The sequence below is a fragment of the Protobothrops mucrosquamatus genome, unplaced genomic scaffold, assembly GCF_001527695.2.
Source record: "Protobothrops mucrosquamatus isolate PMUCROS unplaced genomic scaffold, P.Mucros_1.0 scaffold_65, whole genome shotgun sequence".
NCBI classification, from domain to species: domain Eukaryota; kingdom Metazoa; phylum Chordata; class Lepidosauria; order Squamata; family Viperidae; genus Protobothrops; species Protobothrops mucrosquamatus.
The window spans coordinates 110,822-182,910 of NW_015386141.1; the positions used below are offsets into that span (position 1 = coordinate 110,822).

At 37.0% G+C, this 72,089-nt stretch overlaps 3 protein-coding genes across 3 annotated transcripts in view; all 3 read left to right on the forward strand.

Annotated features, from left to right (window-relative positions):
- The first annotated feature begins 3,930 nt into the window (after positions 1-3,930).
- NR2C1 (nuclear receptor subfamily 2 group C member 1) lies at positions 3,931-39,426 on the forward strand. The gene is made up of 16 exons (XM_015812761.1): positions 3,931-4,056; positions 15,674-15,729; positions 17,592-17,667; positions 17,865-17,972; positions 18,974-19,201; positions 19,780-19,861; positions 20,376-20,555; positions 24,192-24,339; positions 24,428-24,518; positions 26,690-26,874; positions 28,890-29,055; positions 29,710-29,831; positions 31,040-31,179; positions 34,441-34,578; positions 35,568-35,673; positions 37,294-39,426. Exons 3-16 carry the CDS (start codon positions 17,614-17,616, stop codon positions 37,466-37,468), a joined length of 1,923 nt encoding a protein of 640 aa, XP_015668247.1. The 5' UTR covers positions 3,931-4,056; positions 15,674-15,729; positions 17,592-17,613; the 3' UTR covers positions 37,469-39,426.
- A 572-nt stretch (positions 39,427-39,998) lies between these two features.
- On the forward strand, positions 39,999-46,032 carry NDUFA12 (NADH:ubiquinone oxidoreductase subunit A12). The gene is made up of 4 exons (XM_015812772.1): positions 39,999-40,122; positions 41,313-41,395; positions 42,607-42,694; positions 44,604-46,032. Exons 1-4 carry the CDS (start codon positions 40,034-40,036, stop codon positions 44,782-44,784), a joined length of 441 nt encoding a protein of 146 aa, XP_015668258.1. The 5' UTR covers positions 39,999-40,033; the 3' UTR covers positions 44,785-46,032.
- A 23,076-nt stretch (positions 46,033-69,108) lies between these two features.
- The window catches only part of TMCC3 (transmembrane and coiled-coil domain family 3), a 106,463-nt gene continuing 103,482 nt past the window's right edge, over positions 69,109-72,089 (forward strand). Inside the window, exon 1 of the mRNA XM_015812783.1 lies at positions 69,109-69,249. Coding sequence (XP_015668269.1) covers positions 69,109-69,249 — 141 coding nt within the window. The remainder of the gene's footprint in view (positions 69,250-72,089) is intronic.

Here is a 72,089-nt window from a genome sequence, read left to right on the forward strand (position 1 = left end):
CACTGTTTTACATTTGGTAATGGTCAGAATCATTCTGAAACTCAAGCTGAATTTTAAAGTTTCCTTCATTGCAGAATCTTATAAATCACAGTATCATTTGACAGAAAAAGGTATTTCTCTGGTCTGTTCCAAGGACAATTTTCACATATGCAAAATGCAAGACTTTTCAGTAGGCTTTTAGGATTTCTTGTTTTAATTTTTGGTAAATCTACTGAACTATTGTGCATTCTACCATACATATACATTTCATATTTGAAACAACTATGTTTAAGTTTATTAATTGGCCTAGATGAGGCAATGTACAAGTCACTTTATAATGATCAGTTGCACATTAACCTCTTACAATGTTGTTCATCTTTTTAATATTCCATAATGCTGCATCTGATCAATCTCTGGTGCTATACATGGAAGATTTTGTGTGAAACGTTTTTTACTAAAGCCTGAGCTTGACTCTTTCCTGGAAAATTAATGAAATATCTTAGCAGGAAAAGCCTAATATTTAGAATGGAAGGGTAAGAATATACCAATCTTTCTAGATCTATCCCTTTGGATAGTCAAGCAACATTAGCTATTCAGTTGGGTAACAAGCCCTAAGATGATGATTTTTTTTTATTCAGATATTTTATCTACATGCCTGATTCAGGCATAAATATTTTTTATCCAGAAATCACAGCAAAATTTATAATTAGAATCAAAAGAAAAAATGAAATAACTGCCCATTGTGTTTCTAAAAACTAGAAGCTGAAGATAGTCCTTCCAGGTTCACAGAAGTTTCTTCACTATCACATGACTTTTGCAGGAGTTCATGTGGGTTCAGTTCTTTTCTTTGTATTTTTGTTTTATCCTCAGTACATTACAATAATTACAAAAACTATTAGGACATGAGACACAGAAACTAGCTTAGTAGGGCTGAAGCTAGCAATCAAAACTAGCCACCTGCTTTCCTGGCCACCAAGGCCACTGTAATTTCCAGGGATAGAAAAGAACCCTTGAGCTATGCACAGTGGGAGTGCTATGTTGTCTAATACTGGCTACCACTTTATTTCCAGACTTGGAAATAATCTAACCATCATCTGGAGTGAACTTCAGATTTTTAGCCATTATCCACTTCATCACAACTTCAAAACATCTGTCAAGCACCAGCTTTCCTGATGAAAATTTTACATTTCTGAGTCACTACTCTTAACAGGCCACCACTTTGTGTTCCAGAAGAACAGAAACTTCTGGAGCCTCATAATTCAAATGCCATGGGGACAAATAAATCTCCAGTTGCAACTTTCTAGCAAATACTCAACCCATTCCAGCAATATCCCAAGATCAGTTCGTTAGTATTATTAAAAGTGGCTTAGAGATACAAGAATATGAGCACAGTGGTATGGATTTTCTGTGCTATATCTGGTTGAAGCCAAGAGTATAAAAGATCTGAATAATCTTTCAATCATACTTGTAGTTGAATGGCTGAAATCTTACCCAAGACATTATTTTTGGTTGCTTGTTGTTTAGAATCTATGGGCTTAGTTTTTTCAAGGCAGTAAATAATGTCCTCAATAAAGAGGCACTGACCATTAACTGGATTTACCTTTTAGTTTCTACCTGAAAACTACTATACCTGCTCCATAATATGGCTGTACAGGCAGTAATGGCGATATGTGCCTATGTAATAACTGCTATATGAATTGTACCAGTTGTCAGTGAGTTTCCAGATAACAATAAAGTGCTGATTATGACCTGTAAAGCCTGTGTTTACAAAGGCCTGGCTTTTTGAGACTCTCTGTCCATTCAATAAGATGTGACACAACTAGAATGCTTCAGATTTCAATTTTAAAACATTGCCAGTTGATAAGATGTAGGCTGTGAGTCTTCTCTCTTAAAGCACCTGGTTTCTGGAATAGTACATCCCAAAGTTCAACAGGCCTTTAAGACTTGGTTCTTTCACCAGCTGCTGGGTGAGAACTATGCACTTTTGGGGAATTTTTGTTATATTCTTGGTTTATTGCCCCTTTCGTTTGCATACTGTATTGGAGATATGATTGTACACCCTCCACCATCACTCTATCAAGGTGCTTATAAATATGATTTATAATTTTTTTATGATCCTATAGTCCCTTACTTAGGGGTAGAGTTGGGGCAACTGAGTGGAGCTGGCCGGATGCCCTTCCTGACACCTATGTGGAGTTTGCAGCAGATATTTTTTCTTTGTGCCCTAAGAAAGAAACATCTGCCGCTACCTAGGATTGAACTCTTAACCTTCCAAGTGTGAGGCAAGTATCTTCACCACTAGGTCACCATGCCACTCAAATGTGATTTATAAATAAGTACATAAAAATATGGATATGAATAGCCATCATGAAATGAGTTCCATATCTTGTTGAACTCTAGATCACAATAATTGAAGCTGACCTCTTAAATTCTGATCAGATGGCAATCTCTTAAACTCAGTAAAGTTGGCAAAAACTGTGGCACGTAATTTGCAGCAGGTGTATCCTCCAACATATTGCAACCTTTTGCAAGGGTTACAGAGTCAGATTAGCCTTGAACAGTCCAGCCACCATCTGAATTTTTTTTACAGAGCATTTCACTAAGAGGATATTGAGAAGTAAGTTCTCTGTGCAATCATTTGGAGTGGTACTTTGCCAGGTAGAGAGAGATACATGAGATCTGAGTCCTTGCTAGGTCAGAGTGATATAAAACCAGATAGCCTTTTTCCTCAGTGATGAGGTCTGTTCATGTTCCAAATTAAACTGCACTGATTCACTCAAAAGTGGAGAGGGGGAGATCTCTAAGCTCTCCAAGGCCATTGGGAAACCAGCATAGAGCATGAGCAGTCAGTAGTCATATTCTGACTTTCCGATCTCTTCACCTTTCCTTCCTACTAATGATTGCTGATGACATTGATCTTTATTTCCCTTTACCCAAGCACATATGGTCCTTAAAACCAACAACCTAACAAAACAAAACAAATCATATTCTTAACCCAGTAATTTTTCATCTCTTTCCCTCCTTCCAATTAAAGGAAGGGTGGGTTCAAGCCTTTTCACAAAACAAAGGGGTGAGCAAAAAGAAGCAGCCCCCTTTAGTGATAATGTGCTACCAATAGTAAGCTCTGATAGCTTCTAACTTTGACAGCAAACAGATTTTCAGGAGATATCTGGAAAATTTGCCTGCAGTTCCTTCGATTCTGATATCTCAGGTTTAAACGTAAGTAAAAAGGGATCACTCATAAAGGACAAAAACAACTTTCTAAACTAAAGCATGCTAAATAACGTGCTAGATAAAGATGCTTTCCAATCTTGACCGCAAGGATTTATACGGGTTTAAGTGTACAGTTTCTTGGCAACAAAGGAAAGTGCTTCCTCGATTTCCCAGTAAAACCTACAGTAATGGTGGCCTTCCATCCGAGTACTAACTATATCAGTGTTTCTCAACCTTGACAATTTTAAGGCATGTGGACTTCAACTCCCAGAATTCCACAGCCAGCATTGCTGGCTGTGGAATTCTGGGAGTTGAAGTCCACATGCCTTAAAATTGTCAAGGTTGAGAAACACTGATATAGATCAAACCCTTCTTAGTGTCCAAGCCTAGACTAAGTCCTCCAGGGGCTTCCAAGTGATAAAAACGTCTTCCTAATATGCGTCTCTGAAAAATGCACGGAATACTGAATGGACATTCCAATAGCTCCCTCCACTTGCCTCCTTAATAAACACGATCGACAGGAAAACCCGCGAGAAAATGCTTAGCTAGTTCTCATACTGTTTCTCCGCCCCCCTCCCCTCATTGTTACGGCTACCAAAGGCAAAACGCTTCCTTCCTTCCTTCCCTTTCCTCGCCGGCACGGTGACGTTCGTTCGTCCCTCGCCACGGGCTTGCTTTGCGCATGCGCAGCCGTTCTGCGGGTGGCGGAGGCTACTGCGGAGGGGGAGGGGAAACAGAACGTTACGCCACGCCACACGACGGGACAGGACCGAACGTAGAAGGCGGGGTCACGAACTCTGACCTCCCAGATCCGGAGCCGCCACCGACAAATAAACCCTAAAGAGCTGCAGCTGCGCCTGACAGGTAAGAGGGGGAGAGGGCGGGGATAGAGAAGTGGAGCGCCGCTGGTGGTATCCCAGTTCAGAGAGGCCTTCCCTTCCTTCGGAGGTTTGGCTGGCCAGGCGGCTTCGTCGCGTTTCCTAATTGCGGCCTCTTCCGTGCCCTGTAGTGGCAGGATGCCGTTATGCATGTGCTGGGCGGTAGAAGTAGTAGTAGTAGTAGTTCCTCCTGGTGCCGCCGCCGCCCCTCTGACCTTTCACCCACAGGAAAGGCTTGTATCTCCCCTCCCCGGATCCTAGCCGCGCCCCGGGGCCTTTTCTTGTGGACCTCGCCCTCTGGTTTATGGGAATTTGAACGCGATGGAGTTCGAGTCGGCCCGGTCGTTACTTAGGCTGCCGCTTTGCTGTGTGGAAAGGCTTCGGAGCGTTGCGGTCTTGCCCCGCAGCAGCCATTTTGTGTCCGCGAGTGACAGCGGGCTGGTGCCTCCCTCCGACGGGTCTCCTACTGGGCTAAATACTTGAGGCCTGTTACTCAAAACTGCAGAGGAAGTGGGCTGACTGGGCTAATTCCTTCCTGTATCATTGAACAACAGCAACAACACCCACCAACAACGTGCCTTCAGTGACAACGTTAGATGTTACTGAAGGGGATTCCTTTCATAATTTTCCCTGATAACGTTGATTTTACACGCAGTTATGTAGCTCTCCGTGAGTGCATTCAAATGCAAGAATTAATCTTAGTCTGTAGGGGTGTGGTAATCTCTGTTCTTAATTTTAAAAGATTAAGCTCAATTTTCTAGTCCTTTTGTCCCATACTTGTGAATAATAGTGTGAAAGATTACTTTCTGATTCATTCCTCCTGTGCATCTATTTTTATGCACAGTGTGGGTCGTAATTACAGCAAAACGCTTTCAGTATGATTTAATTAAATTCTCAGGCAGATGAGAATTTACTGTGGGCAAATCTTTGGTAAGCATTTTAAGCTGTCATCAATAACTGATCTAGCAACGTTGCCTGTTTCTGCTCTAGAAAATACTGTACTGTCTAATTATTTTACATTTCTTTTTAGCATGGTATATACAGTCCACTTTTTCTTAAGTTTCAGACCAGAGACACATGCAGAAGTTACATTATATCATGCCCTCTAATGACTACATATCCCTTCCTGCAATAGCATTGACCACTGGGACTGAATATCTCCTAAACTAAAGCTAATGAATAGTACAACTTGTGAAAGAGAAAGGATCATATTGATAAATTAAAAAAAGGATCATATTAATAAATTAAAAAAAAAACTAGTTGCAAAGCAATACCTGGCATGCTGGTCAGCTGTTTGGAGCTAGCAGAGTGCCAGCAGAACTGGAGTTGATGGGCCTGGAGATGTTGGAGGCATTAGAGAATATATTTTTGGAGGCAGTAATAATAGTAATGGGGCATTTATTTTGTTTTTTAAAATGCTGCTGAACTGCTGTTTTGCTGACTTCATTTTGAGGAAGTATATAATCTTATAAATGCAATTGCCCACAAATTCAATTCCTGATAAACCCAATGGAAAAGATATGTAATTAGATATACCTGATGAGTCCCAACCATGATGAAACCAGACACATAATGCCTCCTGGTGCTCAGAATACTTTTCATTAATGACATCTAAAAGTATCTGGATTTGAAGTCTGGGATTTAGCATTTTGATTCAATAAAAGGGATAGATGTAGAGTTTTCTTCAAAAATGATATTAAAAGTGTTCCCTTGCCCATTCCCTTACTTATTCTTAACATGCATTTATTAGATTGGATTGGTTGACTGGAACTATTTCTCATCCTTGCCCTGTATAAAACTCTTTGTTTCTGCTTCTGATAGTGTGTATTAAAGCAGCCATTGAGTTTTCTTGAAAATTGTGATCTAGAAAATTGTTCACATATTTCAAATGGTATAGTAATTAGAATTCGAATATTTTCACTATGTAATGTGCCTACAATTGTATATCGTTCAGATTACTCAGAGATAACCTTTCTGTTCTGTTCTTTCTGAAATTGGCTTTCCGGTGTTTGATAATAATTGCCATGTATTTAAAAACTATTATTAGAAATCAGAAACAATACTTACTGCTCTTTTCTATTTTCCCAGAATTTAGTTTCAATATTTGAAAAATAATGTAGATTCTTAAAATGTACAAGATACAAGTACATTTGGTAATTCTGTATGTAAGCAAGCATTGCTATATAGAATCTTTTAATCCAGTTTGATAGTTCTGTTACTTTAAATCCATCATGGGGAAGTGTGCAAAATGATACACAAATATCTCTTTGATAATCTGAAATCTACTTATTTAACATATGGTTAGACTAAAATTATAGCCATTTTTCCAATACTGTAATACATACTGCTGTAATTTGTTATTTACTGTACAGCAGTACATAAATTGTTGCAAGATGTATGTAACTTAAAATCTTAAAAAATATTTTTATTGTAATGAAGTAAACCGTAAAGTTACTATTTAAAATAATTCATCCAGTTTGTGGTCTTTCTAGGATAGCATTTGCAACAGGTTAGAGCAGTGGCCCCCAACCTCTTGGGAACCAGTGACCAGTTCCATGGAGAGAGGTTTTTCTACGGATCAGAGGGGGTGTGGTTTTGTCTGCTGCCTAAATCCCACAAATGGGTCTTCACTTGTTTGAGTGGACCGGTTTCTGGCATGCTGTGGACCGGAGGTTGAGGACACCTGGGTTAGAGTCTGTCTTCTGCAGTTACATCTGAGTCATGGATAAGTAACTTACAGTGAGGGGGAAAATGTTTGATCCCCTGCTGATTTTGTACGTTTGCCCACTGACAAAGAAATGATCAGTCTATAATTTTAATGGTAGGTTTATTTTAACAGTGAGAGACAGAATAACAACAACAAAAATCCAGAAAAACGCATTTCAAAAAAGTTATAAATTGATTTGCATTTTAATGAGTAAAATAAGTATTTGATCCCCTATCAATCAGCAAGATTTCTGGCTCCCAGGTATCTTTTATACAGGTAATGAGTCGAGATTAGGATCACTCTCTTAAAGGGAGTGCTCCTAATCTCAGTTTGTTACCCGTCTAAAAGACACCTGTACACAGAAACAATCAATCAGATTCCAAACTCTCCACCATGGCCAGGACCAAAGAGCTGTCCAAGGAGGTCAGAGACAAGATTGTAGACCTACACAAGGCTGGAATGGGCTACAAGACTATCACCAAGCAGCTTGGTGAGAAGGTGACAACAGTTGGTGCGATTATTCGCAAATGGAAGACACACAAAATAACTGTCAATCTCCTTCGGTCTGGGGCTCCATGCAAGATCTCACTTTGTGGAGTTTCAGTGATCATGAGAACGGTGAGGAATCAGCCCAGAATTACACAGGAGGATCTTGTCAATAATCTCAAGGCAGCTGGGACCATAGTCACCAAGAAAACAATTGGTAACACACTATGCCATGAAGGACTGAAATCCTGCAGCGCCCGCAAGGTCCCCCTGCTCAAAAAAGCACATGTAAAGGCCCATCTGAAGTTTGCCAGTGAACAACCAAATGATTCAGAGGAGAACTGGGTGAAAGTGTTGTGGTCAGATGAGACCAAAAGTGAGCTCTTTGGCATCAACTCAACTCACTGTGTTTGGAGGAGGAGAAATGTTGCCTATGACCCCAAGAACAACCCCCCCACCCCATCAAACATGGAGGTGGAAACATGATTTGGGGGTATTTTTCTGCTAAGGGGACAGGACAACTTCACCGCATCAAAGGGACAATGGATGGGGCCATGTACCGTCAAATCTTGGGTGAGAATCTCCTTCTCTCAGTCAGGACATTGAAAATAGATTGTGGATGGGCATTCCAGCATGGCCAAGGCAACAAAGGAGTGGCTCAAGAAGAAGCACATTAAGGTCCTGAGTGGCCTAGCCAGTCTCCAGACCTTAATCCCATGGAAAATCTGTGGAGGGAGCTGAAGGTTCAAGCTGGCAAACGTCAGCCTCGAAACCTTCAATGACTTGGAGAGGATCTGCAAAGATCCTGAGATGTGTGCAAACCTGCTGGCCAACTACAAGAAACGTCTGACCTCTGTGATTGCCAACAAGGCTTTTGCCACCAAGTACTAAGTCATATTTTGCAGAAGGTGTCAAATACTTATTTCAGTCCTTAAAATGCAAATCAATTTATAACCTTTTTGAAATGCATTTTTCTGCATTTTTTTGTTGTTATTCTGTCTCTCACTGTTAAAATAAACCTACCATTAAAATTATAGACCAGTGATGGCAAACCTTTTAGAGACCGAGTGCCCAAACCGCAACCCAAAATCACTTATTTATTGCAAAGTGCCAGGGCCGCATCAGCATTGTGGTTCTCTCAGGGAGGACGGGGTGTGTGGCCCACTGGGTGGGCATGGCCAGAGTGGTCACAGGAGACTGGGTGGATACGACCAGGTAGGCGTGGCCACCTCGATGTTCTAACACCTCTACTCGAGCTTTCTAGCCGGCCGTTTTGCCTGCTTTGTGCTCGGTGGGGCTGCTGCTCTGGGCATCTGCAGCCTAATGGACCTGTGCGAGCTGCTAGTGGCCGCAGTGTGCATGCCCACAGACAGGGCTCTGAGTACCGCCTTTGGCACGCATGCCATAGGTTCGCCACCACTGTTATAGACTGATCATTTCTTTGTCAGTGGGCAAATGTGCAAAATCAGCAGGGGATCAACTATTTTTTCCCTCATTGTATGGTTCACCATATGTTGTATAATTCCAAATCCTGTCAGGCATAGGCTGTATGAATAGCCAAAAAAAATCACAACTGTACTTAAACACTTCTTGATAAGTATAGATTCCCTTTTTTCTGATATAAATTAATTACTCTGATACTTTCTGTAGATTTATCTGGGAATAAACAATCCAGATTTACAAGTGCTTACAAGTAATTTTTAGATGTGATTTGTACACTTGCCAAAAATAGAAACATAAGAAGCTATAACAGGATTAAGGTGTCTGTGATGCTTAGGGTGTTACGGAATAACTATTAGCAACTTTAGTCCGCATAGCTAATGGTGAAAAAATAATTACAACAAAATTTCAGTATCTGAAGATTTTGTAATACAATATGACTAGGCTATTTTTTGTAATGACAGTGGGTACCCGTTTCCCATAATAAAATGAAGATACTGTCATGCCAGATTGTTAATGTGCAAAGGTCTGCCTTTTAAGACCACCAAGAAGCTGCAATTAATGCTGACTACTGTGGGCCTGGTTTTCCATAGATCTCCAAGTGCAATTCAGAGTACTGGTTTTCACCTTAAAATCCTATGTGATTTGGCTTCTAGCTCTTTTTTAAGATTGCCTTCTGTGTGTGAAACTGATATATGCATTCCAACACATCTCTCAATGGTGTTTCATTACCAACATCTCACTGTCAGATCAGTGCTCATACTAATGATCCTCTGAAAAATAGTAAAAATAACTTTTTTAGGAATCATTTGGAGGATGATGAGTGTTAGCTACCTATACTATTATAATGTATTATTACTGTATTACTGTTACATTAGTTTTTGGACCATGAAAAAAACTATTAAAGGAGGAAAATCAACTTGTTTGAGCTGTGGAGTTGGAGAATGCTCCTGTGTGTTCCTTGGACAGCAAAGATGGCAAGTACAAGAGTGTATACAACCAGACATTTCACTGGAAGGCAAAAATCATAAAATTCTGCCTTACTTATTTTGGCCATGTCATGTGATTAAACTAACTGGAGAAGGCAGATATACTCAGAATGGTCAGTGATAAAAGAAAGTGAGGCTGCCAAAAAGATGTTGGCTAAGCCAACCCCAGCCAGAGCATAAAACAACTGAAAGAAACCATACAAGATAGGAAAATATGGAGAGAGGTCCATACAGTCATTGAGAATCTGACACAATTGAACAGATAGCATCATCATCTTAGTTTTAATATTTATTTCCAGTATTTATATTCTCCCTCGGTCCTAAAGGATTCTGGGCATATAATAGCATGATAAAACATACAATACAAAAATCCAAGCATAACGGAAACAAACAACAAGGTACTGTAAAACACTAAGGTGCTCAAGAAGATGGTTTTGGTTGGGGTCTGGTTTTCTCCTTGGTAATTCCTTGATTAATGTATTTGTTTGCCTGCTTCATTGTTAGCTTGCTTTCTCTTCTATTGGAATTTTTATACTTCCGTTTTTTTCCAAATAATTTTATTGAAGAATATAAGTAGAAGAAAATGTATACAAACTACAAAATATAAAAAAGAAAAATGTGAAGAAAAACAAGTAACTTATTTACTTACATATCAAATTTGTATGGCCATCCATCTCACAGTTGTGACTTTTCATTCCTACTCCCCTCTTCATCCCAACAAGTGCAAACAATTTAAGTAACTTATCACCTTACTTAAGAAGTTCCAAGAAGGTTCTGCATCCATTTGCGCTATTCAGGTGACCTTGAGGACACAGACAAATCTCCAAGTGGCCTCAACGGCTCCCCAAAAGAATGCAAATAACCAGCTGTCTGCAAGGAATATAAATCCTTCCATTCCCCACCATCCAGTCAGAGCTGAAGCAGCTTTTGGATGAGAAGCAAAACGTCTTCAAAGAAAAACAAGAAAGACCAATTGCCTCTTGAAAATGCACCTTTGGGACAACCATGACCTGGATGATTGAGAATCTCTATATACACCTCTCTTAAGATACAGGGTGCATTCTGTTCACCTCTTATCTATGTTTCTTCCTTATCAGCAAAAGTCCACTGAGGGATGCCAGATATAACTCATTATATTTCTTAACCGTGATTGAATAAGCCAACTTTATATTCCTTCCCTATAATTTTAACATTCTTAATTCTTAACTCCTTGCACTAGAGTCCCAGAGCTTAATTTCTTGTCATCTTTTTTGTCCTTTCCAAAAAATCTTCCAAAACTTTTGTAGGTTTTTTTTTGTGCATCCAGTAAGAGGACATTTTTTGGGTCACTTTTCAAAAAATCGTGCAAGACTTTAACAGATCATCTCTTTTCTGGATTATTGCTTGGATGAAGCATCATCCTGTTTCATTTGTACGTCAACTACATTCTTTTCTGTATTCTGTTTGCTTGCTACATTTATATCTACACTCAAGATTAATTTCAAATTTATCCAGAGTAATTTGTCTGAAAATTTCAAGACCATTTTTCATAAGTTTTCATCAGAACACTGTTAAAATATTTTTCCATTCTTTATTCAATTGTCCTCTTTCTAATCCTCCAGCTACCTCTAGTGTCCGTTATCTTGTTTGACCTAAGAAAACACAAGAAGTCCCATGGGGTTATTCTAAAAATTTAAAATTACAATTCCATCTGAATCCTAAATCTGTTGCTAATTTTCCACAATCAATACTCTGAGCATTCTTTTTGCTTTTGTTTTATCCAAAAACTTACATTTTAAAAAGTTTAAAATTGAATTTAAAAATTATTTCTAAGGAAAAGGCAATTCAACTAAATAAAGTGTAACTTGCTGTTCCAAAAGGTCTCAAACATCCCGGGTTATGTGATAACCACTTGTGGCTTTTCCACTCAACTTCCAGTTATCTTTAGTGAAGCGTGCAAACCAGGGTCTGCATTTCCTGCCTCGGATGAGGAGAGCAATCTTTCTTCTTCTGTCCTGGCCACTTTTTATAGAGGCACAATTGAAAGCATTTTAACAAATTGCATCAGTATTTGGTTTGGTGGTAGCAGAGCCTCAGATAGAAGGTGCATACAGAGAGTGGTAAGGACAGTTGAGAAGAGTATAGGAAGCTCGCTTCCCGTTATTCAGGATACTGCCTATAAGTGCTATGTGCTTAGAGCTCGAAGCATTGTTAGAGACCCCACACACCCACTTCACAGTCTATTTCTGTTACTCCCCTCTGAGAGGAGATTTTGAAGTATTTCTAGCGGGACTACTAGATTCTGCAACAGCTTTGTTCCTTATGCCATCCGTCCTATAAATTCTCAGGATTCTTTTTTCTCGCCATGTTTATGTATACATCCGAATTAGACTGTGTTGTTTCTCTGTGTCATATGTGTGTGTATATGTAGGTATATGCATAATTTTTTGCATGTTTATGTGGAGTATATTGGAGGTGGTTACCTTTGAGAGCTGAATGCAACGAAATTTCATTTTAATGCATGCTAATTAAAGTGACAATCAAGTTATTCTATTCAAGCAAAATCAATGGGGGAAGCTGGACTCGCTTAACGACCACATGATGCAGTTTACAAGTGCAGTAATTCACCTACCAGCCATACAAAAAGGTCATAACATTGGGTGCAACTCAATAACCACCTTGCTTAGCAATGGAAATTCTGATCCCAATTTTGGTTATAATCTGAGGATTATCTGTACAAAATTAGCATGTTGTGCAAATTTAGTATGTATTTATGCAATCGCATAAGTCCAAAGCCTACATAAGAAATGCAAGCCCACGATATGGGGTTAATGAATAACCTTATGTAAGCAATATAGGTAGTCCTCGACTTACAACACAATTGAGCCCAAAATTTCTGTTGCTAAGCGAGAAAGTTGTTAAGTGAGTTTTGCCTCATTTTATGACCATTCTTGTCAGATTTGTTAAGTGAATCTGAGTTCCCCATTGGCTTTGCTTGTCAGAAGGTTGCAAAAAGTGATCATATGACACTGGGACACTGCAACTGTCATAAATATGAGTCAGTTGCCACATGTTTCAATTTTGATTATGTGACCAGAGGATGCTGCAATGGTTGTAAGTGTGAAAAGCAGTCATAAGTCACCTTTTTCAGTGCCATTATAATTTTGAACATTTATTAACTAAACTGTTGTAAGTTGACAACTACCTGTATATGCAGAGACATAACATTCTCAAGAAAGTTAGAATAATATTGTCAAGATCATAGTTTTCTCAGTTGTAAAATATGTCTTTGAAAACGTCATTCAAAAAGGCTGAATGAAGAAAAATTGATACATTTGAATTTTGGTGCTCAAGAAATTCACTGACAGCTTTATAGAGTGTAAGAATAAAGCAGTCAATACTACATGGAGAAAAAATAGTCTGAAAATGCTAATAAAAAAAACTAAAGCTTAAATATTTTGGACATATAGTTTGAAAGTAAGGATCATCCAAGAAGATCATCTTGCTTGGAAAAATCAAAGGCAATTGAGGACCAACAGATGATATAGTAGCTAGAAGTATCATTAATGACTTAACGTGAATCTATAAAATCTCCAAGAAGCAAGATTCTAACAAAATAATGTCCATTCAGTCACAAAAAATCAAACAAGTTTATGGCATAACATGCCTCAACAGTTTAAACTCTAATTTTCAGAATTTGTGAAGAATACCCTTTTTAGCTACACAAATTATGATCGTTTCAAATACTTCATGGATAGAAAACTGTTTTTATAAAGCTTAAATTTTCAATCTACTCATAGTGAACTAGAACTCTCTCTAAATAGATAAGTCCAAAGCCTACATAGTGAAAGTTAACTGTAGAAATATTTGAGGAATTGAGAATATGTGGTACCTAGAGAACCAGTTTGGCATAGTGGTTAAGGCATCAGACTAGAAACTGGGGGATCATTAGTTCTGGAGCTGTCTTAGTCATGAAGCCAGTTTGGATGATCTTAGGCCAGTCACTCTCGGGCATAAGGCAATAACAAACCACTTCCAAAAACCCTCACCAAGAACACTGCAGGGATTTCTCCAGGCAGTCATCAGAAGCCAACAAACTGACGACACAAAAAAGAAAAAGTGGCATTAACCAAGAATTGGCTATAGAATATAGTTTCTAATACATCTAGCTTTTTCTCATGGTTGGAAAATAATGGCTAGAAGTATGCATTCTGAGGAAGCAAACAATTATTGCTATAGTTTGAACAAATTCTGGCTTGCAGTATATATAATAGTACCATATAGTTGGCATATATTCTTAATGTGCTATTTATTATAGTAAGAAAACAATATTAATTGCCATTAAAAAGTATCTCATAAAGTGTGTGTATGTATGTTAGGGTTAGGCAGTGATAAAGTTTCAAATGAGCAAAGTAGTTTAGAGAATAATGTATGTAGGCACTAGTGGTAGTAGCTTTATTATGATTAATAACTACAAATAAACGCTATGTTAAAAGAAAAGGGTAAATTCAAGTAAAATGATGTAGACCATTATAAAATAAATAAGAGTTGAAAAAAATCTATAAAACTAACTATAAAATATTCAGAGCTAATTTACTAAATTACTAAAACTATTAAATTACCCATCACAAAAAACTTCAAAATATCTAATTTTTAAATTAGTTGTAATTAGAATGTTTAACTTCTTAAGTGATAACTCATATTAACATAAATGAAGTAATACATATTTGTTAGCTAACTTTGATTGTTGCATAACATTATAAAATCATGCGATGAATTTTAAAATACCTTGACCAGAAGATTATAAGATTGTATAGGGAAAACTAAACTATCCTGTCACAAATGCCACTTTCCTGGAGGTCCTATCCAAAGTATTTGCTGTAAGGGGGACAATAAGATCAGCACCTGCATTTTTCTTGTCTCTTGTTAAAAGAAGTCTAATCGAGTCTTTAATGCCAATTTGAATAAAAGGAGTAACATAAACATGGTATTCATTCAATTTCTTCTATGTGCATAGATGTTCTTGTATTGGTATGCCATTTCATACTCTTCTGGAAAAGGTGAAGATAAAACATTGAGTCTAGCTAATGTACAGACTCTAGGCAAAAAATGTTGGTAAGGTATCTGACTCTGACAATGGCCTTCTTAGCATGCCTAGGTTTCAGATTTTTGAAGTAAAGCTTATATCTTTTTGTAAATCTAGGTCAAGAGACTTAAGTTTATTTTTCCAATAGACTTTTATCATAGCCAATTAAGAAGGGCCAAGAATTCTTTATTGTCCATTGTAGGTGGGTAGTGTTTCTTTTTTGATAGTTTGCCTAATATAGAGGAGTTGAATGAAGTTGGGACAAATGTACATCCTTGTTTCATCATCTTCTGAGTGGATATTGTTGGAGAGAAGACAGATGGTCTGAATAGCTGCATGGGACTTGTTTGATGTTATACTGTATAATTAATATGGGAACATGGTAATCAGGAGATGAAACTTGGTTTCTGCCATATCCTGCTTCTTGGGATCAAATTAATGCTGTCTAATGAGTTTACCATGGAGTCATGCAGTGTACTTTTCAATCAAAAGTTAGAGGACTAGATAGTAGTCTAGCATTGAGCAGCCCTTGCTTTTCCTCTGTATAGGCACTCATCTTGCATTATCAGCAATTCCTTTTCTGATTTACACAGCTACTGCTTCACAAATTTGATGAAAATGCATGTACTTTAAGGAGGTGCTGACAGGTATGATGTATGCATTCCAAATCATCTTTCCCTTTAGAATCCAGATCTCGATACAATCTATGAGTGTGTGTGTATATATATATTAAATAATCATAATCAAAACATTAAAAAGTCACTGACAATCTTCATTTCAAATAATTAAAGTTTAATAAAATATATGTGCTTGGTATTTTGCTAATTCTTGCATTGATTAAAAATCCTACTATAAATCCATTTTTGAATTTCATAATGCTTTATAATGAATTATTTTTCTTTCTATAAACTCACAGGAATCTCCAAATAATGATTATGCACACAGGAACTGAAGTATAACATTATACCGATGGTAAGAAGAATGCTTGATTTCTGTTTATTTATATTTCATCATTCAATTCAACTAGAACAATTAACAAAAGAGAAAATCGAAAAATAATACAAACAAGAGAAATTAAACACATGACATCAGTGTATTCATAAATAATATTTAGGTATTTATTTAAATACGTAAAGCCTGCCTTCTAGTGTGGATAAGTCATTTAGGATGGATATAATTTTAAGAATTAAATCTAATATAAAAATAAGAATTATATCAAAGAAAAATGAAAAGAAATAGTTTTTTTTAAAAAAAAATTATGTGCAGGTAGTCCTCAACTTACAACTGGTTGTTTAACCATTCAAAGTTATAATAGTCTTGGAAAGGGTGCTTTATGGCCCATTAAGTATTTACAGCTCTCTTAAAACATCACCCTCCTGGTCACCATGTTTTTTGGGGCACTTGGCAATCTGTTTGCACTTAAAACCAGTTGCCAAGTGCCTTGCAACTATGTGATCACCATTTGCAATCTTCTCTGCTGGCTTCTCTGGAAAGTCAATGGGGAAGCCGATAGGGAAGGTTGCATGCTGCAGCTGCCTGCCAAGAAGAATTCTTATTGTCTCTGGGACTGGTCGAAAGAATTGCCTGCCAAGGAAAGCTTCACTGGTCTCCAGAAATGGATGCTGGAGATCCAACTTCCGTTCCTGCAGCCTGACAAACACGTTTTCTTTGTGCACAGAGGGGAGTTAACTCCACCAGGCTGTAGAAACGGAGCTCAGATCCCAAAGAAGAGTTCTATTCCATGTACCAAGGGGAGCCAAAATCATTTGGCAGACAGCTTTTCCACTCTATCCACTTAATCATCTTGGAGATCACTTAATGACCGCAACCAGGAGTGCCAGCATTGTGGTTATTGAGCGAACCAATCCTGTGGGCATCTCTCTTAACGACCACTTCATTCAGCAACCAAGATTTAGATCCAAATTGTAGTCGTAAGTCAAAGACTACGTGTAGTAAAATCAGGCAGATATTTCAGATAAAATTTATATTGCCTCTATAAGTGAATGCCAGAATAAGATCTGAATCTTGCTTTCTATGGCTTCAGTTTAGATAAGAAAAAAAACCCTATTTTTCTGTTTGCCTGGATTTATTATTATGATTAGTATTTAAATATTTCTTATAAAAACATTTGCTTCCAGAAACATTATCCTAGATTAGGTATGTTAGGCGTTCAGGTAAGACCAACGCCCCTTCTTTGTAGAAATGATCCTGGCTTTGAAATAGGTACTTAATTCTTAAAGAATTATAAACATCTATAATTGATAGATATTTATTCAAAATGAACTTTTAAAAGATGCCTTAAATAAAACAGTCAAGTTCATTTAAAAAAAATATAGCCATAATTCAAATTAGAAATAGGCAAACATGGTCTTTTCCTTATCTGATAAGCAACTAGGAATTTAGACCAATAGAAGTAATCCTCGTTTAGTGACTGCTTTGGCTTCAGTTATACCTTGTTTAGCAACTGTTTGCAGTTATGATGGTGATGAAAAATAACTTTACGTCCAATCCTTGCATTTAAGACTTTCAGCAAAGGAAAACTGAAATAAGATCATAAAGACTGTCATGGTTTCACTTAGTGACTGCTTCACTTTATGACCAAGTTGCTGGTACCAATTGTGATTGCCAGAAGAAGACTATTTATACTTTTTTTTTGCATAAGCAGGAAATGTTAATGCCATGAACCTGGAATAGATCTTGAAAGGGGTAGGTACTCTTTTCTCTGTAAAAAAGCAGGGAATTAAAGAAAGTAACATGAGGTCAGCTGCTTCTCTTACCCAAATTGTTCATTATTTGTACTGTAATTTTTTAAAAGGAAAATATCTCTTTTACAGGGAATACTGATGATTCAGAATCATGGCAACTATTGAGGAATTGGCCCATCAAATTATGGAACAAGAAATGGGGGAGGTATTTACATTTTTTTCTAAAGTTTTATGATAATAAGGAATGTATAGAAATTTTCTAGTAGGTCATTATCCAACACTTTAGAATTTTGTGGACAACTTGAATACAAAGCAAAAAACTTTATCCTGTGCTAGAGGAGTTTACTTCCAATAAACAATGCAGCTTTCACTGGGGTTGTTGTTATTGTTGTTTTTTTGTAGATAACACACTCCCAAGGGTCTGTTACACAGACATTAATGGATAGAACACCACAAAGAATTCAGATTGTTCCTGCTGATGCAGGACTTTCCTTACCACAGCGGATACAGGTAAAGATATTTTGTCTCTTTTTGTACTCAGTTAAATAATTGAAAGATTATTTTGATATCTAAACATGATTTTTAAAGCCCTAGAAAAATATGCAGAAAAATAATAAAATGGAAATATATAGAAGACAACATAATATGTATTATTTTATCATATAATATGATCATATTTATTATGTTTTAAAAGAAGTATTCTGTAAAAAGAAAGCTGCCAATATTTTCAGTATTAGAAAGAGGGTGAGTTACAAACTGTTGCACTCTGTTCTTCAGATTTGTGTATCTCTTAATTCTTCAAGCCAAGGAAAAAATCATAAGAAAACGGTCAGAATGTTGATTTTTTTCATTTCCAGATAGAAGTATTTCCCAGAAAAATGCAAGCAACCAGGAAGGCTCTCCCATGTGCTCTTATGGAGAAGAGAGCATCTTCTCAGTGCAGAAATAGATGATAGATTTGAGGGAAGGGATGCACTTTATACTACTTACATAGTATAAAAGGAACAATCTCTCATTAATTAGATTATCCCTTCCCATCTAATGCTGTTCAGATGTGTTTGATAATTTTTATCCAACATGTTGACTGGGAAATATGGATGGCTGTCTAGTATTCTTCCTATTGTACATTTTCAGGAATAAATTCTTATCTTAAAAAGAATTGAATATATTCCAATAAGTGCATATTTTTAGGGTTTTGATTTCTATTGTTTCTTTAATAAAAATTATACAAATCTTTTCAGGACAGCAAGTACAGATTTTTTAAATTGTTGATAAATTGAGAACTAGACTATAAAATGTATTCCATTGAGCAATTTTCCACAGACAATGATTCTGGTGTACAATATTTAAGGCTGAAATATTATTGGTTTTAGTGTTAATGCATGGAATACTGTACATGCTCACCTTCTGAAAGCAGATTCAGTTTGTGATCATAGCTGTCTTAGAGCACATCTTTTAAAAACTTTTTTATAATAAATTACAATAATAAATTGAAGCAAATATGTTACCAGATTGTTACAGATCAACAGACAGGGCAGAAAATTCAGATTGTGACAGCACTGGATCAGACTGCAACAAGCAAACAGTTCATTTTAACAAATCATGATGGTTCTGCCCCAAGTAAAGTGATCCTTGCAAGGCAAGATCCTACACCAGGAAAGGTTTTTCTGACAACTCCTGATGCTGCAGGAGGCCAGCTGTTTTTTACATCCCCAGATATATCTGCACAGCACATTCAGGTATGGTGTCCTATTTTTGATGGTTTATTTATACAATTTTTAAAAATTAAAGCCTTCTTCTCAGTAGTTATGCTAGGCAGTTTCATGCTATCAAAATATAGCAACTTCATATCTGAGGAATATGCAAGTGCTGAGTTCTTTGATATAAATTAGATAATGAACAATGTAGTCCAGTGAATAGTTTTATTGTTTATGATGCTTATGAAAAAGTATAGTGGAATAAAACTATATTTATAACCATTCTAGACATTCTAGACATCTTAAATTAAATCTTAATTTTCTAAAGTAAATACAATTTAATTTTGATTAGATTCAATTTGAAACACAATAAAATAGAAAAAGGGTGAAAATCAAATTAAAGAATGATTCATAAGCCCTCAATCATAATTATTTTTATTCTTTCCTGTTTAGTTTATCAAGTGCAGGATTATAATATAATAATTTCTGAGATATTACCAAATGCATAGTCCTTTGAAATATGCTTTCTCTCTTCATTGTTTGGAATTTGCCTATAGATATGACTTTAAGCAAACAAGTTAGTGAAAACAAGAAGTATTACATTGTAATTTTTTTCCCAGATTTTGACAGACAATTCTTCAACAGAACAAATCTTAAATAAAGTATTCGATCTCTGTGTTGTTTGTGGAGACAAGGCTTCAGGTAAATCACTGTGTACTTTTCAGAATGACTTTTAAGACTTTTTAACCTTTCTTCATCTTATCAAGTATTTAACTTCATTTTCTTTTTCTTTTATGAGTAATATACTTAAAATTGCATAAATATGATTGCATTGAAGCTAAGAGCTGTTAAAACATATCAGAAAGGAAAAATCAAATTCTTGAAAGTATGAAATAATTCTACTTATAATGAGACATTTTGAATAGTACTTATATGTGATAAATAGCACAGTTCTTTGAGCATGTTAATTTCTATTTCCATGCAGTTGATATGGGTATCTCTGATGAGCATGTGACAGAAATATAGAAATGTCTATATTCCATAAGCCTGCATTCTTTTTTCAATGGCAACATTTATCTCAGTTTAAGCATAAAACATTTTGCATTTTGAAAACATTTGGAGCACTCAGCAGTTCTGAGAACAATACATTTGTTAATATGTATCTGATAAACAGAAGCAAATAGAGTAAAATTAATACATTTTGTTATGAAATCAGGACGCCATTATGGAGCAGTGACCTGTGAAGGTTGCAAAGGATTCTTTAAAAGAAGTATACGGAAGAATTTGGTGTATTCATGTCGGGGAACAAGAGACTGTGTGATTAACAAGCATCATAGAAACAGATGTCAATACTGTAGGTTGCAAAGATGTATTGCATTTGGAATGAAACAAGACTGTAAGTTTAAAAATAATAAACTAATGTAATGCTGTATTGTTTTTTGCACCATTCTTGCATGTTATATTTAGCTTGATAAATAATAAATTAAAAGTTTAGAAAGACTACCTGTATGTTAGAATTCTTTTTTAAAATATATTTTATTGATTTTTAACAATAACAATCTTTAGTGCTTAGCAAACAGCGTGTTGTCTGGATTCATACTGTATATTTAAAAACAATAATAATTAATTTCTATAATTCCATAGTCAATATATTAGTTAATGATAGGTTTCCTTGATCTTCTCTTCTTCCAGTAGTATTCTCCTTTTATTAACATTAAACAAATATAATTCTTAATACTTTCAATACATACAAGGTTAAATATAAACATTTTTCTTGTGTTTATACAAATAACAATAATATCAACATATAACATCTTTTCTAATTGGCTTATGTATTTATAAAGATCATCTTATTGAGTCACTATGTGTCCTGTTTTCAAGATTCTTATTTAAGCTTAGTTTCCCCTCAGTGTTCAAACCATTCTTATCAGTCATGATTTTCTCAAAGTTAATTACCTTTAAATATCCAAACTTTTCATTCACATACACCATCCCAATATTTTTACATTTCATATATTATAAAAGATACTATACTACTTGTATATCTTATCCCTCTTACTGTAGGGCCCCTTTATATTCAAAGTTTATTCTTTTAACCATATTCAAACAAGTGTTTAATCATATAGTACTCCATCTGGTAAATCGAGTCAAATCTCTTGAATCTAACTCTAGTCTTCTTCTTTTGCCAAGTAGCTTTCCAAGTCAGTATGTTCAGTTTGCCAGGGGGAATTCTTCCTGTATTTGTGTAAATGTTGTTGGGAATAGGAAAGACAAATTAGGGAGGATGTGCGTTTTTTGTTTCCCAAACAGTAATGATTCTCCTGGCAGCTCTATAATCCATTTTGTTAGATCTTCTTTCTTATCTTCAAGTTTGTTTTGGAGTCCTGAAAGATAAAATATCTTTTCCATTTTCATTGTTGTAGCAAAATCTTGCGGATTTTCTTTTGTTTGTATTAAGTTGTGATTCTCTTCATTTGCAGCTTCCTTATTTGGGTCACTTTCCTCTAGTTTGTGTTCTGTTATCTGATTTGTTTGTTCATTCTTTATTGTCGTTTTCTGAGAGTTTTTTAATTGTAAATTTAGATTAAGGATGTGCTCGTTTATGTCATCAAAGTTGTTTTTAATCTCATCATGATTTGAAACAATTGTCATTTGAATCTATCGCAGCATTGCATACATTTCCTCCTGGAATGTATTTGTCTTGTCTTAGACTTAGAGTATTGCTCCTGCAAATCTCTGATGTCGCAGGCTGGGGCCTTCAAAAGGGAATATTAGGTGTGGTTTCCTGTCACTTTTAGATAGGTATGCAACATCTATTTTATCTCCCCCCTCCAAATAGTCGTTCACCGGTACCATAGTTTCTGTAATTAGCCTTGTCAAGCCAGCCAATCTTAAAATCGAAACAACCAAATCTTGTATAGTTCTTATCTTTATATATGTTTTTTATAATCCAATGTGTTTCCAATTGTCAAAGCATCACTAAAAGCAGTATTTTGTAACAGTTCTTCTGTTCATGGGTCTTACAGTTGTCATCCAGCCAAAATGTCAGTCCAGAGTGTTTAACCACCTAAGAGCTTTCCAGTAAACTCCCACCTAGAAGACTAGCCAAAAGTGAAGGATTTTCTTTCTCTGCAAACAATTCTTGAGCTTAGAAATCACAGCTCAGTAAGTATTTATAATCCCAGAAGGTCAACAGTGTTTAAAACAAATATAGTTCTCTATAGTAAATAGCCCAATGTATTTTCTTTCCTTTGTTCCTAGCTCTTCTCTATTTGGATAGAAGTCACTGAGGTTCAAAGGAACAAGTTGTTCTCTATTTCTGAGCGTCTTGCCAATTTCTGAGTCAATGCAGCTGTAGTTTTACACTCTAATCCTCCACTAGATGTCAGTAGCTATTCATTTTCCAACTTTTAAAACAGAATTATTTTCTTATATTTTTATCAATACTCTTTCCGATGTAAAATCTTAACAGGTTTCATAATTTTCAGATTTATCCAGACTGTAGTATTATTAACTTCATTTCAATATATTTCTGTCCCCCATAAAAATTAATTCACCACTTCCGTCTGTGGAAGGGTGGGGGTGCGTTCCCCTCCCTTCTCACTTTCAGAGGATTTTTTTGCTTCTTCAGGATCTTTTCCAGGAAATCAGTTACAAAATAGGAGAGAGAAGATCGATATTCTCACCCAGTTCCAAGCACGCTGTTCACAGTTGTTCTGGTTAGTGCTTTTGGACTTTGGCTGCCGGTAGCTTGGGCTAGTCACTGAGGTGTAGCTAGTCTTTCTCCTGTCGGGTTGGAGGGCTTCCCCTGGATCAAACGGATCGACCGCCATCATTCTGCAATCATCGGGGGGACCTCCTTCGTCGCTTCTCCAGGGTGACTGTAGACCCATTTAGGGTCCCCTAGCAGGAAGAAACCAGCCGTGGGGTGCGAAACCCTGCAATCCCTTGGCCATGTCGCTATGATGCAAGACCGGAAGTCTCTATGTTAGAATTCTTATATGTGTGCATATATAATGCTGATAAAGTATATCTTTAAAGATGTAAGATATTTTAGATTTTTCAAGTCCCTTCCCCCCCACCCATTATAAAATGGAGAATTATACCTTTTGACATCTATGGAAAACATCTCATTTGTTTACTTGGGTTGAAAGAGACTTTTCTCTGATGCTCAAATCATTGGCATCATTTTTTTCAGAGCAATCGCTTTCAAATTCTGTTTGAACAAACCACAAGATTTCTTAGCAGCTTTCTAGAGATTCTCAATAAAATAAGTAGCTATTTCCTTGAAAGTTTATCAAATATCTATTTTAATTCCTTTAAAACTTAGAAGCAAATGAGAGGATTGAGTTTGCTATGCAAACAGATACAATTATACAATAAATAAACCTGTTATTAGTATTTGCTAAGCCCTTGGGCTCACTATTTTTCCAGAGACAACAGGTACAGACTTGAGGCAAAAGAGTTGAATGAATATCTTTAAACACTCCTGAGACAATCTAAGATTGGAAATTACTGTTGTAGAAATGTTAACAAACTAATATTTTCTTATGAAAATATACATACATACATTGGTAATACTGTACAATAAATGTGTATTTAAGTTTTGCATAACTATAAATTGATAGGAATACAACACTGGAAAAGCTTCAGTAATAAAAAGTGATTAGAAAACTGCAATGAAGTTAAGATCATTTTATTCCTACCCCCGTCTCCCCTGATGAATATGATCTTATAATTAACTTTAATAAGCTTTATAATTTATATAAATTGATACTAATGCTATTTCTATTAGAATTTAAAAGAATTTGAAAGAAATGATGTATACTATTCTGTATACCAAATTTCAAACCAATCAATAATATCTGAAGTTGTTTCATAAGAAATTGGTTAGATTTAATATAAGAAGCAATTACTGTACATTTAAAACTGCCAAGTTGACCAAGTAACTAAAAATCCAAAACTGGTTTATAAAAGCTAAAGCTAAATGTGGTTGAATATTGAATTGATTTTGATAATACCACCTTTGTAGCTGTACAGTGTGAAAGAAAACCTGTTGAAGCATCACGAGAAAAATCTTCAAATTGTGCAGCTTCTACAGAAAAGATTTATATTCGAAAGGATTTGCGAAGTCCACTTACAGCAACTCCCACTTTTGTAACAGATAGCGAAACAGCAAGGTATGCAAATAGTATTCTAGTTTTGATCTCTTTTACATTTAGGCCTTTCTGAAAAGCATGAAGTGATCTTTGTGTTCTTTCATTTCAGATCAACAGGAATGTTGGAGTCTGGAATGTTTGTTAATATTCATCAGTCTGGATTAAAGAATGAACCTGCAGTACTGATGGCTGCAGATAAGGTATTTAATGATTTTTATAATATTAAAGAAGCGGCTTCCAACTTTCATCACATCAACTATAAGCTAATATAAATAGCATTCTATCCTCTTTTAAAGTACAAATTTAAAAAATCTCTTCACCCCTTAGCCTAACGTTTATCTATAAGCAATTAGGGAATTGTCATCTTTTTAGTCCTTTTTTAGCAAAAAGTCATTAGGAGTTACCAGAAATATAAAACATTTTTTCCCTGATCAAATAATCCAAATTTATATTCTTTCTTTTTTGTTCTTCACAATTGTAACCTTTAAATTATTCCAATGGCATCATAGATTTTGACCTTTCATCAATCTTTGGCAAAAGGAGTCTTCAGTGTTTTTTGTAATAATAAAATGGTATTCTCCAGAATTTCTTGTCGCAGCTATTCTAACCTTTTTTTATTTTTTATATTCCCATTTTGGTGATCTCAATTTTGTTGTCTTCCATGCCTTCAAATTCTATAATGTCAGGTTAAAGTTTTTTCCATTTTTTTCTCATCTTCTGAAAATGAATCCACTGAAATCTGAATCTTTTCTGAAATTTTAGTTAGCAATATCTCAGTCCATTTATCAAAAACATTTTTAAGGTAAAAAAGATTGTAGCTGGTTTAGGGTTAGTTCCCTTTAATGTCCATTTGCAATTTTCATCAAATCTCATTTCTAATACAGATTTAGATCCATTTCAGTTTTCCCCCACAAACATATTACTTAATTATTTTTCATATTTTACAGAAAAATATTTCAAAATCTCTTTGGTCTCCCAATCTGTTTAAAACTTAAATTCATTTTCATTTTTTGCTTTTTGCTAATTTTGTAATTATTTTAAATTCTTTAGTCTCTTAAATCCAAAGAAGGTAAAACACACTCCCGTGTTTCCTCGAAAAATAAGACCGAGTCTTATTTATTTATTTATTGCTTCCAAAAGAGGCACCAGATCTTATTTTTGGGATTGTCTTTTCCACTCACTTCCAGCACTGACAGCCCCACCCAACCGGCCCACTTCTTCTGCGGCCGAAGGAGCTGCTTCATTCTGCAGCTGAGAATGGAACTCCGGCCTCATAGTCAAAGGCCTTTCCAGAAGGCCACTGCAGCCGAGAACTGAGCTATGGATTAAATCCATAGCTCGGTTCTCGTCTGTAGTGGTCTTCCGGAAAGGCCTCTTGACTGCAAAATGCAGGCCTGGGGACATTGCAGAACAAGTGGACCAGTGAGGAGAGGCCTGGCTGCAAGGTAAGTGGGTGCACACCCACCCTAGCTTGATTTTTAGGCATGCGCCTCGCTCCAAAACTGGGGCTTATTTTGGGGTAGGGCTTATATTAGGCCCATCCCCAAAAATCAAACTAGGGCTTATTTTTGGGGGTAGGTCTTACTTTCGGGAAAACATGGCAGGTGTCAAACTACTCACAGTTTTGAAGGTTCTGATATCCATAAAGTTAAATTGAACATTTCTGAATGTGATTAGAAAGTGAGTCCAGTTTACTGAGTGCCCTTTTAAAGGCTTGTACCTTTTCTGTCAGCTAAAATGCATCTTTTGTACATTGTTTTAAAATATTTTATTTTGGCCTACTCTTCAGTATCATCACCTCAGTGTTTATGCTGATCTTTGGATAGTTTGATTGAATCTTTGCTCACCACAAAAATATTAAAATTACCTCAGAATTCAGTTGAAGACAAAAGTAGTTCCTGAATAATCTTTACCAAAGGAAGTTGTCATAAAGAGGAGATTTGCAAGAATCCTCTTTTCACATTCAAAACCCACATGACTTCTTTTTTATATTTGACAGAGAATGTGTTTAACAACATCATGCTAAGCCTCTTAAATGGATATCTAATGGCAAGATTTATTGGGATTCTTGTTTCTGCAAGTAAGAGAGTTGATAGTCATTATTAGTTGTGTACCATCTAATATTTCAGCGGTTATTAACATGACAATTGCAGCTAATTCTACCAGCTTAGTTTCTACAAAACTATCAAAAACATTGCTAAGCAATAAGTTTTAGCTAAAATATTTAATGACTTGGCTATTATAGTACTTTGATTTTTGTGTATTACTCAAACACCTTATAAAACTACCAACAAATATTCTGCAATAGAAATACTAGTGTCAGGAATGTTACCTATCAATAATGACAAAGTTACTTTTTCCCAATCTTTAGGTTGAAACGTGTCAAGGAGATTTAAGTACTTTAGCAAATGTTGTAACTTCATTAGCAAATCTAAATAAGTCCAAAGATATATCTCAAAACAGTGATGATCTGTCAATCATAGAAAACTTAAGCAATGGAGATACATCACTGTCGGAGCTTCAGCAAGATGAACATGCAAGTGCTGATGTTACAAGGTAAGGAGTAATAGTATCCAAATGTTATGATGCAACTTAGGAAATGTAGCAGAATCTTGAAGAAATATGAAAAAATAATGTTGAATCTTCTGTATCTTAGTAAGCAGCATGGATCAGCCAGCTAAGTGTTTAACAGAATTTAATAGAAATATCTAGTTAGAATACATGGACTTTGATTTTTTTTTTAATGAGATTTCTTTATTAAACATTTGGCAACTGACTCATATGTATGACAGTTGCAGTGTCCTGGGATCAGGTGATCACCTTTTGTGACCTTCTGACAAGCAAAGTCAATAGGGAAGTCAAATTTACTTAACAATTGAATTACTAATTTAACAACTGCAGTGATTCACTTAACAACTGTGGCAAGAAAGGTGGTAAAATGGGGCAAAACTTGGCAACAAAAAATTTTGGACTCAATTTTGGTTGTAAGTTGGGGATTACATGTAAAAAGAAAGAAATGAAAGTAGTGTAAATAAAACAGGTGTAAAATAAAAAAACAATAAAAAAACAATAGAGAATATTTGTAGCTCAGGGTTGAAATGAGGGGTCCTTGGTGCTCTCTGAGCTTGCTTGTTTTCTTGCAGTGCTAGTAAGGAGTGCCATTTGCTGTCAGTTTATTTTCTGGTATCTTGCCTGTCTGTGTGGGTGGGGGCCAACCAAAGAATCGCTAAGACTGCCCCCATCCACACAGACAGACAAGATACCAGAATATAAACTGACAGCAAACAGCACTCCTTACTAGCACTGATGATGTAACCTAGTTAGGGTAATGAAACATCTGCAAGAAAAAAAGCAATCTCAGAGAGCACCAAGGACCCCTCAACAAGAATATATCAATATAATACCAAAAATGTGGACGGGTGGAGAGCAGGGGGGGAGGTGGAGTCTGCCATCAATCAACCATTCAACTCCCCCATTGGATCCTCAGGCCAACTAGCAGAGCCAGGTCTTCAGACTCCTTGGAAGGATAGGAGGGTGGGGGCAGATACTACCTAAAGATTAAAGGGCGGGCGCTGCTGCAGAAAATGGTCTTCTGGATCCTAATAGTTGGAGTTCTGTAACCAACAGGACCTGTAATAGGCCTTTCTGCCGGCATGAGTACAAGCCTGGATCTATGCCATTAAGGGCTTTGAAGGTGATAACTAACACCTTGAACAGACCTCAGAAGTAGATCGATAGGCAGTGATGTTTGTGGAACAGAGGTGTAATATGGACCATCCTAGGGGCCCCAAAGACTGCTCTCGCCGCTGCACCTTGCACTAGCTGAAGCTTCTGAACGAATTTCGACCCATGTAGAGTACATTGCAGTAGTCCAGATGAGAAATGATTAGGGCTTGTGCAAGTGAGCGCAATGAGAGATTGCAGCTGGTGCACAAACCAGAGCTGGGCAAAAACTCTCCTAGTCATGTCTGCCACCTGCTTTTCGAGCAGGAGATATATGCATGAGTATTATGCCCACTTGCTTCATTATTTTGGCATTCTTATCTTTTTAGAGTGCCTCGAATCATTATTTTGTGGGTTAATTAACAATAGTTTCAATTTATATTTGAATTAAGAAACTATGCTTAACAAGGATTAAAAAAAATCAGAACCTTGCATCATAGATTGAAGTTGATTTATGATTCTGATAACTAATTTCCTGGAGGTATGACCCAGAATTTCTTAGAGTATCTTAAATATATGCTGATACTCAAACTTATGTAATAGCTTTCTTTTTAATATTGAGTGAATGAGCTTTGAGACTGTAAGCATGTCAGATAGTAAGAATGAACTGTTTGAATCAGCATCCTAGTGCTTGTGGCTCACGCCTCAGTATTTTGTACTAAAAGTAAATTGCATCTTCAGGTTGTACCTGTTTGGTCTTCAAAATTTAGGATCTGGAAACTCATTTCTGATTATTTTTTTCCTCTTAAAACTTAATTTAATTGGTATTCTTTGAATCAATAACTTTTTAAAAGTATTTTTTGCCTTTTGTACTTGATTAATCTTAGTGTCCAATGTATTGTTTATAGGGCATTTGATACTCTTGCAAAAGCATTAAATCCAGGAGAAAGTACATCATGTCCAAGTTCTGCAGAAAGTATGGAAGCAAGTGCACATCTAGCTGGAGAAGACGCAAGCATGAATATTGTTGAAATAGAAGGCCCACTACTTACCGATGCTCATGTAGCTTTCCGGGTACTTAAAATATGCATTTATTTATAACTCTGCTGTTTAACTTCTGTAAGGGTTATTTTAAAGTTTGAGGTTATATACATTTAATATTTGAGGAATGTATTTGAGTTCAATTTGAATGGCTGACAGCTCTAGAGAATATATACAATTGCTTAATTGTGCAATATAGATGGTCCTCATTTAACAATCACAAGTGGAACCAGCAACTTGGTCATTAAGCTGAGCAGTCAGTAAGTAAAATTGTTACTGTGCTTGTGATCTTACTTCATCTTTTGTTTGCTTTACAGACCTGCAAAGGTCATAAATGGCAGAATTGTCACAAAGTTACTTTTTTATCAGTACTGTAACTATGAATAGTTGTTGTACAGGGCAGTTGTTAAACAAGGAGTACCAATAGAGAACATTTAGCAGTAAGGAGAATTGATGTTTTTGCAGGAAATGAACATAATAGTATGGTTTAATAGAAATTCTAATAGATATGGATACTAAATATCCACCATGAGGGGTCTGTAGACAGATTATTGAGAATATTGGTATTGTTGATACTATACTAGGCTTTAAAATACACACCACACACACACTCACACACCTATAATTATGTTCTTGTTAATATACAAATTATATCACACGTTCATTTTTAAAAACTTTTTCTGACAGCTCACCATGCCTTCACCTATGCCTGAATATTTGAATGTTCATTATATTTGTGAATCAGCATCCAGATTGCTTTTCTTATCTATGCACTGGGCCCGTTCTATTCCTTCCTTTCAAGCTTTAGGGTAAGTACTGAAAAAGTTGAATTAGATCAGGGGTGTCAAACTCACAACGTCACATGATGTGTCACAGTGTATCACGACTTTTTTGCCATTGCTGGCAATGGGGTGGGCGCGGTTTCACTATGATGCATCCGGCCCGTGGGCCGGTAGTTTGACACCCCTGAATTAGATAATCAAGTTTCTAAGCAATATTTCTCTTGGCAATATGTCAAAATATTTAGCTTAAATCATTCTAATATAATTGCATTAATGTTGTTGTTATGGTGTATGGATAATTACAAATCTATAATTTTTAGCTGGCAAAGTCAAGCATTTATAGTTGGCTAAACATTTTATGCAAGACCCTACCTTTTTCTGTTGTGACGACAGCGTGCAAGCGTCAGTGGCATTGCTTAAAGTCATCCTAAGCATTTTCCAATAGCTTCCAACCTCTCCCTCAACTTTTCTTGACAGAGTGAACTTTTATGGCCAGAATATTCTAGATACTTTGCTTATTTTACACAACTGTCATAATTACATCTTATTGATTATACTTAGCAGACAATGATATGCACTTGCCGTGACCAAATAAAATCCCTGAAGCTTGATTGTAATTTTTGTTCTTATATTACACATGAGAAAAAAGGCATAGTGCCATAGTTTGTTTTTCTGGCCTTTATTTTAGAAACAAAAAGTAAGAGCAGAATTTTTCCAATTGAGCTTGCTTTATAACACAGAATTATATTACACTTTATATATACACTTTATATTACACTTTATAAAACATCGGCTTTTCTCAGCATTTCATTTTCATTTTCTATCATGTTAGATACTTCCAACTGAACTGGTACCACACAGCTGAATAACATCTTAAATATAGTATTCTATGGAGAAGAATTTTATCATATGACTGGTTGGATGGATTTAAATGCATTGATACTGAACTATAATGTTGATTTGGTTTGATTGTATGAATCCAAACATTGTAGTTTATAAAACATTGTTTATGGCATTGTATGATGTGTGTGAACCAACCAATAACCAAACTGCCACCATCTCTTTTTCGCTCCCTGATTCCTGCACTATATTTATTGATGAGACACATTTTATTAAAAATATGCCTGGAACTTTTCCTTATATAATAAGAAAGACTGCATAACAGAGTTATGCACATGTTGAATTGAAGCAGATATTTCCATTAAATAATTCTGGGTTTTGTTTGTTTTAAATAGGCAGGATAATAGCATATCATTAGTAAAAGCCTGCTGGAATGAACTTTTTACACTTGGTCTGGCACAGTGTTCACAAATAATGAACGTAGCAACAATCTTAACAGCATTTGTTAATCATCTTCACAATAGTTTACAGCAAGGTAAATATATTCTTACCAGAGTCGTACATAGATATGGGTGGTCTCAGTAAGTTGTGTTATTTGTTTTGCTATTGAAATCTTAAGGCCTATTTGCATCTAATTGTATTTCTTATATTTCTTTTTGCCTCGTATACCTTTTCCTTCTTTTTCTTTCTTCCATTTTAATCTGTTTAGTTTTTAAACTTCATCTTTAGTAGATCAGTCAAGTTTAATGTACTCTGTGGTAATATAAATAAGGCTGAATTTATAAGTGTGTATTTAAGTGCATTCATGCCACTGCTGCTTTCACTCTCAGTAAAATAGAAATGGCACTATTTCATTATAAAAATAAGAGGAAATAGGAAATAGTCACCATTACCTGACTAATAAAAGGACAGTAAATCTCTAATCTATTAGTTGGGCTAGACCACGGGTTGGCAACTTGCGGCTCCGGAGCTGCATGTGGCTCTTTGAGCCTTCCCCTGCGGCTCCCAGCCTCCTCTGCCATTGTCAGAAACAGAGACAGAGAGAGGCACTTGCACTTCCCTTCTCTCTCTCTCTCTCTCTCTCTCTCTCTCTCTCTCTCTCTCTCTCTCTCTCTCTCTCTCTCTCTCTCTCTCTCTCTCTCTCTCTCTCTCTCTCTCTCTCTCTCTGTGTGTGTGTGTGTAAAAAAGAGAGTGGCCTTACGCTGTTCTCCGATGAGCTGACAAGCTTATTGGGTGGGGCTTCTGCCTTTGCTGCGTCTCTGTGGGAAGCAGGACGGGCAGGAGAGAGCCTGCTCAATAAGAATCTGTGTCAGCTTGTTGCAGAACAGCTTGAAGCCAGCTTGCCAGGTGAGCAGAAGATCGAAGAGAGGAAGAGGGGGGGGGAGAGAGAAGGGAGGGGGAGAGAAGGAGAGAGAGGGAGAGGAAGAGAGAGACGGAGAGAGAAAGGGGGAGAGAGAGGGGGAGAGGAAAGGGAGAGAAAGAGAGAGGGAGAGAAAGAGGGAGAGGAGAGAGAGAAAGAGAGGGGAGAGGAAAGAGAAAGAGGAGAGGAAAGAGGGAGAGAGAGAGAAAGAAAGAGGAGAGAAAGAGGGAGAGGAGAGGAGAAAGGGAGAGGAAAGAAAGAGAGAGGAAGAGGAAAGAGAAAAAGGGGGACAGAGGGGGAGAGGAGAGAGAGAAAGAGAGGGGGAGAGAGGGAGAGGAAAGAAAGAGNGGATCTAACATGCATCCTAACCTGTGTTCGGTCGGATTCGGTTCGGCTGGCCCTCCAACTGCTCTCTAGGCTTCTTTTCCGACGTTTCATCTCTCTCAGCTCCTCGGTGAACCAGGGAGCCAATCGAGATCCACGTCGGGTCAGAAGCCGCAAAGGCACGACTCGGTCCAATGCTGCGGCGGCAGTTGTCTCCCAAGCCACCGCCTGATTTTCCGCCGAGTCGTGGACCAGATCCTCCGGATATGGCCCATTGATGCCTGATGCCATTGATGCCTGAGAGAGTGACTGGCCCATGGTCCAAGGTCACCAAGCTGGCTTTGTCCCTAAGGTGGGACTAGTGCTCACAATATCCCAGTTTCTCGTTCCAGTCTTACATCAATTGGCTCTAAACAAACAAACTGCCTGTAAACAAAGAAAGCTATAACGTATAGTAATTGATTAGTCTGCAAAATATTAATTAATCAATGGCCCACTTTATAGCAAATTATCCTTCTTATAAAGGGCCTAAATCCTACCAAATTTAGACTGCAAAAAGAAGAATTCTATAATCCTTTGCTACTTTTAGTGGGTCTCCTGGATTTTTGCAGCCCAAATCTGATAGACTTAACACTAAGGAGAAGTTCTATATATGGATCCAGAACATGGTGTCAGAGGTCAGATATGTAAAACAATATATGTACCTATAAAGTAATGTACTATAACCTTTTATATTCCAACTTGCTGAGTGGATGTCAATAATAGGATTATTTGAAAACAAAATCACAATACTAAATAATAAAAATAAATGGCTATATTTGGCTAGGAACTTGTCCAGGCAGACACCAGAAATCAACATTGATTTGAAAGCACATGTGCACAGACACACAGACACACACAGACACACACAGAGAGACACACACACACACACACACAGAGAGAGAGAGAGAGAGAGAGAGAGAGAAAGAGAGAGAGAGAGAGAGAGAGAGAGAGAGAGAGAGAGAGAGAGAGAGAGATGTTTTCAACAGTGTTCTCACAATTATTTAATTGTAACCTTTTGGGAAACTTAGCTATTTTAACTAAGCAGCTTCAGCTCCATTATTTGAATAAATGTCTCTAGAAGGGTACCATGAGAATTTGATCCTAAAGCAGAATAATTTTGTTGAGTCACAGAATCAATAAACCAATACCAATTGCTCATAAACATTGTTGGTTTGGTCATTTTGTAGACTGTCTGAACTTAATTACTTAGTTAATTTTTAGGCAATGCAGAAGTTCAGATCTATTAATATCATAAATCTAATTTAGAGTTTGAAGCTGTTTTTCATTTTCTGCATTGTAACTTCTCTTACTGCTTTAAAGAGAAATGTTACCTATTCCTTGTGCTTCATTTCTTTAGCAATATCCTAAAGATAGATACGCAGATATCAATTGTTTTGCCCATCTCATGAAATCTTGTGGGACTTCAGATATATGTCTTCTCTGTCACCACGCCTATCTTCTGGAATACCAATCCCTCACAGTTGCTTCCAGATCTATTTTCTTCTCTGTTTTAGAAAATCTGGTTTTTCAAATAAGCCATGGATATTGTGTGATATATGATGAATAATGAAAGAGGACCAACCTAGAACTAAGGAGAAATTTCCTGACAGTGAGAATAATTAATTAGTGGAAGAGCTTGCCTCCAGAAGTTGTGGGTGTTGCTGGAGGTTTTTAAGAAGAGACTGGACAACCACTTGACTCAAGTGTTATAGGGTCTCCTACTTGAGCAGGCGGGTTGGACTAGAAGACCTTCANCATTCATTCATTATTTCTGTTCATCTGTTTATTTATTTGTTTATTCCATTTCTATAGCTGCGCATCTCAATCTAATTGATATTAGTATATCAATGAATTAGCTGAGACTTTGGTTAATTCTAACAGAATATATATGTAAATTATGTATTATTTCTGCAGACAGAATATTAAACATTGTTACATAGCTTGTGAAAAGTGTACTTAACTATTTTCTGACTGAGCGTATAACAGTGGTTATCTGGTTTAAAATTTATTTCAATTTAAAATATTTAAAATTCTAAGTAAGAATCTTTTTATTGCTTTGTATTAATGTAGATAAGTTGTCAGCAGATAGAGGAAAGCTAGTGATGGAGCATATCTTCAAACTTCAGGAGTTCTGCAACAGCATGGTGAAGCTTTGTCTTGATGGTTATGAATATGCTTATTTGAAAGCAATTGTCCTCTTCAGTCCTGGTATGTAAACAGATGAATTTAAAGCATTTGTCCTTGTTCTGTGTGAAAACATGGCCTACAGAAAAGCTGCCTTCTTATATATAAATTCTTATGCATGGCTGCTTTAACTAAATTTATCTTAGCATCCAGTATTCTTATGCTGAAAAATTACCTTTGTTAAAACAATAAAAATTTTTGTCCTTAGCTATTTTACCTGAAATTACACTAATTCCAAATAAATCTGATCCAGACATATTTGAATATATTTTGGGTGGAAACATTCTCTTCTTGGGGGAAATAATTTGTGCCATAGTTAACTTTTCTATAAATATGTTGTCTGAGATCATCTATTTTTGTTAGTATTTCATTTTATCAATACATAGATATAATCTAATAATTAACAATAATATATGGATGTCTCAGTCATCTTTAAATCAGTATGTGGGCTGTGAATGTAGTCCAAGACTGATGCTGAATTCTTACATGAATATGATGCTGAAGTACAGCAATTTGAGGAATCTGACAATATGTATGTCCCAGTAACATGTTTTTGGAGTCATTTTTAAACTGGAACTGGCCGTTCAAATAAAATTTTTCAAAATTTCATACTAGATTATCAAAATCTCACAAAATATTTATTTAATTTTTATTGGGAAAGCAGGGTCTCTTTTGGAAATTTGCCATGATGTCTAGGAAGCTTAAGTTAATGTAGAGTGTTGTCCTCTATTCTGGATGGATCTTGGAAGGAATGTACCAATTTTGTAATATAATTGTTATCATACAAGGACTATGAGCATTTTTCACTTCAATAGATTTGGAATTCTGATCATTTTCTCTAGCTGTTCAAATAAAATGTTATTATTCCAGCAAAGTCACTATAAATGTTATAGTCCTAATTCTCAACATGTGATGAACAATTTTAAAATCAAAATATTTGTCAAGATATGCTTAGTTGCACCCTTCTTACAGCTGTGTTATTTGAAGTAAATATAACTGTAGATTTATTTTAGATCATCCAGGCTTAGAAAATGTGGTACAGATTGAAAATTTTCAAGAAAAGGCATATATGGAGTTCCAGGATTATGTAATGAAAGTATATCCAGATGATACCTACAGGTGTGTAGAATCTGAACAAGTATTTGTTTCCAGTTTTTTAAAATGCTTCTTTTAAAATTTGTTTAAGAAACTTCAAGCTTTTTTTTTTAATCTTCACTGTGGGGTGATATTGCTATAGTGTTATCCTGTTGCATTTTCTTACAGGAATAACATTAAATGAATAGTAGATATAAATTTAAATTCATATTTGATTTTCTCCTAAAATAATAGGGTGTAAAGATACTGACTGTATATAGTCTAGTAAAAAATTAATACTGTAGGGCTGCATACACATTTTAAATGTTTATTAGTATAAAAAACTACATGGTGCCATTGAAGTGTACACAGATCAAGAACCTATCAGATACTTTGTACAATATTTCAAATTTAGTACTACTTGTAGAAATTCTGCCTGTCACAGGCAATATTGTGTTCACCTGAACACTGAACTCTTTTTCCTACAGCACAAAAATATTTTAATCAACAAAGGTTTAAAACATAGCATATCCTTTAATCAATTACTGTTAATGTAAGAAGATCTTATAAAGTTAAGATTTGGACTAGTTAGATTTTTCCCCCCTAGTAAATAATCCCTGAAGGAAGTCTAATTCTCCGTACTGCTGCCAGTGTGGCATTCCTCTAAGCCAGTGTTTCTCAACCTTGACAATTTTAAGGCATGGGGACTTCAACTCCCAGAATTCCACAGCCAGCAATACTGGCTGTGGAATTCTGGGAGTTGAAGTCCACATGCCTTAAAATTGTCAAGGTTGAGAAACACTGCTCTAAGCATCTTGGTTTTCTGTATGATACAGTTAGTAAGTACAGCTACTAACTATATTGCAAAACAGATCCCTCTGTTGCTACAAAGAAAACATAAAAAACATCTCCCATGGTTTTATTCTGTCTCAGGCTGTTTAGGCTTACTTATTTATTTATTAGCTGTCCATCACCTGTATAAGGTGACTCTGGGAAGCTTACAAGTTATAAAATAAGTAAAAAAATAATAATTAGAGTATGAAAACATTAAAACTATACATATTATGATTTTAAAACTATAATGAAATCAGAACCAAGAGTCAGAGGGACGTGAATGAAATCGTCTTATCCCATCAGCCACCTCCAATGGTGAACGTCCTTCTCGTGATCACGTGCCAGTTGGCAAAGCCAAGTTTTGATACCCAGAAGGCCAAAAGGCTGGGAGCAGTACTCAGCTCCAGTGGTACTTTTCTCCAGCAATGGGACCACAGCGGAAACAGCTCTTCTCCTTGAACCCGCCTGCTGGAATTCCTTAGCTGATGGGATCCATACCAGTCTTCTTCCACTGTCGTGAGTGGGATGGGTTAGTCCCATTTGGGAGATACAGCTCCTCAGATATCCTGTACCCTTGCCATGTAGGGATTTAAAAGTAACAGGTATATCTGGGTAGGGAGGAGATCCTCACATAGTATCTGTCAACAGTTCCAGAAATGAGGTATTTAGCTGGAGTTGCCAACAGGATTGTATTATGAAAAATATGAATAATGTTTTATTTAGCATTTATTGCTGAAAAACTATACGTTTTGCTAATATTTGAAGGTACTAAAAATCAATCTCGTCTGTACCTGTAAAAGTGTGCCACTGTTTGTCAAATCTGTCTTCCAGGCTCTCTAGGCTACTTCTCAGATTGCCGGCCTTAAGACTGATGAGTGCAGCTATCACAGAAGAACTGTTTTTTGCAGGATTAATTGGAAATGTTCAGATTGACAGTATCATACCATATATTCTACGAATGGAGTCTGCAGACTACAACTCTCAAATAATTGGTCATACTATATAAAAAGAACATTTAACCAGTTTCTAATCTATACCATGGCAATCGTGGTAATTTAAATGTACATTATCTCCAAGAGATAACAAGGTTTTCCTGTGAAGGCATAGCACAAACAATAAAGGAAGGTGCTAATTCTTCTTTAGCAATTCATTTGGAAAATACAATGGAATATCTTCAGTGGTACAGGATGACTTTCCTTTTATCTGATTTTCAAGAACTTTGTACATTTCTGGTAATTAATGAAAATCAAGAAGTGTAGTTCATCCTATTTTTGTAGCTTAGCTATACATGGAACTTGTGAACTCCAAGCAAATACACATAAGTTAACCTTTGATAAAGAGAAGTTTCATAAAAACATTTCAACCGGATACTAGGTTAAATAAACTTCTTTTTCAAATGTTCTGGATTCAGTATCTTGTTTCTACAAGTTTACTCTTGTCAGTTTCATGTCTGCTTTCATTTCTGATGAGACAAAGTTTTAGTTCTGGATAACTTTCAGCTGCCTTTTTCAGAAGTTATTTTTTTGTTCAGCAACAAGTGATTTTCGAGTTATTTAAAACAGGGCTTTATCTCATGTTAGTGTCCCAAATTAGTCATTACATCTTTTGCGTACTTAGATTAATTTGAAGTACAAACAATTATGTTCAGAGTTTTATCAGTTGTCAATAAAATTTCAGTGTAAAAAAAACCCTAGATATTTTAATTACATCAAGAATTGTTATTTCCTAACTCCTGTTATTTATAAATGCAAAATAATTTGCTATTGCGATTATGCTTTAATAATGTTTATCCACATGTATCTAGGTAAATTTGGAGAAGTTATTGAATTTCATTGTATGCAACTCTGTGAAACAAGACATTCAGCCAAATCCAATATTATGTGAGCAATAATGCTTGCAAAGTATATTTTCTGTCTCCTTTTCTATATCCTTGTGTAGCTCAGGTTTGCTCCCTGGAGCAAATTTGGGAAGAACATAGAGAAAGTGAAAGATGGGAGAAGAATTTTTCCACAGTACACTACTGAATAAAATTACCACTTTTATTGGAAATGAATTTATTAAATTCTGGATCCTTCAAGATTTAAGTTCCAGGCTTTTGTTAAAAATAATCAGATAAAATTAGAAAAATATTGAAAAAGCAATAAGTGAATAAACAAGTAAACCTTGATTAGTATGTATTGCATACTAAATGATATGTTCCCAAATAGCAGCGATTGCACTAGAATCCTAATTATTTCATATTTTATGTTTCCATGTTTGAGTATGCTGCTTTGTATTTTCAGCTTTTAAAAACTTTTCCAAATGCACTTTTCAGATTTATTAAAAGTGTGGTTTTTCCTTAGTTATTGTTTAGTAAAGGTAGTTGAGCATTAATACAATATATTACTATATCAGGGATACTGATACAGTGGTGTTCCGTCAATTCACACTTACTTTAGATATCCTTAATCAGCAATAGAACCACCTCTATCAAATTATGGGCTCTACTAATTAATAAAAAGGGGTTTATGTAATGTGACAGGTAAGATTATTTACTTCAAGGTTTTAAAAATTATTTGAATACAAAGGGATATCTTTTATATATTTCATAATGAAACACCTAATAATGAACTAAATAGTTAATTTTTTATGCACACAAAATATATGCATACACTTGGGCACATGCAGAAATTAATCATATCTATAGTTGTGATAGCTTTTTGATGTACTTTTCCAACATCTTACATATATAACTTGACCTGTTTAAAACATATTTAAAAATCATTTGAATTGCACATCTCCCTAAATAGTGTCTGTAAATGTGTTCTGCAGTCAGTAGAAATTGTTTCTGAATTCCATTCCAATTTTTCATTCGTTTTAGTGATTCACTTGTAGTGTACACATCATAATGTCCCAATTACTACCTTATTGTGTAATATACTGTTGTAAATGTCTTTAAACTCAGAAGTGTAAATTCTATTTTGGCTGTATTTTTAAAAAATAAATTTTAACTTTTATTATAGAATCCTGTTAATCTCATTTTTAAAAAAAAAACAGTTCAGGCAAACTATACATCAATATTACAGTTCAATATACAGTAATTTATATTTATAACTAACATTTTGCTGAAATTTAATATGTGAACGATCACTGGCTCTTCATTAGGCTTTTTTTCCAACTATTTCTTGCTCGCTACTTTACATCAATTTACGTTCCCCATTTCTATACAATTTAATTTGGTTTCCTGTTTTGAGATATACAGTACCAAGTTTGAAAGCACAACAGAAATAATCTGAGTTTGATGCACATTGAGTAATACCGGAGCTGAAAATGTTATAAAATGGCGAGATAAAAGTTATATAACCCAATGGTTTAAATTTCATTCTTTTCATATTCAATTTTGTCAAGGAAATGAATTGCTTTGGTCTAAATTGTGCATTAAAATTGAGAATATCGCCTCTTGCATACACAGCCGACTGAGTAACGCGCGCGAGACGGAAGTTTTCGTTCCCCTTTGAATCTGCAAAATCAAGGAGCTGCAGCGCATGCGCGGAAAAGTAAGGCGGGGCGGAGCTCCGTGAGAATAGGGAAAATGGCGGAATACGTGCAGGTGTTCAAGAGGGCGCTGCAACAGCTCGGTGGACATGGCGGCATTCGTGGCGTTATGTGGCAGCTGCTCAGGTGCAATGTGCTGGGAGCGCCAACGTGAGGAACGAGGGCGGGCGGTCCTTTCCAGCTGGGGAGCACCTTGCTGGAGACTGCGGCTCACAGGGTTGAATGACATGACCCTCAAGAGTACCGTTAGAGGAAAGAATATTTCCAGAAATTCGTGAGTTAAGCAGAAAAGGGCCGAGGGGAAGCTGGCTTTTGATGTCCGGAGCGGGCTTTCCTCGAGGATGGGAACTAGGGCGACCTTATAATGACTGCAAAGCCTGTTGGGAAGGTCACTTTTGGGAAGCTTTCTCTAACTTTGGGCTCCTCTTGACTGGGGCGTAATCCCAGAAAAGACGGGGCTCTCTTTACGGCGCCATGCAAGGTTTGGGAGATCCAGATTTCATTCAGTCACTCTGCCCTAGCTCTGACTTCGAGCTGCTCCTTGCCTCTCGACCTTGCTTTTTAACAAGGTTACTATAACTCAGTGTTTCTCAACCTTGACAATTTTAAGGCATGTGGACTTCAACTCCCAGAATTCCACAGCCAGCATTGCTGGCTGTGGAATTCTGGGAGTTGAAGTCCACATGCCTTAAAATTGTCAAGGTTGAGAAACACTGCTAACTGGACTAGGAAATACATTTGCGCTGGTTGTTTCATTGGTGCTGTGCTAAAGGAAGGGATAACGATAGTTTAAATAATACAGCGGAGGTGTTTTAGTCACGTAGAGGTGAACAGATAGTTGATTAAAATTATTTGGGAATAATTTTTCAGGCTGCTGCCCAAAACACTGTTTGGACTAAACTCATTTGGCAGATAACTTGTCTAGTTGCAAGCAAGTTGTGTGGAAATAATGCTTCTGCAGTGTTATTTGTAAGCTTTAAGAATGTAATAAATAATACTAACGTAATATATTTTTTTTATTTTCATCTTCCCCTAATAGTTTTATTTATTTGGAGCAGCAACTGAAAAAAATTCTTACCCATTGGATTGCCCTAATAAGATATTTGAAAGGCAAAACCAAACAAAGCTACCTTATACTGTAGTTTTCTATTATTTTTTATCTAACAGTAATCTCCAGGCTTTCAGATGGAGACTTTCACAATTTATCTGAAGATGGCAGAGGTTAAACTCAAGACCTTCTTCTGCATGCAAAGCCTGTAGATTGTCACATAACTATAAACCCCTTGAAGATTTTATCTTATTTTGGATATTTACAGGGTCAATGATCTGAAGATTGGTACTCTAGTAGGAACTGATAAGTATGGAAACAAGTACTATGAAGACAAAAGATACTTTTTTGGTAAGGATAATTGGATTGTTTGAGCTTATTCTTCTAAAGAATTTGGGTTATTTAACATATTTTTCAACAATGAAAGTATTGTTTTTGCTGTGTCTTATTAATTCAATTTGATGTTAAATAGAAAAAACCAATAGCAATAAGAAGTTACTGATGCCACAACAGAAATTTGGATTTTTGCTGAAATAAAGATATTTAGAAATGGGTTAAATAGTATACAGTCTTTTGGATGTCTAATTCAGAAGTTGATCTTGCTTTTCTGGCATTATTTTGGCTTGAAGAAGTAATGTTACTTTTAAAAAAAAGTTCATGCATGGAAAAATAAACAATGTTAGTGTTTTAAACATTTGTTTATTCATTGTGCATGGCTGCCCATCTCACATCCTAACTCTAGAGACAGCCTACAATTTTAAAATGAGTAAATATACAATTACTAAAGTAATCCGGGGGGGAGGGGGCAGGCTTAGACATTGAACCAGATCTTCAGGACTTTGCAAAAGGCCCACAGGATGAGGGTGAACCAAATCTCAAGAGGGATGATGATCCAGAGGCAGAAAAGGGTCTTGTTTGGATTCTGCCTGGTGAAACTACTTAGCCAATGGAATCCACAACATGCTTTCCTGTGGGGTCAGATAGGAAAGGTAGAAACAATCAGGGAGACACAGACCCGTAATTTAATTAGAAGAATAATTCATACATATTGATCACGGGTTCTTTAGTAATTTGCAAAATATTGTGCTTGTACATTTCTCATGCAAATAAAACTGCTAAGGGAAATTCAGTCTTAAGTGTATAAGCTCCAGATTTGTAAATCTGAAAATGATGAATAGTTTGTATCAAAATTAGAAGTATAAACAAGTAGTTTATCTTATAGAAACCAATAGATATTTGTGCTTGTAATTCCACTTAAAACTACTAATAGTTATTTAAATTGCTAAATTAAAATATTAATTGCTAAGAAGTCATAGTAAGGATACATATGTTGTCCTGCATTCTTCTATTTAAAAAAAAACCTGTATATGTGAATGATTTTTGGGTTTCTAATTATCCTCTTTCTTTCCATGTCAAACTAGTCCTTCCCAAAATTGACAACAGAAATATAGATGGCCACAAAACTTGATTTTGTGTAACTCTAAGAGAATTAATAAAGTAACATACATACACTCATCCTTTTAAAAATGCTAATATATATTTTTAAAATTGCTATCTTTAAGGTCGTCATAGGTGGGTCATATATACTGCAGAAATGGATGGCAAGAACACATACTGGGATTTAGATGGAAGCATGATACCTCCTGAATGGTAAATCAGATGGTTTGATACATACATTTATTTATGTTTTTTATTAACAGGTATCTCAGAACAATTCTGTTTATAAAAGAAATTGATTTGAACCTTTAAAACTGTACCTCAGTCTCTAACCCTTTACCAGCATTTACCAGTATTACTATGGATCTAAGAACTTTCTCAGGATTATCAGAATGTCATGTTTGTCTTTCTGACCACCTGCTTTCTGCTATCCAGGAAGTTAACGCATTTTTCCAGAAATAAATCTGGAATAAGAAGTGGTTTATGCTCTATGTTATATTTTGAACTTCCTATATTTTACCAGATCTGCTATAGCACATAATTCAGCAGCTGTAGTTACATCAGATCAATGAAAGTGTTAGGTTCAAACATTGCTATACATACATATTTATTACTGGAAATTGACCAGTGTCTTTGGAATTTTGTTTTATGTGCCTGTAGAGTGATTAGTAGCATTTTGTGGAAAAATTAAATGGCCTTATTGGGTATTTTATCATGATAAGATCTGAAAAAACATGTTACAAAAAGTTTGCTAGAATAAAAAACAATATTCCATTGCCTGTCTTGGCTGTTATGGAAAAGAAATATGATTCAGAAAATAGTAAATTTTTGTCTTCCATTTCTTTTAAATTAGATTTGTGTATGTGAGAGAGAGAAAGCGCCAATAGTCCAAACTATTGCCATAATAATTGTGCAAATTTACCATAATAACATCCCACTTCCTTCCTGTGCGCACTTTGTTTCCTCCTCCTCCATCCTGGTTAGTTTTATTTTAGTTGAATTTTAAATTTATGATCCTTATTTATTGTTTTAATGTTTTAGTACATTTTAATTGAATGTCTGTAGATTGCCTAGAATTGTTTCTGGCAATATGGGTGGCATACAAATTAATTAAATAAATAATGCCTAGCTTAGGCCTTAGAAATAAGGCACAGTGCCTATAATTGTTTTTGCTATATTCTTCATATATTAGCAATATATCAATTGCTAATTGCTTTGAAAATCTATATATATTAATACCTACATTTTTAATCAAGGTTGTCTTCATTAAATATTCTGTAATATTGTACTGTTGGATATTTTCAATTGTATCATCATTGATAAGTTTTAAATATTACATGAATATTTTATGAATATATTAAATATTACATTTTCTCATTACTTCAATGAGGAAAATGCTTATTTAAAAATTACCATTTTGCTGCTTTTATTTAATTTTATTCTTGTAAGAACTTGTTCTAATTTTTTAAGGTTTGCTTAGTATTTATGTTACATTATGTTAATTTCTAAGGTTTGCATATTTAAAAACTTTGGAAGGAAAGTTTTGGTTAAAGCAGGCCCTTGTTTTTTAGTCTTTCACTGAAGCTTGGGGAAAAAGATACCTTTAATTTTTTATTTCCATGGGGAAACAGTACTGAGAATTTAAAATTAAATAAAATAAGCTCTGTCACTCTGGACCCTTGATGTAGTCAATGGTATAAATAAGAGATTTTTTCCCTGCTTTTCCTTGTCAGACCTTTCGTATTTTTATTTAATCAGCATGTCACAAGCAGGTTTCTCTTGGATTACTGCATCTGTACTTCAAAACTCCTGATTACTGTTCATTGGCAACAGAAAGGTCTATAAAACTAAGTAATATTTACAGCCCAAATCTTGTAGCCTTAGCTTTATCAAGATAGTTGAATGATGAGAAGTTGTGCTTGGTTTATTGACAACTATACTCAATTACCAGGGCTTCAGATTTATTAAATGTAAAATTTAATCAATGATTTTTAAAATGTAAGTATTTTTTATGTTTTAGGAAGTATAAATCTTGCCCATAAAACCTAATTTGTTGTGAACCTATGTGTGCAAATATATGTCCCTAGGAAATCTTTATTATTGTATTTTTTTTCTTTACAAGGCATCGTTGGATTCACTGTATGACAGAAGAACCCCCAACTACACATCCACCAGTGAGTCGTAAATTCATTTTCCAAAATCATAAAATGAATGAAAGTGGTAGTCCCAAACAGTATGTACCATACTCTACAACACGTAAGAAGATACAAGAGTGGGTTCCACCATCTACACCTAGCAAGTGAAAGAAAAAGAACATAGTAATTTGCAAAGAAAAGATTGTTGGTGTATATCTTTATTTAAAATAAAGACTGGTTAAAAACATTTTGAAATCAAAATATTGTTGAGAAAGAGTTAGCTGAGTAATCAATGGGCAGAAACAGAATATATATGCTGTAAAGGTGCATGCTTGTGGAATAGTTTTGTAGAATTGAGAGTCTGGTAGAATCCAGTGGCTTTAGTTACAAAATATTACCACATATATAACATAATAAATTTACAATCACTTTTTAAATAAATTAAATTTTGAGAGTGCCCAGTTCCTCAATAACTTTGGGAAGCCTGTAATTACAAGAAAACAACATAAGGTTAAACAAGAATAGAGCTTATCATATCACACGCCTGTTCCAAGGCCTGGAAAAACAATCCAAGTTTTCAACAATTTACATAAAGTAATATAGCTCCCTCTAAGGATGTCATTTCAAAGGATGAAGGGGGTTGCCATTGAGAAGACACCCTGTTGAATTGATGGAACCTGGAACATACTTACTCACCAGATGGATGGAAACATGGATTAATGGATCTCTACTATTGTAGGATATATAAATTATTGGATATATAAATTAGATGTAGAAATGCTTCAAGTTACACAGTGTGCAAAGGAAAAACTAATGCTAAAAACCTTACTCAGAGACTAAATCAGAAGTGAGGAATGTCAGCTATGAACTAACTTCAAATATGTCATAAAATAGTATTGAAACAAATATAAATGTGTAAAACAGTCAGTAAACCTAGAAGATAGATGGACCACAGAAAATATCTTGGTTCCATCTGTAACAACATACCAAAAAAAGTAATAAAATATAGATGTCTGTTGAATGTCCAATGTTAACACTATCCGGGTGAATACAATAAAGTGAAAGTATAGTCTAATAAGAAATCAGTCATTTTATTTCTTACACTTTTGATCTGACTTTGGAAAGAATATAAATTCTATTGTTCAGTGCAGGATGTTTTGAAGTGCTGCAAATTAACTTGCTTTTGAGATTTGTCTAAAGTTTTATAATATCTAAAAGAATCAGCAGTGTAAAAATTGAGAACTTTTATGTTTTGGTAATGTCACTAGTATATTCAAAACTTACACTAGTTACTAAATTCTGAACTAGAATGTTTACATCAAAATTGATCAAATAAATGAATGTCAAATATATTTAGAATATTTTCCCCTTGATATAGCATTGTGACTGGAGTATAAATAAAGAAGTCATCCAGAGTCATATTCCTTTTTCTAGGACTTTATTCAGCTAATGTCACCTCTGCCCTGTAAAAGATCTTGAGTAAGCCCTTTTCAGTGCTTTAGAAAGTCCTCCTTCCATTGCTGTCATTTTGTCTTACAGAATTTAACATTGATTTAATTTTAACATATTGTTGTAAAGTTATAACCAAATAATGCCCATTCTGTTCTTTCATTAGATCTATTCAAGCTAAATATGAAAATAATAATTTCTGTCCTAGTTGTTTTTCTTGAGTACATTTAAATATTCAAATATTTTTCTGAGGATGTATCTGGTGTGTTGTTATATAAACTATTCTTCCTGAAACTATATACATTTTAATAATTCTAATAAGCTATTTTCCTAAGTATGAATCTGTATAAAAGCTGAGGACTAGTTCAAAACCTTGCCCTTTGGGTAAGTTATTAGATGTGGTAGATGTGGTATACAATTAAGCCTATCTCCATATTATTGCTTAGAGAATTAAGATTAATATTACAAGTATTCAAGGTACATACTAGTTTTGTTGAATATTAGCTGCATTTTGTCTCATTTGAATCCTAAATTGATTAATTTTAATAAGTTAATGGAAACAGTTTAAAAGTTATGTTTCAAGTTCAGTTTTCTGACTTACCTATTAATTGCTAAAACTAACCATTGTTTGCTTTATTTCAGACAGTATAACAAAATTTGATTTATCTACACTGAATACAAAAAATTCAGAGTTCTTTCATAGCTGTGCCAGAGGAGGGAGTATATGAGTTTATTTTGACACTCAGCTCTAATTTAGATTTAGCTGAACCAGCACTTAACCCTGTATTTCATATAGTTCAGTAAAGCTGATGGCTGGCTATCAAACTCTGGTGTACCTGTCCTCTGGTAAAAGCTGTTAACTTTTCATTCTCTCCATCCCTCCCCTCCAGTTCCTTGCAGCCTGAGAAGCAATAGGAAAAAAGATGGTCATTGATCATTTCCTAACAAAATCAGGAGTTTAAAAAATAAAAGGGCACAATTCCTTTTTGAAAGAGGCCAGCCAGATAAAGACATCTTTGTTATATATGATAAAAATAAACATATCACTCCAGAATATAATATATTAAATACATACATATTATACGTATTTTAAATGTATCAAGTATGGAAAAGCAAAGACATTGGCCTGGCAACCAAATGAAGGTTAGTCTACACCACAAATAGTCCTTGACTTACAACAGTTTGTTTAGTGACCATTCGAAGTTACAACAGCATAGAAAAAAGTGACTTATGACTGTTTTTCACATATATGACCGTTACAGTATCCCCATGGTCAAATGATCAAAATTCAGACATTTGGTAACTGACTCATATTTAAGATGGTGGTTGTGTTCTAGGGTCATGTAATCACCTTTTGTGACCTGACAAGCAAAGTCAATGGGAAAATCAGATTCACTTAACAACCATCTTACTAATTTAACAATGCAGTCATTCACTTAACAACTGAAGAAGAAAGGTCATAAAATGGGGCAAAACTCAAAAATGTCTCGCTTAGCAACAGAAATTTTGGGCTCAATTGTGGTCCTAAGTCAGGGACTATCTTGTGTTTCTTATGGCTACCTGTAGTTGTGAAAGTTGGACCATAAAAAAAACAGACGGGAGGAAAATCTATTTGTTTGAGCTGTGGTGTTGGAGAGGACTCGTTCCTTGGATCACAAAGATGACAAGTGCTGGAGCGTATAAACCCATGCATATTGCTGCGAGGCAAAATCCCTAATTTTGTCTTATTTCAGCCATGTCATATGCTCAAACTCACTGGAAAAGGTAGTTCTGCTCTGAATGGTCAGTGGTAAACGGAAACAAGGCTACCCAAAAAATATGTTGGCTAGATATCATCAAAGCCAATGAGCTAGAGCCTAAAACAATTGAAAAAACCCATACATATGAAATACGAGGGCAATTTGGAAATAAATCTCTGTTTGGTTATCAATGTCAGACACTCGCAGATACAGAACTTTTATTGTACACATTAGAAATCTAGAACAATACATTACTTTTTGACATAATCGCCATTCAAATTGAAGCACTTATAATGTCTTACAAGGTTTGAAATTCCTTAATAGTAGTCGCTCAGCACCAAATCTGGGCAATAGGGGGGTGATCAAAAATATCCCAACGGAACTGCTTCAAAAGTTCTTGGGTGCGTCTAGTGTGCGGGTGAGCATTATCATGAACCAATACCATAGAAAATCCCGCCAAATGTGAAGATGCTAAAGGAGTACTGCTGGTGAAGTTCATGGAATGTGATTCAACCAGCAATTCAGAAGTCTACTGTGAAACGTTACAAAAACTCAGATGAGCCATCCATAACAAGCGGGGCATGCTGACTTCCGGTGTGATATTGGTTCACGATACTACTATAAAGGCAGTCTTTGGATTATGACCACTTGTTCAGTAACTGTTCAGAGTCATGATAGTGCTGAACAAGTAGTACTTACAACCAATCCTTGAAGTTCCAGCCATAGCAACACCCCCGAAGTCATGATCATAATTTGGATGCTTGGCAATCAGCTCACACAATGGTTGCAGTGTCCCACGATCAGGATTGCCATTTGCAAAGGGCTGATTCCAAGACTACTATTTGTGATAGGCTTGTCCTTCCTCAGGAAGAGTAACTTCCATCTCAAAGATCAGATTTGCACTATTAGCTTTTACATAGCTTTAGCCAGTGTCCTAAGTGCAGCCATTTGGAAGGATGCACTGAAGAGGGTTACTTGTACACTTGTCATCTCTTAATAAAATTAATAAAAATAAAAGAGTAGTTCACTCTATATAGGGCTGTCCTGAAGACCAACTGGAAACTTCAACTGGTTCAGAACACAGTGGAAGTTGTGGTACAATTAAGTTACACCTGTCCTACACTACACTGGCTTCCAGTAGGTTTCTAAATGCAGATTAAGGTACTAGTTTTTACTTATAAAGCCCTATGTGGTTCAGGATATGCGTACTTTAGGGAACTGCCTTTCCCCAATAGTGTCTGAACAACTATCATTTCATTGTTTTAAACTTCTACCTCTGATTCTTCTAATTAAATTTATTTTGATCTATATACTATTTTTTACTATGATTTAGACAAGGAGATAGAAAGAGAACTCATTAAATTTGAGATGACACCAAGCTTGCAGGAATAGCCAATATTCCAGAAGATAGGCTCAAAATGCAGAAGGATCTTCACAGACTTGAACACTGGACCCTATCTAACAAAATGAAATTCAATGATGACAAAAGTAAAGTTCTACATTTAGGCAAGAAAAACCAAATGAATAGGTATAAAATAGGTGGTACCTGGCTCAATAGTAGTAACTGTGAGAGGGATCTTGGAGTTCTAATGGACAATCACTTAAATATGAACCAGCAGTGTGCTGCAACTGCCAAAAAACCCAACACAATCCTAGGCTATATTAACAGAGGTATAGAATCAAGATGACACAAAGTGGTAATGCCACTTTATAATACCTTGGTAAAACCACACTTGGAATATTGCATCAGTTTTTATTGCCACGATATAAAAAAAGATGTTGAGACTCTAGAAAGAGTACAGAGCAACAAAGATGATTAAGGACTGGAGGATAAAACATACAAAGAACAGTTGCAGGAACTGGGTATGCCTATTTTAATGAAAAGAAGGACTAGGGCTGATATGATAGCAGTATTCCAATATTTAAGGGCTGTCACAAAGAAGAGGGGGTCAACCTCTTTTCCAAAGCACCTGAAGGCAGGACAAGGAGCAATGGATGGAAACTGATTGAGGAGAGAACCAACATAGAAGTAAGTAAAAATTTCCTGACAATGGAATCAGTGGAATGACTTGCCTCCAGAAGTTGTGGATGCTCCAACGCTGGAAGTTAAGAAGAAATTGGACAACCATTTGTCTGAAATGGTATAGATTTCCTGCTTGAGCAGGGGGTTGGATTGGAAGACCTCCAAGATCCTTTCCAACTCTGTTATTCTGTAATTTTATTATGTAAAATTCATGAATGGATGGACCATACTACAGGTAGTCCTCAACTTACAACCACAATTGAGCCCAAAATTTATGTTGTTAAATGAGAAATTTATTAAGTGAGCTTTGCCCCATTTTACAACTTTTCTTGCCACATTTGTTAAGTGGATCACTATAGTTATTAAATTAGTAACACGGTTGTTAAATGAATTTGGTTTCCCCATTGACTTTGCTTGTCAGAAGATTGCAATGCTGATCACATGACCTCAGGACACTGCAGCCATCATAAATATGAGTCAGTTACCAAGCATCCAAATAGTAAATCACATGACCATGGAGATGCTACAACGGTCTTAAGAGTGAAAAATGGCCATAAGTCACTTTTTCCAGGGACGTAACTTTGAATGATCACTAAATGAACTGTTGTAAGTAAAGGACTACCTGTATAGGCTGGCTGACTTGCTGGCTGGTTCTCTATGATGTTACATAATTTCCCATGGACACAAAGCAACAATAGAATGTTATTTCCAAACTTGTTTTCAAACGTTCTACCCTTGTATGAAGTTCCTATAGCCTCAGTACTGGCAATGCATATGAAATATTTTTGAGAAGAGTGGCAAAAATGCATTGCAGGAAACAATTATAGGATGCCAAGGGAAAGGGTTTTTTGTATTTCTGGATTCATTTTTGGGACAAATAGGAAATAAAATAGTCACACTTTAAAAAATCCTGTTTCTTGAGCATCTAAATATTAGACATACAGACTATTCATCCTTTGAATTGCAACTCCAACATAAATGCACCTGCAGCACTGGGATTATCTTTGAAAGGCTTTGTGAAAATTCTAAGATTCTCCCACTTGAATCTATTTAAATCCTACTTATGCAGATGTAATTAATTTTGACTGTGGGACAAGAATAAGCAGAAGACGAATGATAACTGATGATTTAACTGAGAAATGCAACAAACTAAACTAGTGTTTCTGCTCACACACTATTACATTGCTTGATAGAGATGAAACATTAATTCCCTGAAATACCAGTTTAGGAAAGCTTTTTCATGAAAGAATAAACATTAAGTAATTTTATATGGCAGTCTACAGACACCTATGAGTTGGAAATCTGAAGCCAATAAATCTGTCAGAGACACAAAAAAGAAGCTATCCTGTTAGTTCAGTAAATTAGTTTTTGGCTTATCTGAATCTATATTCAACACGGGACCTGTGGAATCTTGAAAGATAGAAAGGTACGTCTTGCATATTCCATTTAAAAAACAAAGTGTAAACGTGCACATAAGTAAATTTCATAAAATTCTCCTGTGTATGCTATCTAATTGGAATTTGGATACAAGAAAGCACTGTCAAATTAATAATTCTTAATTTCACTTAATTTGCATTAGTTAAGAATAATTGCCTTAACTAACAAAGCTTCATCAAGGCTGTAGAATTTCAGCCCTGTAATTTGTATGGGTGTCCAAGCAATTCCTGTACATACCAAAAGAAATAGAAGAAAAATAATTTGGGTTTGCAAATGTTTTAAACTAATGTTGGTGTATATGCATTATCACTAACTATATTATTAAACAGTGATTCTGTAAATATCTATTGTGACTTTTAAAAGATTCAAATCTGAAAACAAACAAACCAAAGGCTACTATTTTATCATCCTTTTTTGCTGGTTTAATTCCTGAGTAACTCCTAGCTATGATCAAGCAATATCCAAGTGACCTAAGAGAAGTAGGGATCCTCAATTGAAGAAAACTGACATAACATACTAATTGTCCCAAACTGTTCAGGTTTCCATCCTTATGCCTGAGTATAAAAATTAACATGGTAGATCTATCTATTTTTTGAAAAGTATATTGCTATGTTTCTTGGCTATATGTCCCTATATAGCCATTAACCAGTTAATCTGTCTTATTGTATCTAAACATTTATAGCCTATCTAGGGAATGATTTAATGATATTCAATACATTGTGATGGAACAGTTTCCCAAACAAGAAACATGCAGATCAGAAACTTAAACCAGTGGGTCTTAAACACTGCACTGCTACAGTCCCTTAAAATGGTAAATGAGTCCAAGTGATTCTCACTACACAAATAAAACAAATCCTTCTACACAAATTTTACTGATGTCAGAGTTGGGTAAGAAATAAAGATATCGCTTTTAATTATTATTTTTATGTATCAGAAAGATTTTTAGAGTTTGGACTAGAACTGCTTATTGTGTGCTTGTACCAAGAAAATGTGGAAGAAAGTCAAAAAGTTTTGACAGTGCTCCCACTTTGCCTGGGCAAACCTGATTAGGCTTATTTTTAATGTGACTTACTTAAGGGGCTTGCCGCTTCCAAGGAAACACTGTATTAATCTATGTATTTTAACTGTACTGAACAATTGCATGTAATTAAATAACAACAACAATGTTGGAAGGGACCTTGGAGGTCTTCTAGTCCAAACCCCTGCTCAGGCAGTAAACCATTTCAGACAAATGGTTGTCCAGTCTCTTCTTAAAAACTTCCAGTGTTGGAGCATTCACAACTTCTGGAGGCAGGTTGTTCCACTGGTTAATTGTTCTAATTGTTAATCAGTGGAAAAACCTGCCTCCAGAAGTTGTGAATGCTCCAACACTGGAAGTTTTTAAGAAGAGACTAGACAACTATTTGTCTGAAATGGTATAGGGTTTCCTATATAATACCACCATCATAATAATACCACCATCATAATGATCAGTCTTGCAATTCCTCCCAAACCAATGTAGCACATTCCATAGATTGTTGATGTTGCAGACGTGATTGAATATCATTTGTTCAACTCCATAAAACTTGTTTACTACTTCTGCAAGGATTTCCTTGTATGCAACTCCATCTATTACTGATTGCCTATAAAATTTGGATGATCAACTTATGTTCTCAAGAAGTTACTTTGTTAGCTGCTCTATTTCTATGCTTTCATTTTCTCTCTTAAGAGAAAACTAGTTTTTCTTGACGACAACCAATGTTTTCTCAAAAAGGATCTAGAGCTTTCTTCTTGCCTGAAAAAAACCTATTGTCTAGTTTATAAAAGATTCATTTGATATAAAATAAAGCAGCAAATTTTTAGAAGGTCATTGTCTTTCTGTCTCTGATAACTATTTTATGCATAATTAAATTATAGTGCAGATTATTGCTGGAATCATATTTTAACTATTTCAGGTACATTTAAACTGGTAGTTTTCACTGGATAAATAACAAAAAATATTTAATGGCATCTGGGGTTGGGGATTGTGCGTCAAAGGTGAAATAGCAATTGTGACCATATAATGACACCATCTTTTTGTCTATGCATACAAAGGTAGAAAAGTGCAGGGCTTCAACTGCACAGTTGTAATTGGTATCTTGACTTTTTTTGACTACCCACCTCTGCCACTGCCATTGACACCAGTGATAATATTGCATTTGTTTTGAAATATACTGGATGAGGTCTTTTAGGTATCCTCAATTTGATTTCTGTTAAGCTGTGTTTTCCTATGCTTATGGAACAAATATGTAATTTGGTATTTTGAATCTTGGCAGGTTGCTTGTCTCTGAGATCACCAGTTGGCTTTCTGCTGAAGTGAATGTTTTGAAACTAAAAGCACTCATTTTGGTAGCCATCATTTGATAGTCCACAACACCATATTTCACACTCCTAAACATTTGGTTGGTGTTAATAATTGTACACATTGATAGCAGAAAATACAAAGGATTGACAAGTTTTAGCAATAAAAGTCAAGGAGCACAGTGAGAAAAATGGGACTAAGATTAAATTAAATTAAAACTAATGACTACAGGTACAACAACCATGCTTAAAACTGACAATGAAGATATCAAAGTAGTAGATAGCTTCAGCTTTTTATGATCAGCCATTAATAATAAAGCAACAAGCTGCCAAGAAATATTCTACAAACTAGCACTTGGTAGAGCAGTCAGGAAGGCCTTGGAAAAGATATTCAGATGCTGTTAATTGTTTCTATACCTACAAAATCAGTGATATTCTTTGTGACATTCTATGGAATTAAAAGTTGGGCTTAAATGAAGCAAGATAGAAAGAGTATTAATGATTTTGAACTTTGTTGTTGAAGAAGATTTCTGAATATTATGTACAGCTCAGAAAACAAACTGATGGATCATAGAACAAATCAACTCAGAGTTCTCACTCAAAATACAAATGATCAGGGTCAAATGATCATACTTTGGACAATTATGTGAAGCCCTAGCTCTCTGAAGAAGCCTCTGAGGCAGAGAAAGGTGGAAGGAAAGAGAAGAAGAAGAGGACCAACAGTAAGATGGGTGGACTAAGTTACGCCAATGATGAATGAATGCACCAATGAAAGACCTGAAGGACTGAGTTAGAGTCAGAATGCGATGGAGAAAATCTGTGGTTACTGAAACTTGACACCAAACTTCATTCAGTTTGATACCAAACTTCTTCAGTTCACCATGTAATTGAGTTCACAAATTTGTCTTTAAGCAATGGAATGACAAGTCTCTCGTCAAGTGACAAATCCATTTTCATTATCCTTCAATATCCATAAATGTACAGTAGCTCCAAATAATACAGATTTTCAAAAATACTTTCACAAAAATACTATCATAAAGTCATATATATGAAGGGTAAATCATAGAAAAGATTTAACTAATCTTTATTCTTATTGCATTTGCAACCATAGCATGATTTACTTGTTCCTTTTCTATAAAAACACAACAGAATTAAGCCCGTTATTTTAAAAAGGTAAAGGTTTCCCTGTGCAGTTGTATCTGACTCTAGAGCACAGTCTCCATTTCTTGGCTGAGTGAGCCAGCATTGTCCAAAGACATTTTCCATCATCATGTGGTCAGCATGGCTATACGCCAAAGGTGGACAGAACATCGTTACCTTCCCACTGAAGTGGTACGTATTAATCTACTCACATTTGCATGTTTGTGAACTGCTAGGTAGGCAGAAGCTGGGGCAAGGAATGGGAGTTCTCAAATCTGGGCTGTCAGCTTTCCAGCCGACAAGCCCAGCCATCATGCCCTTCCCTCCTATTATTATATGACAAGCTTTATGCAATATCTGGTACCATAACCTCTTCCAATAAGTAGCAGCTTAAGATTCTACTCTCAGTTATATATCAAAAATACCCCTTGATGGTTCTAATCAGATATTTCCCGTTTTAACAACATAAATTGGTTCCTATTCTCCAAACATCCCATAAAACAAACAAAGCAAAGAATACTTGCAACTTTTCTCCAAATCAAATTTCCTGAATGGTTCACAGCAATAGAACTCACTGCTCTGATTTCTTAACAACATCATTCCCAGATGAGTCCTCTGAAATCATAGGGAATTTTCAGTTCTATTTTGATATACCAGCAAAACAAAAAGAACACCAAGGACTGCAGTAGGAACACATAGACACTAAACAGATTTTATGTTCCCCTTATATAAAATTGTACAAAGAACTTCATCTTGCTCTCCTCCCTCCTTTACCTACATATGCTCAACAAATTTGATTCAAAAGGGTATCAGGTTTCTTCATAAGATTGGGGTCAAAACTGAATGAGAAAAAAAATCTGACTCCCTATTTTTTCATTTGCTGAATGCCACCATTAGTAGAGCCATATATTCAGGTACTGTACTTTACACAAAAGAAAAACTGAGTTTGTTATAAGGCATATTATTTGGGCTGAAAAAATACATATTAATCCTGGATGGTGGCAAATAGGTACAAAAAAAATCTAATAAATGTTTGCTATTATTTACCTAGTGACATCTGCTTTTTGCAGGGGGAAACTCCTAATCCAGTTTAATAGAACAAATTTACATTCAGAACAGTCTTCCAAATATCAACTTTAACAATAAAAATATGAAAAACTACCCCCTCCATGATAAAATAAGCACTTACAAATTAATGAAGTTATTCTTTCATTCCAGAAGTGGGAAACCTCTGTCTTTCAAGATACCTCTGAATTATAGTTTCAGTATCCCATCTGTGTGGTCATCCTGGCAGTCTTCTAGAAGTTGTAGTTCAGAAAGATCAAGAAGGCCGTGTATTTTTTTTTACTCCTGCACTTATCCTCATTTATGATTGCATTTTTAGTTTATTGAATGTTCATACCTTGTCACCCGAATTTGTATGTAATTGATTCACACAGAATGAAAGTGAGAAATAATACATGCAATAATAATAGGGAAACTAGTATGGCCATTTTTGTACAAAGGAAAGAGTGACAGCTGTACAAAATGACTGGGAACATTGACTGAAATCACTGAGGGAACAGGGTGACCTGCATTTTCTACTGGAGCCATTTTCTCTTAGAGCACAAAGCTGGAATCCAGACTTCTGCTTTGTTATTAAAAAAAAGGAACCCATCTCATTAATCCTGTCATTTTAAATTGTTGTAATTATTTGGCATGGTGGAGTGGTGCTTATGTACATTATCCCTTATGAGAAAAATCATGTTTAGTTTGCTAATTACAGTTCTACCTTAGTGGGAAATGGGTTTATTTCCTTTCAAATCATACAGATACTAAGAGTAGTGTTGCAGCTAATGATACTATTTCAATGCTTGCTAACATCATAGTTGCTATGCTACAGCAATTTCCTTGTTCTCTTTCAGACAATTGGTTTAAATGCAAGGGAGAAAAAGCATAAATACCAAATTGTTTCCTGTTGATATTTACTTAGTCTTATAAACTACCTTTTCATAGATAAAAAGTGTTTTAGCCTTTTTAAATAAAGAATAAAGTGAAATCCATAAAGAAAGTTTTGATCCACTATTTGATGGCGCACGTATGTTCTGCAGGGAATTTAAAACTTAAAGCCAACTTTCAAAGATATTACTTTCCATAAGTGACAAGAAGAATTTCATTGTGAATCTGAGAATCCATTTATAGATTCAATTGTATACAATTAAGTTTATGGAGTCTGAAAATGACTACTTAACAGTTGTATAATTGTCCATTCAACTTGTTCTGCCAATTAGTTATTAACTAAAGTATACTCAGAGGAATACCTTAATACCTCAGACCAATCTGTAGGGTGATGTTTCATTTTGACTTATTGTGTTATGCATATAGGGTTTGTGACTAAGTATAAAAGGTGAACCCAACCAATTGTGACTTATTAAGTAACAAAATGATGACTTAATGTACTTTGTTGTTGCAGCCTGGTGTTCTCTGAATATATTGGACAATAACTCCCAACATCAACAGCCAGCATGGAAATGTTGGGATTTACAGTTCCCCATATCTGGAGGTCCTTAGATTGGGATAAGATGCTTTAGATCAGGGGTGTCAAAGTGCCGGCCCGTGGGCCGGTTTCATCATACCGGAGTCACGCCCACCCCATTGCCGGCAATGGCGAAAAAGCTCCGATATGTTGCGCGACGTCACATGACGTCGCGAGTTTGACATGTCTCCTTTAGATAATCTGTAACTGTGAGTGGATTTCAATTGCAATTTCATTCATGCTTTCTGAAATGATGTATATGACTCACTTTGAATAACAGATATTTTCTGTTTCCATGTGTAAACTATGATAATATTTTCTATATCACATAAGTTTTAGTTTATGCAAAATAAATGCTAGTATGTCAGCCTTTAATTGCTTCTATTCCACCACCACCCCACTAACATGCTGAAATGATGTTTTAAACTTGCAAGTTTGATATTCTGGCATTCCTTTGTAAAATGGTCTCTGACTTCATTTTGGAATTGTCTTAAGATTTGTTATTTATTATCTGCAATATTTATTTCTTCCCAGATCATTGAGGACCAGCAGTCACTGAGATAAATGTAGCTTTGCTGTCTCAATAACAAATACATTAAATGTGTGTTCAAACCCCATTTTACACATTTCAAATGTGCTTTCTCCATATTCCAGCAAAATATTTTTTTAAAATGCATGAGGGTGGTCAAACCCTGGAGCAGGACTAGTACAGGAAATGTGAGTTTACTATCTTGGATTTAAAATATAGCAATATCCCGAAGAAGGTCTAGGAACCAAAAAACTTTGATAGAGGTCCCAGGCCTTGTCCCATTTAAAGTTTATGGTGGCACTTTCATGCTCTTAGAATTGTATCACACAACATTATTTCATCTAATCTCCTGCTAAATAATAAAATCATGTTAAGTCACTACTCCCTAGAATGGAATAAAAATAATCTTTTTTCCCTTTTAGACCCAACAGTGGTCTAAAATATTTTAATAATCCTAAACCCAATCCTAAAATATTTTCCTTTTGATCCAAGTATGGGCATAGCGAGATGAGCACCTCAAGTGCTGCCCTTCAGTCTGTGAACCAGGAGAAAAGCATACCATCATAGTCTGCACCTCTCTCCTTGCTAACCCCTTTTCCATCACAGTACTCAGCCTGTTTCAAAAAGGGACACATTAATGTGGATTTTCCCACATTAATTTCCCTCCAGTGTCAGTATAACCTGCCTGTGTGAAGAACAGCCATTAGTTGTTCTTCATCTACAGTAGATCAGGGATGGGTGAGTTTAGCTGGGTGTTTAAAATGGCTGGATTAGCCACCAGCCAAGTGGGTCCCATGGATGGAGGTGTTGTGACAATGTTGTGAGGAGTGGGGAAGGGAATAGGGTGAATACTGCAGAGCCTCTGCGGTCGCTCTTAAGGGCAAACGATTGCCATGGTGCTGCAATAATCGTAATTTTGGGACTTGCTTGTAAGCACTAGGGGGCGTTGATCACGTAACTTTGAACGAGCATTAAATGAACATTACCTGTATACAATAAGTACAGAAGGACTACACTTTCCAAAAATGTTAAATTAATCCTACTTGCCCCCAAAATTATTATTCCTATTTTCAATATTCTGGGCTTCATTATCTCTAGTGTTGTTTGAAGAGCATACCTAATAAGATCTGGCAAGCAAAATGTCTTAAAAACAAGTACAGATTTTAAATCCGTGCCCCTCCTGGCTGGATCCGTGCCCCTCCTGGCTGGTACTGGCGGCTCGGGAGGGTACACGAGCCTGGCTCCAGGGAATTGTAAACGCTTCTTTGTGGGAGGGTGCCTTCCCCGCGGCCTTAAAGGAGGCGGTGGTGAGGCCCCTCCTTAAGAAGCCCTCCCTGGACCCAGATGTATTGGCTAACTATCGCCCGGTCTCCAACCTTCGCTNAGAAAAGGTTATAATCTTTTTTCAATGCCATTGTAACTTCAAACAGTCACTAAATGAACTGTTGTAAATTGAGGACTGCCTATGCTCTTCCCTCAGTTCTACTACACCTCTGTCCCTCCACTACTTTTCTCTACGTGTTCTACTTCTGGAGAAGGCTAACTCTTCTATTTGCTGTAAGCTCTATTAGTTGACCAAACAAACAAAGTACCTGCTTTCTCACTCCATTCTAACACCACCACAACATCACCACACCCGACTGCTTCTCTACTCAGTGTTTATAGTCACCAGTTGCTGGGTTAGCTAGGGAGAGATCTTAAAGAGACAGATACTAATAAAGGAGAATATTTGTAGCTCAGAGTTGGAATGAGAGGTCCTTGGTGCTTTCTGATCTTGGTTGCTCTCTTGCAGATGTTTCATTACTCAAACTGGCTAACATCATCAGTGCTAGTGATGGCACCAGACTAGCACCAGTGATGCTACCTAATTGGATAATGAAACATCTGCAAGAAAACAACCAAGCTCAGAGAGCACCAAGGATAAAGTACTTAGAAGCCCAGTGCTGGCCATTTTGTAGTGTGGGAAGTCAGCCCCCCTCAGAAGGAAATATTAAAAGGGCAGAAAAATATATTTCCTCAAAGGATCTTAAAGAGGCAGAAAAGCATGCCCAGTTTTCTTAATAGCCCCAAGTCTCCCTCCCCCAAGCAGAAACCAGCTCTGTAGAAATGCAGATGTAAATAATCCAGGAAGGTTGGAAGCCCCCAGCCTGAAGATTCAGAAGACAAAGACACCTAAAATCTACATACCCCACCCAAAGTCTAAGACAGGACATAATAGGATTAACTCACAGATGCCAAAGGGCACACCCAGACTCAGGTCAGAATACATGACACAGGAAATACAAAGCCTCAAACAGGAACAGGAAACAACTCCAAACAAAAGGCTCCAGGGGGTATAAAAACCCACTCCTTACATGTGCTCCCTCTCTTTTCTTCCAGAGCCACCTTTCTGTCTGGCTCTCCTCTTCAATAAACTGCAACCTTCTTTCTAAAGCAGTCGCCACATTGTTTATCCCCGGCTTGGACTGAACCTTGATGAAGACTTTTCCTTCAACAGTAGGCAAGTTATCCTCTTACCAATCACGAAGATTAAGCTATGCTGGAGAATTTTCCTGCTAATTGGCACGTGTCTTCCTGAAGCAGACCTGTACAATCTAAGTATGGCAAGACATTCTCATGTGCGTTTTTAATCATATGAGCATGTACACATGAATCCAGGAACAGACTCAGGCTCAACCCTTCCAAGACCGAGTGGCTGTGGCTGCCAGCGCCTCGGCATAGTCAGCTGACTCCATCGCTGACTATAGGGGGCGAAATTTTGGCTCCCTCGGAGAGGGTACGCAATCTGGGGGTCCTCCTGGACCCACGGCTGACACTGGAAGACCAGTTGTCAGCCGTGACCAGGGGGGCGTTTTATCAGGTACGCCTGATTTACCAGTTGCGGCCTTTTCTGGACCGGGACGCCTTGCGCACAGTCACCCATGCCCTCGTCACCTCCCGCCTGGACTACTGCAATGCTCTCTACATGGGGCTTCCCTTGAGGAGCACTCGGAGGCTCCAGCTAGTCCAGAATGCGGCCGCGCGGGCGGTGTTGGGAGGGACTCGTCGCTCCCATGTAACACCGTTGCTGCGCGAGCTGCACTGGCTGCCGATGGCTTTCTGGGTGCGCTTCAAGGTGTTGGTTATCACCTTCAAAGCGCTCCATGGCATCGGACCTGGATATCTCCGAGACCGCCTTCTGCCTCAGATTACCTCCCATCGGCCGGTACGCTCCCACAGAGTGGGTCTCCTCAGGGTGCCGTCAGCCAGACAGTGCCGGCTGGCGACCCCCAGGGGGAGGGCCTTCTCGTTGGGAGCTCCCACCCTCTGGAACGAACTACCCCCAGAGATCCGGGTGATCCCGGATCTCCCTTCCTTCCGCCGCGCCCTTAAGACATGGCTATTTCAACTAGCAGGACTGGCCTAAGGGGAAATTTTTAGTGGGGTTTTAAAAACAATTTTAAATTAACAAAGGCCAAATCTAATATCTCATTTTAATTATGTTTTTTAACGATAGTATTGGGGTATTTTTTGTATTCGTTTTTATCAGGCTGTCAGCCGCCCTGAGTCCGCAAGGAGAAGGGCGGGGTAAAAATTCAATTAAATAAAAAATAAATAAATAAATAAATAAATAAATCCCATACCGAGTGACAAACACAAACGGCAGGGTACAGTTTTGAATAGGATTTTAAAAGTTTGCTTATTTTTCTTTAAACAAACAAGCAAAAGCCTTAAGAGGAAAGCTTTCGCCACCGCATTTATCGTGTGTGCTATTTTATATAGGAATAGGAAATGAAATGGTGACTCCTAATCAGGTCCTTCAGGTGACTGTCTATATCTACAAATATACTTGGAGATAGGGAGAACGTGGATCTGTTTTGAGCAGATCCACTTCCATGTGTTAAAATGGCTGGATTTCCAGGCATGAGGGTGAGATTTGTCCATAGTGAGAACCAGCTGGTACTGCTGATTTTTCTTCATTTTTCCAATGAAAGATGTCTTTGCAACACGCAGTAGGGTTCCTCTTATTTAAAAAGTGCTCAGTAATAACTATCATCTACCAATCTGTCTGTCTAACACTCTTTCTCTCTCTCTATATATATATATATAGATGTTAGATAGATAGATAGATAGATAGATAGATAGATAGATAGATAGATAGATAGATAGATAGATAGATAGATAGATAGATAGATAGATAGATAGATAGATAGATAGGGATAGAGATAGAGATAGAGATAGAGATAGAGATAGAGATAGAGATAGAGATAGATAGAGATAGATAGATAGATAGATAGATAGATAGATAGATAGATAGATAGATAGATAGATGAGAGATAGAGAGATAGATACATAGATATATAGATATATAGATACATAGATATATATATATAGATATCTATTTCTATCTAAAGTCTATTTCATCTATATATGTTTATTTATCATCTATTTATCTACTGTATCTATCCATGCCTCATCTCTCTCTTTCTCCTTCCCTACTCCTCCCTCCATTTCCTTATGAAGACAAGAAGCATAGATACCTTTAGATTTATTTACGCAATATGCATGGCAGTCTGGGAACCCCTTTTTTGGGGGAAATAAATTTAAAATAAATGTGTTGAAGTATGACATTTGTTTTCTGGTTTTTCTCAGAAGAGAAAGAGTTAAAAAAAAGACCCATTTCTATGATGAGTCTTCCTTGGGAGCCCCAGGTGAGGCTTTTGACAATTGTGTTCCATGGTGCCTCGTGCTGAGAAATGAGTAGCTGTACTTTCACAATAGATCCTTAATTAAAATAATGTAGTAATGTTGGGCTGGCCATTCAACTGATTCAGCTTGCTCTAAAAAGGCCACATTATGCAGACTTTCTTATATTATCTTCTGTTGGCCTTGACATTTATCTAAAGTCTAATACGCTACATCGATTGCAATAGGCAACGAAATGCAGAAGCTAAAAACCAAAAATTCAGCTGTTCATTTCTGTTGCTTTTGGCTGGTCCCCATTTAATTAGACACTCCTGCTCCTCATTTGTGCTGAGGACCTGTTGGTGTTTTCAGTTGCTATGTGCTCTTCTTAGTGGCTGATGAAATTTGATTATTAAAAAAATAAAAACCCTCTTTGTGTTACAAGTCTGGTGCCTAAAAGGAAATATTCCCTTTCCTCATTCAGGGAAAATTTTCTTTAATTTTCAAGAGAAGGTTTCCTATAGAGTGCTTGGTTCAATGTATCTCCTGTATTCTCCATTTGAATATTGCCTTGATGAATAGAATAGAATAGAATAGAATAGAATAGAATAGAATAGAATAGAATAGAATAGAATAGAATAGAATAGAATAGAATAGAGCTGGAAGGGACTGGAGGTCTTCTGGTCCAGGGCTTTTCAACCTTTTCACCCATTGTACCACTTTTAGGATATGGCAACATCCGAGTACCACCAGTCGCCTAGCAAGGTGTCAAAAACTTGATGACCAAAAAAAAAAAAAGGGAAAAAGTGATAAAGTACAGGTAGTCCTCGACTTACAACAGTTCGCCTAGTGACTGTTCGAAGTTACAATGGCACTGAAAAAGTGCCCCCCCCAGCTATAGCCGAGCAAGACACCTGCCTGCCTGCCCGGCGGCGTTCTTCCTCCTGTCCGAGGTTTTCATTGTTGTGAGCATTTCTGTTGAGGATTGGCAGCAGGGGTGNCCGGGTGATCCCGGATCTCCCCTCCTTCCGCCGCGCCCTTAAGACATGGCTCTTCCAACAAGCGGGATTGGCCTAGGGGAATTTTTAGTGGGGTTTTAAGAGTAATTTTAATTGACATAGGCCACAGTAAATATTTCTTTTTAATTAGGTTTTAAACTGGGTATTTTTATTGTAGTATCTGTTTTACAAGGCTGTCAGCTGCCCTGAGTCCGTAAGGAGAAGGGCGGGATAAAAATTAAATAAATAAATAAATAAATAAATAAATAAATAAATAAATAAATAAACCTAGAATGAAACATCAAATGTAAACCCAAAAAATAAAAATAAAAATTTACCTATTCCTGGAAGTAAAGGATCAAAAGAGGTTATACATTCCAGCCAGCTGCTGCAGAGGCTCCCTGCCAGTAATCTCTTCTGGTGAAGCACACAGCTGTTCCAGAATGGCTTCAGTTGGACATATTCCAAAGCACAGTTGGTCAAATTCTATCTTAGGTGAAATCCAAGGTTTCATGTTCTCTATAAGACTTATTTTATCTTGATTGCAATCTAGTTTCCCCCGCCCCCTCCAAGCCTGGCCTTTGCACTGAGCATTCCAAAACAACACTGCTAACAATCTAAAACAGTGGTTCTCAACCTGTGGGTCGGGACCCCATTTGGGGTCGATCGACCATTTCATGGGGGTCGCCAAGCAAGGCTGTCCGCCATTTTTTTTGTCCACCATTTTTTTTGTCCGCCATTTTTTTCCCCTTTTCCGGCAGGTGCCTTACCTCCCTTGGGCTGGGCCAGCTGGTGGTCGGCCTGCTCCGTCTCTGCCGCTTGCCAGCTACGCCTCGGCCGGCGCAGGGGGCAGAACCACGCATGCGCGGCACTCCCGGGCAGGGAAAGTCCTCGACTTACGACCGGTTGGGTAGTCCTCGACTTACGACCGGTTTAGTCCTCGACTTACGACCGGTTTAGTTCTCGACTTACGACCGGTTTAGTCCTCGACTTATGACCGATTGGGGTCGCGGCATTAAAAAGGTTGAGAACCACTGATCTAAAAGATGAGATTTCATTAAAACCTCTCAAATACCTATAACAGAAAAGATAACATTAGAGTACCAGTTCCAGTAAACGATTCGAAGTTAGCTTAAATAGAAGGCAAGGCCATAATAAGGAGATCAAGCAATATTTCTAGAGTTGCTAGGCAGTCCTTTTTCCCAAATCCAGCTCTTCCTTATTCTCCTAAATCAACTGTAGAATTAAACTTCATAAAGCTTAGCTGGTACAAAATTTTCTCATAGTCCATTATATGCAGATTACATGACAGCCTCACATACAACATAAAATAATGCGTAACAGGATTATTTGATTTTATCTTATCTTATTTATATGTTCAGTTCATATAGTTTTTATTTTTTATGATTATAAGCTGCACAGAGTTACCTCAAGGTAAGATAGGCAGCCTATACATTTTATAAGCAAATAAATATTATTTGATTTCTTCTTCAAAATACAAATATCTTTCTTAGGATTCTTGTTCGGCAGGGCATAATGGGAATTGGAATATTTATATCTGTATTTTTCAGCCTCATCAACTTTAAGAAGTGTGGATTTCGGCTCTCAAAATTCTCTGGATGGTTGTTCTGGGAGTTGAAGTCCACACATCTTAAAGTTGCTGAAGTTGAGAAATGTTGCTGTATAGCAACATCTGAAGAGCCATAGATATCCTCCCACAACCAGCGCACTCTTATCTGCTCCAAAGGGCCTTTTCCTACTTAGATCTGTAGTAACCACAGCACAAACATACTGTGAAAATGCTACCCCCCACACCAATTCTTGATATTCTTTTATTTCATCGACAATCCATGAGTCAGGCATCTTTAAATTGCTCTTAGCTGTACCAGTTTTAAAGTAGTGTTTCCGCCTTAGTCTTATACTACTGGAAAATAGCTTCAACATATAAAAAAGATTTCAACATGTAAAAAAATCTGCTTGACTTTTCTTAGATGGAAGGCAACTCTAAAGATAATAGAGGTAGCATAAGATTAGCAGCGGGGACAGCAAATAGATTTTTTGGATAACTCAGCAATGGAGAAAAGCCATGAATGTCTGTGATATAACAGTATTGATTCCAGAATAAACATCCATATGATTGCATTGATTCTAGAATTGCATTAAATCTTGTTTTCTTGGTAAAAGCATCATTGGCACAATGGTTGTTTGTTTTTAGGCTGTCTTCAACCCAAGAGCATTTGCTACTCTTCAAAGCATTTCATGCAAGTAACAATTCAAGCATGTTGCCATAGCAGCAAAGCTCTTTTCTTTTCCAGTCTGATCAAGTTTGAGTATAAAATCACCTGATACTATTACAGCATCTACTAACCACCTAAATTACAAAGACAGGAACAGTAACTGTTCTACAAAAAAATACAAAATGACAGTATTATTGTATATTTTAACAATTTGCTTTTTCGATATGGGGGATAGTAAATGTATGGCTTTATAATTAGAGGAATTAAGATTGGCCACCTAGAATTTTGGAATCAAACAGAAATCCTAGGACCTGGTTAGAGAACTACTGCACAAATAGCAATATTTTCAGGATTTTCCTGCTTTGTCATCAGTGTTGTGCTGTTGTTAAGGTCATGCATGAATGTTGGGGGTGGGCTTGCATCGTGAGGTTGTTTTTGCCAGCCTCAGCCACCTTGACACTTACCCTGCAGACACTGCTATTTATGAATAATATTGAGCCACATGTTAATGACCTTTATTTTTCTTTGAAATGGAGATCCTTTCACTGGAATCCATACTTTTAAAAGTTTTGTTTTAGTATATATTGCAATATTTGTAGAATTCTGTTTCTTTCTAGCTGATTTATCTCTTCTGTACTTGCTGAGTTTGTTCACATGTCATGTTAAGCAAAATCAAACAAAACGTATTTGTAGTCCAATAGTATTAAGTACCTCGGGGGTGCAGATAACTAACAATCTGACTTGGTCTCTTCATACATTATCTTTAGTGAAGCGTGCAAACCAATGTTTGCATTTCTTGCTTTGGATGAAAACAGCACATCTTTCTTCTTCTGTCCTGGCCACTTTTTACAGAGGCATGTTTTAACAAACTGCATCACTGTTTGGTTTGGTGGCAGCAGTGCCTCAGATAGAAGGTCCACACAGAGAGTGGTAAGGACAGATGAGAAGATCATAGGAAGCTCACTTCCTGTTATTCAGGATGCTGCCTATAAGTGCTATGTGCTTAGAGTTCAAAGCATTGTTAGAGACCCCCCACACACCCACTTCACAGTCTGTTTCTGTAGCTCCCATCTGGGAGGAGGTTTTGAAGTGTATAGAGCACTACTAAATTCTGCAACAGCTTTGTTCCTTATGCCATCCATCTTGTAAATTCGCAGGATTCTTTTTTTTTTTCATCATGTATCTGCATACATTCGAATTAGACTGTCATGTTTTCTCTGTGTCATATATGTATGTGTATCTAGGTAAATGCGTAATGGTATTTTTTTTTAGAGCTGAATACAACAAAATTTCATTTTAATGTATGCTGATTAGTGTACAATTAATGTGACAATAAAGTTTTTATTCTATTCTAGTTGTAAAATTTGATTTATGATTTAGCATATTGAATAAATCCAATCATTTGGGATTTATTCAATAAACCAGTTAAGTATGACTTAAATATGAAATATGTGAAATATGTTGTAATTCTGGTGACATCGTGTTTAAGAAGAGTGTCTGTGCAAGTTGGTTGTGTGTATTGTTCTCTCATACTGGTATTATTGAAGGTTAAATCACTTAATGCTGGAGCTTCTACAATAGCACTTCTTAGGCTGTTATTGTGCCCTTAGATTGCCCTTGGTACCCACAAAGCTTCCTGATATTTAAATAAATATATATATATATATATCTTCTTTTAAGTGGAGAGGTGGCCTGTTCCAATGAAAAACACCAGCCTCCGACATCACCTACTTTTCAAGAAATAATTCTGGATCCCAACATGACATTCAAACCAGCTGGATGATTTCACCTCAGTACCTGGTTTCCATTACAAGTGTGCCAATGTGCCTTGAACCAGGATAAAGACCAGCAAAGTGGCGGCAACAGGAATTATATAGGTGCCTCATAATGATAAATATTTTCCAAGAAAATTATTTTGCAAACAAGTCTACTACATCAGGTGTCCAATTTTCCAAATATGCCCACCAGGCAAAAATAATAGAATCTCCTCTGAGGGCTAGTGAACCAGATATTATGCCTTGTATAGATAAATTACTGTTAAAAACTTTACAGTAGTCAAGTACAATCTTTATTACAGTCATAGACCAGCATAAATGATATTAAAGTATTTATCAGAATTGTTTTGTTGATCCTATGCTAACCCTAATTACACAACAATCATTCATTTAACAGAGCAGCACAGTGAAGCACACAGTCAACCAAATTTTAGTCCAGCAAGTTGTGTGACATTAGTTTAGAGCAGACTTCAATTGAAGTCCACGAGTCATAAAAGAGCCAAGGTTGACTACCCCTGGTTTAGAGTGCGCACAGATAGTAAATCAGTAGGAAAAATTAAACGTTTTATCTATGCTCAACTTAGGCCCTTTCAGGTTTATAAATCAGAGATTGGGATTTACAATACTCTGAGCCAAATCAAGCCAAGCTGCTGGTTTTTGCTCAGAAGCAAGAAAGAATTGCAATCAGGCGTCTCAGAGATCACTTCCCTCCGAAACCTGTATCTGAGCCCCAGAACCCAACCCCAGGAGGCAAGGGAAAGGGTAAGCAGGATGCTTACAGCTGCAACCGTCTTTGAGTTACAAATTGATGTACATCAGGCACCGGCGAGCTGGCAGGAGAGGCGCTTGTAACGTGGGACCGTCCACAGTCTTTCGCACTGCAAGCCCTGGTGACAATCTTTCAGTGTACTCAAGGCTCGGGTTTTTGCGAACGGCCAGTGACTACTGAGAGGATCTTCACACTCCGGGCTCAGCGCGCTTGTTAAATATGCTTGTGTAGAATTGCCCAAGAGCAAAAAGTGTGGCTGGGAACTCACCCTATGACGCGTTGGGGAGGCAAGCACTGCCCGAAGAAAGTCTACGGCATTCTCAAGCATAGCACATCTTCCATTAGTAATGGAAGGGAGCACAACCTCACCTCCGTGCCTTTCTCTCTCTGATTGAGTGGAGGTGATTTTGTGTATGTTGCGGGAGGGAGGGGGAGGGATTGCATGCTGACGCTCCACAGCCAAGCCCCGCCCCCCGACCCGCCCTGCCTTTTGTAAAGCCCTCCGCTCCAGGGTTTCGCCGGCTGTCTTTCTTCGCTGCGAATCTCGGCGGGGGCGCGCGTGCCCACATTCTCGGGGGACCCTCGCGTTGGCCTCTGAGCGCGTGCAGGACCTCGCGCGGCGCGCTGAGGAGGGAAGCGGCGGCGGAGGAGGCAGCGGGACCGCCCAATCGCTCATTTGAGCTCCTTGCTTCCAGTCCGTTGAGGAGGGCTCCTGCTGCTGCTGCAGTCCGATAGACTCGCTCTGCCTCCCTGAGCCCACGGCGGCCCCGCCACCATCGGCGAGCCCCGCGCTTGCTCCCGAAGGAAGCAACTCTGGCTTTGGGAGGACCTGCCCTGTGTGTCCCCCACACATATGCGGGCGAGGGCTCGGGTCTGGCAGCCGTAGCCACGGCGGGCATGAAATGTGCGCTCCTTGGGCTGGCCAAATCTCCCAGCAAGAAATGCTCCGGTGAATGGCCGAGGAACGATCGGGAGGAGGACGAACCTGTCGCAGGCGTCCGGAGCCCCAGCCGCTGCTTGCACACTATGCTACGGAAGGTAAGTCTTTCCCCTCTTCCCTGCCCTTAGCACCTGGAGAGGCGCCGATAGCCGGGCGGGTTTCCCCCGGACCGCGTTATCCCATCTTTTCCCCCCCACCTTACATCCACATTTGGTGGAGGGGGCTGTTCTTCCACCCCGTCCTTCCCAACCAAGGCAAAGAAGCAACGCGGGGAGAGGAGGCGCGTTTCACGACGGTTCCTTTGGAAAAGACTAAATATGTCAGAAGCCCCAAAGAAGGCGCGATCGCCATCCTATCCCCCATTTGAAACAGAGCCTTTTCGTCAGTCTCGTAGGATCTTGTTGAATGCATATTGGACGACTGTCTGCACAACCAGGTTGCCCCAGAACGAAAGCAACAAGCCACTGTTTCTCGTGGGAACAGACAACTCTGAGCGTCATCTTCCATCTATCCCCAGTCGTCTGCTTTCTTTTCCTATCGGGCATCAAAAATAACGTTTTCCAACTGAGGCTGGCATAAGCGGTGTGCCTAGTCTGCTGGCTATCTTTAGTGTGTTTAATTTGTGTCGACGAGAACCCCCTCCCCTCCAACTGGATCTCCCCTCTGTCATTTCTCCCCTCTGTCCCTGGTCTCTGCCCTCCATGGAAATTTTGTCCTGACCTGCCTGCCCCCTTTCTAAGTGGACCTTAACTAGGGAACTTCGTTTTGTTTGCTCTTTCAAAAGCTGGGGAGTGTTTGTTTTGTTTTAAGGTGTCCACTGGTGGAATAATAGTGAACCGTGTGGTGTTTCTTTTCTTTCTTAAGGAGTTCACTAATAGAATGGTGAAATTAAAAATGGCAAGTTTTCCTTTCCAGGCTAGTTGTATCGAAGGGTAATAAAATGACGCCTTCCTTCTTTCCTACCCACCCACCAAAGGATGCATCCAATGGGAAGGTGTTGAATATGAGAGAAACAGTGGATGCAACTCATAGAAAAGGTCTCAGTTGAAACCACATGTCTTTAAAGAAAGCAGCTGGGAATTTCTTTCCTAGGCAGGGGTGGGACTAGAACTGAATCAGGGAATTCAACACAGGTAGTGTACCTGGCCATCACTGGCCAGAATAGAGGAAGAGGCAGAAATCAGGATAAATTTTTTTTAAATGGACTTCATTTCCAGGAGTCAAGCAGTTTAAGGCAAGATATAAGGGTATATCTTGTTTAATGTGGGCTGGTAGATATTAGAAGGCACAAACAGCTTTATACCAGATCTGAGCCTCTCTCTTAGCCTGTTTTTGAGTATTTGCTACTTGTAAGGAATGGATCCACATTGTCTGGATTTAGCTGTTAGAACGTACTTCTTTCTAGATAATTGTCCACCTAGGCCAGCGGTTCTCAACCTATGGGTCGCGACCCCATTTGGGGTCGATCGACCATTTCACGGGGGTCGCCAAGCAAGGCTGTCCGCCATTTTTTTCCCTTTTCCGGCGGGTGCCTTACCTCCCTTGGGCTGGGCCAGCTGGTGGTCGGCCTGCTCCGTCTCTGCCGCTTGCCAGCTATGCCTTGGCCGGTGCAGGGGGCGGAACCACGCATGCGCGGCGCTCCCTGGCAGGGACAGTCCTCGACTTACGATCGGTTGGATAGTCCTCGACTTACGACCGGTTTAGTTCTCGACTTACGACCGGTTTAGTCCTCGACTTACGACCGGTTGGGGTCGCGGCATTAAAAAGGTTGAGAACCACTGACCTAGGCATTTAGTGGCTGCTTCAGCAAACAGCCCTCAAATGGCTTCTTTCTTTGGGCAAAGATTTAATGTCGATATTGCAAACTGTTCTGATTTTGTTTTTGTTTTTTTAAAGAATATTTGGATAGACATGTAGCTCCTTTCAGTATTTATGAGGAAGGCAAACTACAAAAAGTCAATACTAGCAGTAAGTTTTCAGACCAATTCCGCTCACCCTGCATGGGGACTATGCTTCAGTTCAGGATAATGCAAGGTTTTATTGAGGTGAACAGCACCAATTTTGTATGCCTGCTATGATCTATGGCCTGTGTACTAATGTGATTAAAACCCCAGCTTTAGTGCATCGAGTCTGAACTACTCCCTGTATGTGTGAGATATCAGTGGCTGTTTAAACAGAAGAAGTCATCTTGGGCTGTCTAGAATGGGTTCATATATGGAAATAATTCCAATAGGTGCTATAGGGCAACTTTGAACATGAGCCGCTGCTGTTTAAAACCCATAACCTTGTATTTATGCATTTATTCATATGCTGCCCAGAAACACACACACTGTTGGTGTACGATTTTTCAACTGATACTTCCTGATATCTCATATTTTTTCATTTACAGTATCCATAGGGGGATCTTCAATACAATATTACAGGTCAGGATTCCAGTTTTCAGGTTGTTTCCTCACCTCTTGCTATAAATGCCCAACAGCTATTCAGTATTCTGTGGCTAGTAAATATGGCCTGTTCTTAGTGGATTATTTGGGGATTGACTGATCACCTCCCTCCACTCCTGGTTTCTCATTCTCCTGCAAATCTCAAAGTCCTACAGAGCACATGTATACCTCCCTCTTGGTTTTGAGTGGCCCCATTTTGGACACAACCCTGTTATCTCTTAGTAGCAATGTTTATACAATTTCCTGAGTATTAACATTTTTTTGGCAAAATGATTGTATTAAAATTGTTTCAGCTATTCTAAGCTGTTTGCATATAAATGAGGCAAAATATGGCTTTGCTGTAATGTTGAGGTCTTCCCTGTGGAGCTGAGACATTCAAGAAAAAGAGGCAAACATTTTTGTTCTGTGATGTTCAGATATCTTGAGATAAAAGCTGTGCTGTTTTTCATGCTGCTGCGTATGCATTTTAAAAAAATGAAATGCATGTAATGAAC

What these genes read in the sequence shown, in the direction of transcription:
- NR2C1 (XM_015812761.1), top strand. Translation starts at nt 17,614, where the DNA reads ATGGCAACTATTGAGGAATTGGCCCATCAAATTATGGAACAAGAAATG. An exon ending in TACTGATGGCTGCAGATAAG is followed by an intron (nt 24,519 to 26,689) that starts GTATTTAATGAT and finishes CCCAATCTTTAG; the next exon opens with GTTGAAACGTGTCAAGGAGA. An exon ending in AATTGTCCTCTTCAGTCCTG is followed by an intron (nt 34,579 to 35,567) that starts GTATGTAAACAG and finishes GATTTATTTTAG; the next exon opens with ATCATCCAGGCTTAGAAAAT.
- NDUFA12 (XM_015812772.1), top strand. Translation starts at nt 40,034, where the DNA reads ATGGCGGAATACGTGCAGGTGTTCAAGAGGGCGCTGCAACAGCTCGGT. An exon ending in GTTATGTGGCAGCTGCTCAG is followed by an intron (nt 40,123 to 41,312) that starts GTGCAATGTGCT and finishes GGATATTTACAG; the next exon opens with GGTCAATGATCTGAAGATTG. An exon ending in AGCATGATACCTCCTGAATG is followed by an intron (nt 42,695 to 44,603) that starts GTAAATCAGATG and finishes TTTCTTTACAAG; the next exon opens with GCATCGTTGGATTCACTGTA.